At 43.8% G+C, this 72,089-nt stretch overlaps 1 protein-coding gene across 1 annotated transcript; it reads right to left on the bottom strand.

Annotated features, from left to right (window-relative positions):
- Positions 1 to 53,102: 53,102 nt before the first annotated feature.
- LOC137419594 (uncharacterized) lies at positions 53,103 to 63,739 on the bottom strand. The gene is made up of 5 exons (XM_078771072.1): positions 63,149 to 63,739; positions 62,925 to 63,006; positions 61,560 to 61,675; positions 55,570 to 55,707; positions 53,103 to 55,440 (listed from the first exon to the last, which is right to left on the bottom strand). Exons 3-5 carry the CDS (start codon positions 61,657 to 61,659, stop codon positions 54,302 to 54,304), a joined length of 1,377 nt encoding a protein of 458 aa, XP_078627198.1. The 5' UTR covers positions 61,660 to 61,675; positions 62,925 to 63,006; positions 63,149 to 63,739; the 3' UTR covers positions 53,103 to 54,301.
- Positions 63,740 to 72,089: the final 8,350 nt, after the last annotated feature.

Below are 72,089 nucleotides of genomic sequence, written 5' to 3'. Positions count from 1 at the left end.
TGAAAAGGCACATCCTCGGGTCCCCAGCAATATACCTGGCAAGTTTAAAGTATATCGGACCCGTGGTTGTCGAGAAACAGCGGTCACAGACATACATACATACATACATACATACATACATACACACAGAGATTACTGGAATTATAGATAGATAACATCAGCATGTCCCTCCCCCTCCCCCTCTGCCCAACAGGAGGGTAAGGCCATTTTTCACATTCCCCCCCAACAGGACAAAGACATCTTTAGAATTCCCCCTGAACCCCCACTTCACTAACAGGAGGGTAAGGCAATCTCCAGCATCCCTCCCCTACCCACCCCAAGAGAAGGGTAAGGCGATATCTCACATCTCCCCCCTCCCCCCCCCCCCACCCACCTTAAGAAGAGGGTAAGGCGATCTCTAGCATCTCCCCACCCCCACCCACGCCCTTCAAAGAGGGTAAGGGCAATCTCTAGCATCTCCCCCCCCCCTACCCCAAGAGAAGGGTAAGGCGATATCTAGCATCTCCCTCCCCCCCCCCCCCCCACCCTAAGAGGGGGATAAGGCAACCTCTAGTATCTCCCCTCCCCCCAGCCCTTCGAGGCAGGCAAGGCGATTTCCAGCATCCCCTCCAACTCCCCACCACGCCCTTCGAGGAGGGTAAGGCAATCTCCAGCATCTCCCCCCCCCAAAGAGCATCTTCTCCCTCCCCCCCCCCTAAGTGGAAGGTAATGCGATATCTAGCACCTCCCGGTCCGGCTCCCGCCCTTCAAGGTGGGCAAGTCGAACTCGAGCATCCCCCTTCCACAAAAAAGTGCATCTCCTCCCTCCCCCCCCCCCCTAAGTGGAAGGTAAGGTGATATCTAGGACCTCCCGCTCCGGCCCCTGCCCTTTGAGGTGGGCAAGTCGAACTCGAGCATCCGCCCCCCCCCCCCCCCACCCTAAGTGGAAGGTAAGGCGATATCTATCATCTCCCTTCCCCCACCCTAAGAGGAGGGTAAGGCAATCTCTCGCATCTTAAGAGGAGGGTAAGGCGTTCTCGAGCATCTCCCCCCCCCCCCTCCATCAAAGAGGAAGGTTAGGCGATATATGCATCCCCCAGCCCCCACCCTAAATTTTAAAAAAAATTTCTAGTATTTATATAATTTAAGTTATATAATTTATGATTACATTTATAATTTAAGTTTTTAAAAAAAATTAATTTTCATTTAAATCATAATGTATATATATTGTTACAGACACAGCTAAGATGTTGTTTGCCGAGCGGAATGGCTGCCGTGCCCTAACAGTTACCCCGATTCCCGAACGTTGGCCGGATCGCGCCACAGATATTCAATGGGGAAAACTCTAAAGCGACCGAATGTAAAAGAGGAAGAAGAAGACGAAGACGTACAGAAGAGTAACGGGGTTTATTATTTACACACACAAACAAAAGGAGCAGTCAAGGTTATTTACAGGGAACATGGAAAAAAGCAGGTGACACGGTGAAAAATACTAGCTTATCTAAACAGGCTTAACTTAGACCCCAGGACAAGACAAAAGACAGACTACGGTCAGACTCACACGAATGGATGGATGACAGGGATGGCAGGAAGGAGAGGAAGGTTCAGCTGGAGCAGGGGAATGGTCGGGCCGGGAATGAGCAGCTGCCGTGGTGTAGCCGCGGCCGAAAACCGCTTTCGACGCTCAAAGCTGCTGTTGGGTCAGAAATCAAAGCTGCTGTGGTTCAGCTCCGGTGGGGTGCAGGTATCGGTATCGGTGCAGGTATCGCTCAGGTGGGGTGCGTCGCATGCTCTCCAAGGGCTCATCTCTGGCGATCTCCTCGGGAGCGTCCCGCGGCGGGTTATATAGGGTCCGCCCTTCACCCTCCGCGAACCTTCCCGAGCGTTCTCTCTCCACCCTCTTAAGCCAAACCCCTTGTACTTGGTTGGATGAGCGGGGCTGGCTCACTCCTCCCCTCTACAACGAGGTTGATGACGAGGTCGATGACGAGGTTGAGACATGCCCTTCTTCCCCAACCTTGCCTCATGGCCAATGGTGGCACGGAGGGAATAATTGGCAATTGCAGCAACTTGGTACTTTGAAGATGCCATGGGGCGTCGGAGGGGCCTACTTGATTTAATGCAGTGCAATGGAGTGTCAAACTAGTGGGAACACATCCTTAGCCTACATAAAATAAGGGACTAACTATTTAAAAGGATATATAGTGTCCTGCATGTATGCTTATGAAATTAACTAAGAGGACGAGCTTCGACCTTTCTTTACATTACGGTGCCATTTACATACACAATAAAAAAAGACAACAAACATTCTCATATCCACAACAATATATATATATATATATTTTTTAATATCGGCTTTCAAGCTAATATCAAGCTAATTTAATATCGGCTGCTGCACCACATGACATATAACCTGAAAAATGTCCACTCTGTATATGTATGGGTCGGGGATCAGGTTTGTGAAGTTTCATGTTGATCGGATAATGTTCGTTTTTCTATCCAAGATGGCTGCCAAACCACATGACCTACAATGTCATCATTTTCAAACTATATGCAACAGTAGTGTTAGATGATGTTTTAAAATTCCGCATTGATAGGGTAAGTATTTTCAGAGATATAATTATTTAATATTTTCCTTCAATCCAATATGGCTGCGAAACCATGTGATCCATGATGTCGTAAATGCAATATTTCAATACAAATGGGTCATAGATCATGTGCAATACTCAGGTGCCAAAATGAATCTGAAGGAAATCCTAACATGAGTGGTGTCTATATTATGTGTTTTTTTTATGGGGAATTCAAATATGAGTATTTTATGGATAGGATAACTCTAACCTACATCAATTTGTATTTCTAAATTGCCAATTTTACCCTTTTGAACCCCTTTATAAGATATTAAAAGATATAAGGGAAATCATTCATATTGACACAGCCAAATCAAATGTACATATTTATTAACAGGTGAACTGCATGTATATCACTGGTTACAATTACAAAGATCAATCTCCTTACTTCTTGAACTTTACCAGTTTGAACAAGTCCTGCTTTGACTCATTCTTGGACATCAGCCTCCTGCTGGCCTCCTGAGCCCTGATGCCTCCATCCCTCTTTTCTTGTGTGAAGTACTTAGCAGAAGCCTCAGTCACCATTTTAACAACCCTCTCAATGCTTTGTGTGTGGCAAGGCCAGTTGAGCTCCTCCATGGGGGTGTTGATGAAGTTCTTCACCTCCGAGGTGCTTAGGGAGCAGGTGAGAGGTGGCTCTGACACACCTTCTGACCAGCTGAGCAAGTTACCAATGCTGGAAGCATCACAGTTGATGTCAGGTGTCTTTCTGGTCCTGACAGAGGAGTCCCCCCAGCTGAGTGTCTGTGTCCCCCTCTCCCCTGATGGCCAGGATTCTCTCCAACCCTCAGTCTTCTCCTTCTGATCCTCAGAGCACAGCAGTGTTTGGAGGATGGCTTCACTGTGGACATACCAAGCAGATCTTCTCACAGTCGGCATCACAAGGTCCAGCACCTCCTTCCTCTGGGACTTGAGGCAGTCCAGCTGAAACAAGATGTGCCTAGGCCCTTCGATCCAGGAGTGCTTGACTTTCATGTTGAACCAACATGGATAATACACTCCAATGATGAAATCCACAATTAATTGCAGATTCTTCCGGTTCTTTCCTTTCAGTCCATGCTTTTACACCCAGAGCGTGAGAAGTCTGTTCGCTGTGGTGAGCCAGCGGCTGTGGTTTACTTGTCCAATCTCCAACAGAGCCAGCCTTGCAAGAAGCACTCCATCCCTGATTGCACAGACAATTTTATAGCCATAGTGTTGATCAGTTGAGAGATCTCCAATGGCCTTGTCAGACAGCTTGATCAGTGGAGGGCCAACAAAGATCCGGGTGAAGTTTGGATTGATATCCAAGTCTGTAGCAGAAGCAAGGAGCTTTCCTATTGGCCTGGAAAATGTGTTGTCAGAGTAGGGCCATCAAGGTGAACAATGAGAAGGCACAGGGGAAGTTCACCAGTGTGCAGGTTGCACACCAACCAGACCAGCTTTCTCCCCAGGTGCAGCTCCAGCTTTCGCATTACTCCAGCTTTCACACCAGTGTTGGCATTTGTTGAGTCTCCTCCAATGGCCCACAAGGTCTTATCAAAACCCCTCTCTTTCAGCCAGGCAAACAGGACCTTAGCAATCTGCTCCGCATGTGACTCCTCTTTAGTTGCTTTCTCTGGGGTAAAGTGGAACAGATAGTAGCTACCAGGCTCACTAACAACACTATAGTGTTGTTCCTTGATCTTTGCAGGAAAAGATTGGTCACTGCCCTCAGCTTCCATCATCACATTGGTCAGGTCAATCCGCCCATCAAAGAGGATGCAGGAGATCCCCCCCCCCCCTCCTCCCTGCACTTCTCATCAAACTCTTCCCCCAGCTCTGTCATCAACTTCTCCTGTGCTCTATTGACCTTGTTCTTATCAATCACTTTACTTGTATTGTCTTCTGTGATGATTCCTGCATCAATCAGAGCTGCAGTTGCTATCGCTGCAGTTGGCCTCAGCCCTATGCCATACCTTACATTAGCAAGGGCAATGTTTGGAATCTCATCATAGTTTTTCTGGACCTTTGCTGAAGCTGCAGGCTCAGTGTCAGTTTCAGGGAAGAGCTCAACTTCAGTGACAAACTCATCTTCAGCACCACTTCTCTCCAATTCCAGATCCTCATCACCATCTGACAAAAATCTCTCAACATCCTTCTCTGCTGCTGCAGCATTTTCCTCCTTGCTCCTTCTCCTATGCTCTGCATTCTTTTTCTTTTCCTGCCTTTCCAATGTCATCACCTGTCTCTTGTGCTCTGGCAAATCAGGGCTCCCCATTTGGTGGGGTCCTTTACTTCCAACCTTCTCTTTCTGTCCCTTGATGTAGGCAAGATCTTTCACAGGAATCATTTTCTCTCTGCTGCAGGAACAGTTAATGTTGGCTTGGATCACACAGCCCTCACAGCCTCCCCCCTCACAGCTGGTAATCTGACACTTGCAAGTCAAAATATCAAATAACTTGTCTAACTTGACAATGAACCTCTCTTTGGCATCAAGGTTGCCCTTCCCAAGAGAAAACTTCACTGCCTGCTTCCAGACCTCCTTGACCTTGGACATGATGGTCACCTTTTCATTGATAACAGGAGGCTTGAAAAGAGCACTAGCTTTGCTCCACTGACAAATCAGTGGCTTTGCTCCACTCCCCCTCGCCCCTCCCCTCCTAGACTCCTGCCTCACCCCTCCCCTCCAAATCTCCCCCATATCCCATCCCTTTCAAATCCCTCCCCTTGTCCCTTCCCTCCCAAACTCCCCCCTCACCCCTCCCCTTCAAATCTCCCCACCCTTATTGCTTCACAATTTCCCCCCTCTCACTCCCCCTCCTCAAAGCGTCCTCCCCGCTTCTTCCCCCTTCAAACTCTCACCTCCATCTCCCCCAACCTTCTGCCTCGCTCTTCCCCCTCCTCAAATAACACCTCATTGTGGCTCACCCAATCACCATCAAACCTTTTGTCCGCCCCATCCTTCCCTTTCTCCGAGCTATTCTGAAATCTCTGACACACCTTCAACAGCTCTCCCTACCTCTTCCACCTCTTCCACATCTTACCCTACCCCTCCTCCCCCCCTGTTCTGTATCTGATGCTCCCCCTTCCTCTTCATTAACGGTATGGACCTCAAACATCCGGGGCCTTCATTCAAACTTAACTGATCTCTCCATACAGGTTGCTTCTGTCAAACCAGACGTGATCTGCTTAACAGAAACTTTCCTCCTTTATGATGTCTCTGATTCCATAGTATCTCTCCCGGGCTACTCCCTCCTCCGGTATGATAGACCTGAGCCTTGTCCTGGAGGCGGGGTTGCTATCTTTATCAAAAACTCTCTTCCTCACTCGCCCTGCACTGCACTCTCTCCACCTCACCCCCAGGAATACCTCTGGCTACGGCTTCCCCTTCGCTCCCACCTCTTGTTCATATGTGTGTTGTACCATCCACCAAACAGTGATGACTCCATCTACATCTCGCTGTCTGATGATATGGACCAACTTCTATCTACTCATCCCAACTCTCTCTTCCTCATATGTGGTGATTTCAACTGTCCTCATGCCAGTTGGCTGGGTGTGGGTACCTCTCTCACCAGCCATGGCTCCTCAGCAAAGGACTTCTGCGACTCACTGGGACTGACACAATCTGTCAATTTCCCGACCTGGATCTCAGTCAACGGAACATCTTCTCTTCTGGACTTGGTTATGACTAACTTCCCTGAAAATGTCTGCTGCTCTTCTTCTGCTCCGATTGGATCATCTGATCATGTCCTTGTTAAAGTGGACATCTCTCTGACCATCCTCAGGGAGCCTGCTCAGCGTCGACGAGTCTGGCATTTCACTCAGGCCAACTGGCACGGTCTTCAAGCAGCCATCAATCATCTGGACTGGTCTCCCATCTCTACCACCTCTGACATCAACTCATCCTGGGAATTCTTCCAAAGTAAATTGCTCTCTCTCATGCACAGATTTATCCCATCTCGTCTTCAGTTGTCATACCCTTCCTCCCGTCCATGGTACACGGAATCTTGTGGTGAGGCTGTTGCCCAGAAACAACTTGCCTTCGTCTCCTGGAAAGCAAATCCAACGGAAGGAAATCTCATTTCCTTTCACAAAGCCCGAAACAAGTGTGTGTCCACCCTCAGGAGAGCCAGGAAACAATATCTCTCCGTTCTCAAGACCGAACTCTCTTATCTGTCTCCCTCTTCCAAATCCTGGTGGCGTCTGGTCAAATCCGTTTCTGGTGTTTGTTCCCCCTCCATCCCCTCCCTTACCTCAAACGGCTACAAAGCTGACTCTGCACGTGAAAAAGCTGAATGCCTCAACTCTGTGTTTGCCTCTAAATCTTGTGTCCCAAACCCATCCCTCTCTGTACCCACCATACCCAGTCGTACCCTGCTGCTCCTGGACACCGTGTCCTTTCCTCCTGACAAGGTGGAAAAGTTTCTGTCAACCCTCGACTCTGATTCTGCAACTGGACCCGACGGCATCAGCCCACGGGTCCTAAAATCCTGCTCTGCTGCTCTATCTCACCCTCTCTCTGTTCTCTTCACCCTCTCTTTTGCTCAAGGTCAACTGCCATCTGCTTGGAAATCAGCCAACATCACCGCTTTGCACAAAAAAGGTGCAAAAACAGATCCTAGCAACTACAGACCAATCAGCCTTCTCCCAATTATCAGCAAAGTCATGGAATCCATCATTGCTTCGGATATGAAATCTTTCCTCTTCTCCAATGGCTTGATCTCTGATCATCAATTTGGTTTCAGACCAGGTCACTTTACTCTGGACATGCTGCTTCTGCTGTCTCAACAATGGATGGAGGTCCTCAATGCCAAACAGGAAATTAGAGCTGTCTCCCTCGACATATCACATGCCTTCGACACGGTCTGGCACCCCGCTCTGCTCACCAAACTCTCCTCCTTTGGTATCCATGGAAATCTCCACGCATGGCTGGCGGACTTCCTCTCTAGTCGTCGTCAACGTGTGGCCCTGAATGGGTTTCTCTCATCTCCTCTTCCTGTTCAGGCTGGAGTTCCCCAAGGCAGTGTTCTGGGCCCCGTGCTTTTTCTGGTCTTCATCAATGATCTCTCTGACTCTCTCGAAAATCCTCTCTATCTCTTTGCTGATGACTCCACTCTCTGCCGCTCCATTCCTTTTCCCTCAGATCGGCAGTCTGCTGCCTCCTCACTCTCTGAAGACCTGGACAAAATCACAGACTGGTCAAACAAGTGGAACATGTCTTTCAATCCTGACAAATCTCACACTCTTACTATGTCTCTCCGAAAAGATCGACTGGACAACCCTCCCATCTACTTTCTCAACAATCCTCTCCAAGAAGTTCTGTCGCTCAAGATTTTGGGTCTCACTATCTGCCATGATCTTTCTTGGGAAAACCACATTTCCAAGCTGGCCTCCAAAGCCAGTCGCCGACTGGGCATCCTCCATCGTGCGAAGTCCTTCCTCGGCACACCTGGGCTCCTCACCACATACAAGGCTTTCATCCGCAGCTCAATGGAATATTGTTCTCCCCTATGGGCCGGTGCTCCTGCCTCACACCTAGCTCGGCTTCACGCTGTTGAAACCAAAGCTTTCAGAATTATTGGAATCTCCCGCGATGAAGCTATCTCTGAGGGCCTTTCACTCACTCACCGCAGGCAGGTAGGTGGTCTTTCTGTCTTCTACCGACTCCTCTCCGGCCTTGCACCCCCAGCTCTCTCTGTGCTCCATCCCCCAAATATTCCTACAGGTCGCACAAGATCTGCCAGCAACCCTCTGATGGTTAAACTGCCAAAATCTCGGCTCTCTGCTCACCTTCACTCTTTCATTCCTCTTTTCTCCCGCCTCTGGAACAAACTCCCTCACTCCCTTCAATCCCACTCCTCCCTCCAGGTCTTTAAAACAGCTGTTCACCACCATCTCTTATCTTCCCCCATCCAAAACCTTGATCTTTTCTACCCCCGCTAATTCACCCCAGATCCACCTTGTTTGAAATTCCAACTTCTTTCCTGGAAGTCCTGGCCGTGTCCATATGTTTTATACCTCTCCCACCGCCCCCTTCCCACGCCCCCCCCCCCAAAGCCCTCGCCCTCTCTCAGATCTCTCGATGTCTCCATGTGTCTCGGTCCCTGCTCTCAAATGTTGTGTTTGTGTCCTTCCCCCTCTCTCCCCATCTTGTCTACCGCTCCCTATGTTATATGTTTTATGTGTCGGTTTGTCTTTCTGTGTGATTAATGTTCGCTCTTTCACGAGCCTCGATCTTGTATACAAAAAAATAATAATAATAATAATCAGACCAGGGTAGATGTCAGACACGAGCTGATCCACTGGGTAGTTCCTCCTGTCATCTTCACTTTGCTCCCTCAAGTAGATGCCATACCTCAGGATATCCCTCACAGTTGGCAGTTCAGACACCAACAGCTCCTGCCCAGTGCCAACAAGATTACTTAAATGAGAACTTGATTTCATTCTTGTTCTGACTTGAGACATTTTTAGTAGTTCACACTGAAATAAAAACAATAATACACAGGTAAGTATCCACTACAGACAGATATTAAGGTATTACACAGGTATTACAGAAAACCGTCAAAATATTCACTTCACAGGTCACTATTTTCCTTCACATGTAAATCAGGCTAGCAATAGGTAAGTACACAAATAAATTAACAAATATAATATAAAACAAGGTAATTTACATCTAAAATTATTATCTATTTGTTCCTCAGGTTCCTAATCAAAAACGTACTTACTGGCAATGCCACAAGAAGAGAAGAGAAGACAGATGGACAAGGATTGCCAACCTCCTCAACATCGAGCTTTCAGCAACAAGATGGCTAGAACTGCCGTCCCAACAGGAAGTTACCAAAATAAAAGCCCTAACTTCAAAATAAAAAAACGTCTCTCTTTTTCCAGAAGAATAGCAAAATAATCAAAAATTTAATAATAATCAACTGCAAATTGATGTAGGTTAGGGTTATCAGAATTTTTTAAAACCTCAGATTTGTGTTCTACACACCAAAATACGTAATATGAACACCCCTCTCGATTGATTTACAAAAAAAAAAGTATGGCCCGCCCTAACGTACCATGCAACCAGATTTTAGGTGAGTTATGTTACGGTTATGTGTGCCACTGTAAACAAGGGGTTAATGGACCATGCTGTGCCCTTCCACTGTCCTAAAAGAGACTTTTATAATGAGACTTCCGACAGACTGTTTCTAGCTGATCAAACAATCAGATTTTCGTACTGATTATCATGATGATCATAGAATGGAAGACGAGATCGGTTTCAATTTTTTGGTAAAAAGTGCCAAATTTAGGGTACATCTTTGGCCCTTTAACTCCCCTACTGGCTTAACCACTTAATACACACTGATATGAGTCTATTTCAATGAAAGACGGTGATGCAACCACCAGTTTTAAGATAACCAGGCTAAATGCAGAGATTTAGGCAAATTGGTGAAAAATGGACTTTTATGTGCAGTCGCAAACAATGGGTTAATGGCCCATGTTGTACCCATTACATTGCACGAAAACAAGCTTTTATATCAATGAGACATAGTTACCAATAAAACAAATCAGGGTTGTCACTGAAATAACAGGTTTTATTGATATAAAAGAAGAAAATAAAATTCATTTCGGTCAAATTTGCCAAAAATTGCCAAATTTGTGGTATAATTTTGGCCCCCTAACCCCCTAGCAGCTTAGAACTACCTGAAATGGGTTGCTACAGTTCCATTTCAATGAATAACATTGATGTAACCACCATAACTAAAAATCTATAGGGCTATTTTAATGAAATAAGAAAATGATGAAATGGGTCCATTTATTGCATGTTGTCGGAAATAAGGGGTTAATTTAGCATGTCGTACAAAATTGCTGCAACTACAACATCATTCTTCAAAAACTAGAGGCCGAGACGGTTAAAATGAGACCGGTCCCAGCTTGTTATACCTCCGGTAGGGGTGTACCTAATTTTTAGGGCCGAGGCCACTGCACTAATAGGAGAGATAAAATACCTTCTTTGGTACAATCTCTGAACAGATATTTTTGGTTATTAAAAACATGGAGTTCTTGTACTGAAGGTAATTTCACTTGAAGGTAAAATCATCTCTCAAGGACAATTAAACATTCATAATAATCGATACAGGTATTCGGTTTTGTTTACGTGTTTCACAATTACTCGCAATTAATTTTATGAGAACACAAATTATTCCCACCGTGAAACACCTGGACGGCAGTTTATACCTGGGTCAGGATTCGAAACCGGACATGTTCGAGATCGTCGGTAAAGCGGGATCATTTTAGCCATGAGGGTAAATGTCCAGGTGAAATACGTCCAGGACCAGGTTCAGGTGAAGCACATGACATTCCCATTGCTCTCCCTCACATCGATCCCCTTTTCTTACCTGTACAGGTGCTTCCAGGTGTTCAAATCAAACGGTTATTCTTCATGAACAAGCGAATACTGTATCAAGGTCCAGGTAAATTGTAATAAGGTAATGATTCCACCGACAACCCTCAAGACATTCCTCCTGGAAGACAAGATCACGTTTACTGATTGTTATCGAGTCGTGAAATGAACTGTTGAAACACCCGTCTGTGACGTCGCAGCGCATTATGATGACACAATCCACCGACAACCCCCAACACATTCCTCCTGGGAGACAAGATCACGTGTACCGATTGTTATAGAGTTCATTCGATCGAACATGATGGAGTTGTACAAGGACAGGGAATCGGGACTCCAGGTTACACTTCAGCCATTGTCCAGTGTACACGTTTAAGCCAGGTATCCAACAATGGTCTTTAAATGTGATTCACTTCACTCGAGGAATCGACACAGAAATGATGGGACACGCGTTATAAACCGGGTTACCTGGTGTGGATCGGGTTTTCAATTACAACTTTTTACTCCATGTCGTGATGACGTTTTATCACGTTGGTACGTGTACGATGATGTAATGCGTCGGTGAAACCATTCTGGTTTCACGTGTTCCCGATAATCGAACAAATGCTCGTCGCACCTTCACCTTATTTGCAGGAGTGCCTCGAGTGTTCCTTCTTCTTCTTTTTTGAGGTGTAATGGCGCTTTCAGAGCCGCGAGGCTCTGTATACGCCACGCATCCTAACATCCAAACAAAACCATGCCAGGAGGTTTACATGAGAAAAACTAGGGACTCACACTGCTAACCCCGTATATTTGATGAACTTTAAAACTGATCTACAAAAACCAGGATGTTTCAGATCCAGCCAGCAAAAGGCTTCCGGCAGACCTGACCACGTGATCCCCATTCCACGGACAGAAAGCTGAAGACGAGATCTAGCATTAATATAACGCGGACAAATAGAAAAAACATGGTCCAAAACTTCGGGAACCTACACCGATCACACCACCCCAAGGGATGGCACCCGATCCTGTGAAGATAAAAATTGAGAAAACAATGTCCAATTCTAAGTCGAGATAAGATGGACTGCTCCCTTCGAGGGAGCCGGGGAGACGACCCCAAGGACACGATCGATGGATGCACCTTGTGACACCACCTCCCCTTAGGGGAGGAGTCCCACTGACTTTTGCCATATAACGTTAATTTTCTGTTTAATTAAATTAGAGAAGTCTGCCTGGCCTAGCGGAACCGGGGTTTCAAAATCCACATTGAGGGCACGTTTGGCCGCCTGATCACACACTTCATTGCCTGCAATGCCCACATGGGCCGGGACCCAACAAAGATCGACGACCGAGCCCCTCCAATAGGCCAAACTAACGAGATGAATTACCTCCAGAACCAATTTGTTCCTACTGCCAGGCTGGAACGACCTTAGCGCTATCAGTGCTGAGAGAGAGTCGGAAAATATGACCGCGCTGAGGGGATAAAAGTCTATGATCCATTCAAGAGCCAAAACAATAGCATAAAGTTCTGCCGAAAATACCGACAGGTGGTCTGAAAGCCTGAAAGCCTTGGTCACCTGCACATCAGGGATGCAGAAGGCAGCCACAGTACAGGCAAGACACGGATCTTTGGAGCCATCTGTATAAGCATGGAGAGATTGACTCCAAAACTTGTGAATGAATTCAACAGCCATGGTACTTGTCACGACGGGATTGCCCCTGTCTGTCATACTCTGTAAATCCAAGAGAATTCTTGGAACCACGAGGGTCCAAGGCGGCCATAGAGACACTTTATTGGCTGAGTTATCCGGGGGAGGTCCAACCCCAACCCTTTAACCGCCCTAACACACTTGAGACCAAAAGGGGGAAGCCGATGGCGTTTACCGAGAGCATGATACTCCCAACAATCCAGGAACAGAGAACTGCCAGGATGATTTACCCCGAAGGAAATGCATTTGGACCAGTATTTGGGAATAGACACTTCCCATCGAAGTGACAAAGGCAACTCGCCTGCTTCAACCAGGAGAGCGCTCACTGGAGAGCTTTTAAAGGCACCAAGACATATGCAGAGAGCTTTGGACTGAACTCCTTCCAACCTCCTCCAGATGGACAGGGACATGTCCCAAAAGGTTTGACACCCATAATCAAAGTGCGAACGTATTAGAGCTCTGTACAAGATAAGGAGGCTATCCTGGTGGGCACCCCAAGAAGTTCCCGAGATACAACGGAGAAGGTTGAGACCCTTCGAGCACTTAGCTACAAGTTTGGCACAATGGGCAATTCCAGGTTAAGCCCTTATCAAAGATAACCCCCAAAAAGGGACCACCGGAGAGACTTTTAGAGCTGTGCCATTGACTGTTAACCTGGCGTCCTCAACCTTTCTCTTGAGGGCAAAGATTCCAAGCTTAGACTTTGGCCCAGAAATGACAAAACCCCATTTTGCAGCCCACTGCTCAATACTGACAACATCAGCCTGAAGGAGCTTGGAGATGAACGCACAGTTCCTGCCCCGAACCCAGATAGCTATATCATCGGCAAACAAAGACAAATTATCCTGCACCCCTGGAATAGAGGCAACATCATTTATCATTATGTTAAAAAGGGAGGGGCTAATACAACTACCCTGAGGGATGCCCTTTTTAGTGAGAAACACGGGGGACAAAGCAGCACCAACACGCACTTGAAAAGATCTGCCAGACAGGAAGTCACGGACCCACCAGAAAAGTCTGCCCCTGATGCCTAACTGGTGAATCTTAAACAGAAGACCGTCCCCCAGACAGAATCATAGGCCTTCTGAATATCAAGGAAGACCCCCAGCACCGACTCGCGGATGATGAAAGCCTTCCTAATGTCATTCGCCAGAGAGACTATTTGATCTGAAGAGGACCGACCCCTCCTGAATCCACTCTGATGACTATTAAGCAGATTATTCTTTTCTAAATAAAATGTCAGGCGTTCATTAACCATCTTCTCCATAAGTGTGTTAACAACATAAATAAGAGCTATAGGGCGGTAAGAGGATGGATCTGTAGGATCCTTACCAGGGTTTAGACCAGGAATGATTATGGAATGCTTCTACGCACAAGGGAGCCTTCCTGAAGCCCAGACCTTATTGATCAACACCGGAAACACTTCCAAGACACTATCGTCCATGTGCTTGAACATAGAGTGAGTGAGCGAATGAGGGCCAGGAGCACTATTCTTGGACTTGGAAATGACATGCTTTAATTCATCCAGAGAGAAATCCATGTTAAGCGGGGAGTTATCCGGGCTTACATCACAGAGAATGTCTTTGTGCTGGGAGTCAAACTGACGCTTGGCCTCACCTGACTCCGAATCGACAAGATCATCACCTGACTGATCTGAAAAGCAGGACGCCAAAGCAGAGGCCTTCTCCTGGCTCGAATAAACAGGGGCATTATGGCTGACCAGCCAAGCTATCGACCACCCTCCTCCCCTCCTACCATACATGCTTCTAACCCTGCACCAAACAGAACTGATGGAGGTGTCCGGATTAATAGACGCACAAAATGCTCACCAAGACTCTGACTTAGCACGTTTAATTACCCGCTGAGCTTGAGCTCTTCTTCTCTTGAACTCGATAGCATCTTGAAGCAGCAAGGATTTCCTAACTTTTTTAAAGGAAGGCTTTCTGGCCTTAATGGCCCTCACGCATTCCTCATTCCACCAGGGAACTTTAATTCTCTGACCGATCTGACCTTTACAAGTGGGGATAGACTCGAGAGCACTGCAATAAACTCAATTGACTAAACTATTACTGAAGATATCAGGATTCTCGTTAAATAATTCAGGCTTGACCACCTTGGAGCAACATCTGGAAAAGTTACCCCAATTATCCCTCGAAAGACTCCATGAGGGAGGCCTATCCAACCCCTCCAGATCTCTCTCCAATTTGAGGTGAGTGACCACCAGGAGGTGGTCACTACCCAGACTGTCGGGAAGAACCCTCCATTCACACCTTGCTGCAAGTGAGGCAGAGACTATCGTGAGGTCAAGAGGGGAAGACCGACCAGAGCCAGGATTTATGAAAGTTCCAATACCATCATTCAGTATTACTAAGTCAAGGACATCCATCACCTTCTCCACACAAGAACCATTACTGTCCGTGCGCTTAGAGCCCCATAGAGTGTTGTGAGTAGTGTATATATATTGCTTCTGGGACACTCTCATTTTCCCATTGACTTACATGTTAATTTTCCTCTTAACCTCATTGCCCATTAACACCTCTATTTCTCCCACCCTAATCTTTATGAACCTTTGGTCTATAGTACCTATCCTTAATGTTGTTCATTAAACCACTCAAACACTTTTGACCTATAATCCTTCTTCTACATATCATCTGGCAGATTATCTTTAACCCACTCAAACATCGACCCATACACTTACATGTTAATTTTCCTCTCACCTCTTTACGAACCTTTTAGCCTTTTGACACCTATCCTTAATGTTGTTCATTAGACCACTCAAACAATGATCCCCCCTTGGTCTTATGGTACTATCAATGATTCCGAGTAGACCACTCAAACATCGATCCTACAAATATTTGTTTATGTGTGGGAAATAATTTAATTCTTTTGCCACTCTCTTCACCATCTAATATATGAACAAAAAAGATGTTTGAGTTTGGTTCTTTATTAAGATATTTTAACTGAGATAAGAATAAATCGTAAACCTCCCTCAATGTTCTTGTTTGAGCGCCTCCAGTGCCACATACCATTTTAAAATTAACGTTTATATTTTCCTGACAACCATCAAAGTTTTCTGTCCACTTAAAAATATTTCCATCTTTTTTACCCAATTCACCGGTATTTAAATTAATTCTCTTATTTGTTTTGTAAACTTTTTTACCAGTTGTCTTTTCAATTATACCTATTTGATATTTTTCACATTCGTTATGTTTACCATTTATATACCAAGGTTGATTACACCTCCACTCTTTAGTCTGGTTGGTACTTGGTTCTATCATTTATATAATAGTAAAAAGGCGGCGGTAGCCCGTTAAAATCCCAACTCCCCCCCCCCCCCCACCCCCCCTTTTTAACTTATCACTTATATACTTATATAACCATAAGGGAGACTATCAATTCCATTTTCTAAAATAAACCTCTTATCATCAAAAGCCCCCAATGCTTTCTTATTCACCTCTTCTGAATATAATTTATGTTTATAACTTCTTATTCCATTAATCTTTCTAAACTCTTCGTTCTTTGTTGTTAAACAGTTATAATAATCCTTAAAGTTTATTGTTTCTTTAATAACATTTTTCTTTACACCTTTTAACTTCTTATCAGTCTTTTCAATGTTATTCACATCACAATGTATTTATAAGCATAAGCCTTGGACCTCAATCCCACAAATTCACTCATGACATTTCCTCCTAATTCATCCTTAAACTTTCCAATCACCTTTTTATTTTTAGAAGAGAACAACTCACTCTCTGGACTGTAATTACTAGTGTCATAGATATTGATGTCCTTTTTCATGTCTGAATAAACATCATCAGTATTAATTTGAAAAATAAACTATCTGTATCCATATAAAGTAGACTAACATCATTTTGATATTTCTTCCTCAAGTTATTATAAAAGGATTCAAACGTTAATGACTTTGATAAATCAAGAATTGATGTTCCAATATAAATAGGTTTGTCCATTTCAATACTCTGGTTAATCAAATGGATCACACAAAAGTTCTCAGTAAAGACCTCAGCTCCAGTAAAACGCGATCTATTAATAATTTTTTATTTTTTATTTTTTTTTGTATACAAGATCGAGGCTCGTGAAAGAGCAAACATTAATCACACAAAAAGACAAACCGACACACAAAACACAAAAAACAAGGGGAGCGGCAGACAAGATTGGGAGAGAGGGGGGAGGACACACAAGAGAGGGGGAAGAAGGGGAAGGACACAAACACAACATTTGAAAGCAGGGACATCGGGAGGACTTGGGGGGGGAGGTGGGAGAGGATTAAAACATATGAACACTGCAAGGACTCTGGGGTGAATTACCGGGGGTAGAAAAGATCAAGGTTTTCGATGGGGGAAGATAAGAGATGGTGGTGAACAGCTGTTTTAAAGACCTGGAGGGAGGAGTGGGATTGAAGGGAGTGGGGGAGTTTGTTCCAGAGGCGGGAGAAAAGGGGAATGAAAGAGTGAAGGTGAGCAGAGAGCCTAGACTTTGGCAGTTTAACCATAAGAGGGTTGCAGGCAGATCTTGTGCGACCTGAAGGAATATTGGGGGGACAGAGCACAGAGAGAGCTGGGGGAGCAAGGCCGGAGAGGAGTCGGTAGAAGACAGAAAGACCACCAACCTGCCTGCGGTGAGTGAGTGAAAGGCCCTCGGCATTGACTACATCGCAGGAAATTCCAATGATTCTGAAAGCTTTGGCCTCAACAGCGTGAAGCCGAGCAAGGTGTGAGGCAGGAGCACCAGCCCAGAGGGGGGAACAGTATTCCATTGAGCTGCGGATGAAAGCCTTGTATGTGGTGAGGAGCTCAGGTGTGCCAAGGAAGGACTTCGCACGACGAAGGATGCCCAGTCGGCGACTGGCTTTGGAGGCCAGCTTGGAAATGTGGTCTTCCCAAGAAAGATCATGGCAGATAGTGAGACCCAAAAGCTTGAGCGACAGAACTTCTTTGAGAGGATTGTTGAGAAAGTAGATGGGAGGGTTGTCCAGTCGGTCCTTTTGGAGAGACATTGTAAGAGTGTGAGATTTGTCAGGATTGAAAGACATGTTCCACTTGTTTGACCAGTCTGTGATTTTGTCAAGGTCTGCAGAGAGTGAGGAGGCTGCAGACTGCCGATCTGAGGGATGAGGAATGGAGCGACAGAGAGTAGAGTCGTCAGCAAAGAGATAGAGAGGATTTTCAAGAGAGTCAGAGAGATCATTGATGAAGACCAGAAAAAGAACAGGGCCCAGAACACTACCTTGGGGAACTCCAGCCTGAACAGGAAGAGGAGATGAGAGAAACCCATTCAGGGCCACACGTTGACTACGACCAGATAGGAAGTCCGCCAGCCATGCGTGGAGATTTCCATGGATACCAAAGGAGGAGAGTTTGGTGAGCAGAGCAGGGTGCCAGAGCGTATCGAAGGCACGTGAAATGTCAAGGGAGACAGCTCTAATTTCCTGTTTGGCGTTGAGGACTTCCATCCATTGTTGAGAAAGCAGAAGCAGCATGTCCAGAGTATAGTGACCAGGTCTGAAACCAAATTGATGATCAGATATCAAGCCATTGGAGAAGAGGAAAGATTTAATATCTGAAGCAATGATGGATTCCATGACTTTGCTGATAATTGGGAGAAGGCTGATTGGTCTGTAGTTGCTGGGATCTGTTTTTGCACCTTTTTTGTGCAAAGCGGTGATGTTGGCTGATTTCCAAACAGATGGCAGATGACCTTGAGCAAAAGAGAGGGTGAAGAGAACAGAAAGAGGGAGTGAAAGAGCAGAAGAACATGATTTTAGGACCCGTGGGCTGATGCCGTCAGGACCAGTTGCAGAATCAGAGTCGAGGGTTGACAGAAACTTTTCCACCTTGTCAGGAGGAAAGGACACAGAGTCCAGGAGCAGCTGGGTACGACTGGGTATGGTGGGTACAGAGAGGGATGGGTTTGGGACACAATATTTAGAGGCAAACACAGAGTTGAGGCATTCAGCTTTTTCACGTGCGGAGCCAGCCGTTAAGCCGTTTGAGGTGAGGGAGGGGATGGAGGGGGAACAAACACCAGAAACAGATTTGACCAGATGCCACCAGGATTTGGAAGAGGGAGACAGATAAGAGAGTTCGGTCTTGAGAGTGGTGAGATATTGTTTCCTGGCTCTCCTGAGGGTGGACACACACTTGTTTCGGGCTTTGTGAAAGGAAATGAGATTTCCTTCCATTGGATTTGCTTTCCAGGAGACGAAAGCAAGTTGTTTCAGGGCAACAGCCTCACCACAAGATTCCGTGTACCATGGACGGGAGGAAGGGTATGACAACTGAAGACGAGATGGGATAAATCTGTGCATGAGAGAGAGCAATTTACTTTGAAAGAATTCCCAGGATGAGTTGATGTCAGAGGCGGTAGAGATGGGAGACCAGTCCAGATGATTGATGGCTGCTTGAAGACCGTGCCAGTTGGCCTGAGTGAAATGCCAGACTCGACGACGCTGAGGAGGCTCTCTGAGAATGGTCAGAGAGATGTCCACTTTGACAAGCACATGATCAGATGAGCCGATTGGAGCAGTAGAAGAGCAGCAGACATTTTCAGGGAAGTTAGTCATAACCAAATCCAGAAGAGAAGATGCTCCGTTGACTGAGATCCGGGTCGGGAAATTGACAGATTGTGTCAGTCCCAGTGAGTCGCAGAAGTCCTTTGCTGAAGAGCCATGGCTGGTGAGAGAGGTACCCACACCCAGCCAACTGGCATGGTGACAATTGAAATCACCACATATGAGGAAGAGAGAGTTGGGATGGGTAGATAGAAGTTGGTCCATATTATCAGACATTGAGATGTAGATGGAGTCATCACTGTTTGGTGGACGGTACAACACACATATGATCAAAAGGTGGGAGCGAAGGGGAAGCCGTAGCCAAAGGTATTCCTGGGGGTGAGGTGGAGAGAGGGCAGTGGAGGGTGAGTGAGGAAGAGAGTTTTTTTATAAATATAGCAACCCCACCTCCAGGACGAGGCTCAGGTCTATCATACCGGAGGACGGAGTAACCTGGGAGAGATACCAAGGCATCAGAGACATCATGAAGGAGGAAAGTGTCTGTGAAGCAGATCACATCTGGTTTGTCAGAAGCAACCTGTATGGAGAGGTCAGTCAAGTTTGAGTGAAGGCCCCGGATGTTTGAGGTCCATACCATTAATGAAGAGGAAGGGGGAGCATCGGGTCCAGAACAGGGGGGGGGAGGGGTAGGGTAAGATGTGGAAGAGGAGGAAGAGGTAGGGAGAGCTGTTGAAGGTGTGTCAGAGATTTCAGAGATTTTAGAATAGCTTGGAGAAAGGGAAGAATGGGGCGGACAAAAGGTTTGATGGAGATTGGGTGAGGCACAGTGACGTGTTATTTGAGGAGGGGGAAGAGCGAGGCAGAAGGTTTGGGGAGATGAAGGTGAAAGTTGGAAGGGGGAAGAAGCAGGGAGGATGCTTTGAGGAGGAGGGGTGAGAGGGGAGTCTAGGAGGGGAGGAGCGAGGGAGAGTCTCGGAGGGGAGGGGTGTGGGGGAGTTTAGGAGGGAGGGGAGGGAAGGGGCAAGGGGGGAGATTTGAAAGGGATGGGTGATAGGGAGGATTTGGAGGGGAGGGGTGAGATTGGATTTTGAAAAGTGTACGATTCATGGGAAACGAACATTTTTTGCAAAATGAGTTTGAGACCTTCGAGTCAAAAATACGTTTGAGGACACTGGAGGAGGGGTGGAGTTCTGGATAGTTTAGGGAATGTAGAAAGGAGGAACTGTAAGAGATGGTATTATATATATTTTTTGGAATGAATAGATTTGGTAAGCAAGACGAAAGCATCCTTTTGTAGGAAAAGAAGAAAAGGGTGTTATAATATATGAGAGAAAATAGTTGTTCAGGGGAGAGATTATACATTTCTAACCGCGTGATCGCGAACGAAGAACGAACGAACAAAAAGAACAACAAATAAACGAATAAGTCCTGGGAAGGAAATATTTTTTTGGGGGTTTTTTTTTTTTTTGTGAGTACAGATATTAAACAAGGAGGTATGGGGTGAACGACTGGGACGAAACAGAGAACGAAAATAATTTCAGCGCATTCGACGAATCGCTGAGAGAAAAACAAAACCACAAGGTCGGAGACGGTATGGTAGTCTAAGCCTATGAGTACTAGGCCGCAGAATACTCGATACCATTAACCGACGATTGTGCATGCATGTACGAAAAATTAGCACCGAAAATTTTCCAAAAGATATGCTGTAGGTACACACACCGAAAGATAGATACAGTCTCGACAAAAACACGATTGTTAAAGATCACTTAGCTTCGAGAGCGTGAGCGCATGGAGCAGCTTCAAAAAGACGTGACCTCGCCGTGATCTCGCGAGATCTCTAAAGATGTTAAGTATTATGATGATAATACACCATTTCTTACAAGGGAAGAGACTATTTGTATTGAGGAAATGTATAAGGATTTAATGATATTTATTATTCAAAATAATTTTAATGGAAATGTTAATACAAGATACTATATAAATAAAATAATGAATTATTTTGAAATTAAACCTGAACTCAGGATAAAATATAGAGTTTCTAAAATAGCTCAAAAAAAGTTAGATGACTTGTTTTCCAAATATAGAAATGAATGATTTTTTACCCGTTTGGGAAAATAAGATAAAATTTAATAACCATAAAAATATTCCAAATTCATTGAGATGTCTAATAGTTGGTTCAAGCGGATGTGGAAAAACCTGTTTGCTTTTAAAGATGCTCCTTCGTCCTAATTTTTTAGATTATGATAATTTAATAATTTTTACAAAGTCAAGTTTTCAACCCGAGTATCAACTACTCTCACAAGGTTTTAACGTGGGTCTTAAAGAGGAAGTCATCATCGGTTTATTTAAACTTCAAAACAAACTAAATGATTTTAACATTGAGGATATAATACAACTATTTTGTGATACACAGAAACCGAAACCAAAACCCATAACTTGTATTCTCAGTGATAATACGGATGATATACCTTCACCTCAAGATTTAGATAAATCAAAAAAGAACCTCGTTATCTTTGATGATTGTGTTAATGAGAGAAACCAAGCAGTAATGGATAGCTACTACACAAGAGGGAGACATTCTTCTTGTAATTGTATTTATCTTAGTCAATCATATTTTCAACTCCCTCGACGCTCAATAAGAAACAATGCCAATACTTTTATTTTATTTAAGTTAAATTCAATAGATGTAAATAATTTTTGGAGAGATAATTGCTCTACATTATGTCGTAAAAAAGAATTTGAAAATTATATGAAACACACGATTGGAAAATATAAATATATTGTTGTGAAACAAGATGAGATACTAACTGATATTTTACACACATGAATGATAACTATTATTATTAATCTTGTGGGTAAATCTGCTTTCGGAAAGAACTTTCATAAATCTAAACTCTTGAATAGTAAAAATGAAAAGCTTGTAAGTTTTTTTTAAAAACACCCTATGATTCGTTTTGTGAGTACTACAACCAGAGCAAAGCGACCAGGAGAAGTAGAAGGGAAAGATTATAACTACATTTCAATGGAGGACCATATGCGATTGAGGAACGAAGGTCAAATATTTGAGGAGGTCTCTCTTGGTTCTACAAAATATTCACATTGTAAGAGTGAGTTAAATAAAGTAAAATCTAATGGTCTTGGGATTTTAGAAACTAATCCTGAAGGAATGAGACAAATTATTAAACAATTATTGTGTGGTGATGGAGTTAAGATTTTATCATTCGGTTTTGATATCGATGAGGAGACTCAACGCAAACGTATGAAAAGCAGAGATACAAGTATTAGTGAAGAAGAAATAACAACTCGTATTAATACCAATAAAGAATTTGATGAAATATTTAAAGAAAAGGATTTATTTCAACACATTTACTATAATGATGAAGAAAAGGAAAATTTTCCCATTGACCTTTACAATTCATGAAATGATATTTTTCAATATATAAATACAGAAAATGAATACCGAAGAAAGAGCAAGAAAGTTTAAAGAACATCAAGAGTTGGTTTCAAAAGTTGTAAAACAACAGGAAGAGATAAAGAAGAAACGGAGACAAAAACTACCTGGTGAAGAAGCCTTTGAAAGGAAACAAGATAAATTTTTTAAACCACTTTAAAAAACTCAACAAAAGATTACACCTCCAGTTCCCACTTTAGAAATTACTCCGAAAAAACTTCAAATGCTCAAAGATTTTAGTCAAATGACAGAGCAAGAACTTGGAGAATTAGAATATGATGATGAAGGATTATTTCGCAAACTTGAGGAGGTAAATCAACCCCCTAATTATGTTGTGGAAGCTCTTCAAAACAATGAATATTCGGCGGGTTCAAAAACCAGAGCAGGTCTCATTCCAACAGAAGAACCAGCACAGTTCCATCTTGTGAAAGAAAAGTTATTGATATTTAATGATAAATTGGTGTTCTTAAGTTCTGCTCAACCAAATGTTGAATTAACTCCAAGATTAATGTTTCTTCTAACAAACTCCGGATTCAGCGGTTCAAAATATTTTGAGGAACCACTTGATATGGAAAGAGAGGAAGATAGGGTATATATTGAGTTGCTAAATGCACTTGATTATGGAGTTTCTGTTGCTGGTAAAAGGAAGAATAATGAGAAGGAGAAACATATTGTTACGGACACGACTTTGATGTTATGGTGGGCCGAGCGGAATGGCCGCCGTGTTCGCACAAGTTACCCGATTATACTCGAACCTTGGCCGAGTCGCGCTACGCTAAATCAATTGAGGAAAGGACACAACGGCTGGGTTTAAAATGACACGACACCAGGGATACGGTTCTCAAGACCTCCGGAGGAGGTTATAATATTGCGGAAGGTTAGATTACAGGGATGAGAAAGAGACAGCATAGAAAGATAGGCACTTAAACACGGTCTTATCTTAACCCCGACAGACGACAGATAAACGGGACAAGACTGACTCACACGGGGATTGATGGCAAGGAAGGCGGGTAGTCGATGGCTCAAGGTGCACTCTTGGCTCAGGGACAGAATCGACCCGGTCCGGTCCAGAGATGCGGGAGGTCTCACTCAGCGCTCGGAGGTGGCGACTGGCTCTTCTTCAAGCTCGGGGCGCATCTGACCTCACGTCCGGTAAGTGGCTGCGCATATCCGGCGGGGAGTGACACGCCCTCGGCTAGTTAGCTCCGCCCCAGATGGAATCAGTCCGCCCTTCTTATTGGGTGCGGGGGGGTTATCGGCTCCGCCCCTGACGAGGAGCTGACAGCCAGCCCCTTCGTGGTAACCGCGTGGAGCGCATGGGCAATGGCGGCTAACCACGCCGGAGTGAGGACGCACACTCCCAGCGCCGCGCCGCCCCCAATCTCCTCTGTTGTTGTAGTTGTTTCATGGGGAAGATGGGAGGAGGTAAGGGGAGGTCCTAAACTCACTACTGGTGCCATACAATCACATTCTGGTGCAACGAAGAGTCAGAATTAATGGAAACGAGTCCTTAACTGACATAGACTAAGAATAACTAGCAAGATGTCCGAAAGTTGTCTACGTGAGATGCGGTGGACCTGGGCACGACATTTAATGGGGGAAAAAGGGGAAGGTCGGTTCTACAGAGTGTTATTTACAGGCAATGGGACTAGGGAATGGGGGATTGGGGATAGTTGGGGAGTATTGGGGAAATAGGGGAATATTTACAAGCGGATATGGAGGCCAAATGCCATATCCGCAACATTGCACCCTTCTCTACCCTCGGGGCGTCCCGACCCGATAATTTTTTACCTATTTTAGTGTGGCACTCAGATGTAGTTCCCTCTACTATTAACTCTACCCTGAGTGCGACAGTTTTACAGATATTCACAAATGAGTAAATATGTCCCCCTGCGACGTTGCACCCTTCTCCTCACAGAAACACACCCACAGGATAACCGAATTGCGGAAAGAATTCGCAAACTAAACATACAGCCGGTAGGGAGCATTATTTACAAGACTACGCTGATATTTACACTACGATCCAGGACCTGTTTTTGGAGGAACACATGCAGATGTTATGCATAGAGAGAGCACGCATGCCAGCATCGATACACCAACCCACGAGTGCTCTGTCGCCTTACGGCCTTTAATAATGTGCAGAGCACCCCGTCCAAGCACCAAAAGCACCACCCCAAGCACCAATCGGTGCAGTCACCATTGTTCGTTAAATAAAAACAACAACCCCTAACCCTGCAGGTGCCTCTTGCTCTTCGTGTGGTGCACTTGGCCTTCTTACTTCTTTCAAAATAACGAAAGGCGCCAACCGCGTCCATTTCTTTATTGTGGCCGTCAGGGGGCCAACTATTAGTGGTTCACCTGTTTGGCATAGGTGCCACGTTGACCCAGAGGTCCATCAATGGGTGGTGTTTGGCCGCAAAAGAACTGCGGTCCATGGTGGGCGGCCACAAACATTGCGGTCCATATGGTGTATCGATCCAGGCAGCAAGCAGCGAAAGTGCAGGCCCACAACTGCGGAGCCAGCACCTCTCTCTCCTCTCTCTCTGCCCCAAAGCCAGATCCTCGGAGGTGGGAGACAAAAGAAGCAGACAAGTGAGTAAGGTGGTAAGGGCGCAAAAGTGCACGCAATGCAAGGTAATGCACACTGGGGGCACATGGGAACCAGGTGAGACAGGTACGTTCCTACCGTACGCCCCCCCCCCCCACCAGGTAACCTACATGGCCCCTCCCTTACCCCTTGCTGTATCCACAAAACACAACACTACCCATAAACATCTACTTTACAAATCAACAAACGTCCCTACTGTCTTCCCCGTTCCTCCCATATACCAAATTCGTCTTCTCTCCCTCCTAACCAATCAAATTTGCCATTTTCAACTCTCATCAAAATTTGCCATCTCCAACTGAACATCAAAATTTGCCATTACCAATTCATCATCAGTCCCTCCTAGGGAGGGAGAGATGGAATCACCCCAATGTCTCATCCACGTCGTGATGCGTCTCACAAATCCAACAGCAGTCCTTACTTCCTGCAACACAAAACAAAGAAAACACAGGTGTGGAGTCATCATCATCACCACAGGTAAGTGGCTGCGTATGGTGCGACAGGTTCATCAATCCTAACTATTTCCTAAATGACTTTAACAACTTTACACTACCCGGGGTCTTTCCCTGCCAATCCATTGGCCAACTTACACTATGGGTTCTAAAAACCAATTCCCATTGACCAACTGTGGTGCTTTTCAATTTGGGGTCTCACTCCCCCGATTCATCTCCCGGTGCCCTCGCACAATTTCTGGGCTGTGGCGTGTACCTCTCCCAGCGGGTCTACCCACCTGCACACCTCCACCACTGCAGTTGCCTCCGAGCTTACCTGCTCCTTACCCTAACCTAACTACCTGGGGAAGGCCCTCTGGCGCTCTCCCCACTCGGTGCCCTCTCTGGCACTGGGCTACCCGGGTCCGTCCTCCGGATCCTCGGGCCCCATCCACAACTACCGGCTCCCAGAGCCCACCTGCGGCCTCACCTGGCCGACATCCTCACAGTGGTGGAGTGCCCAACCAACTACACACACTAACAGGCTACACGCCCAGCCATTTCCACAACACTAATGCACCCATCCACAACACCATTCTGCAACTGCACCACAGATGCCAATATCCAACCACAATTTACCTGTACCCTCTACCTAACACTTACACTACCCGCCCCGGGTATCCGTGATGGGGGTCCACTCTTCCCCCATTCACACCTTCGCACCATGCACACCACTCCGTACCACTTACTCCAACTCTCTCCACACACCTGTACTTGCACACCTGTGCTCTCACACCTGGTGCCACCTGCACCCTTCTCTCCCCAAGCGCATTCGCGCTGATCCACAACACTCATTACTCACACACTGCTCCACACACCTGTCCAGTTGCACACCTGTGCAATCACACCTGTTCGATCACACCTGTTCAATCCTCACCTGTTCAATCCTCACACACACGGCATCATCTCAGCTAACTACTCCCCTCTGAAACTTGCGCTTCCCAGTCGTCCCTTTAAACTATTGCGCTCCCTCGTCATTATCATCCATACTAATCTACCTGCGTCCCCACTACAGGTATCAGTCACTAACTAAACTTAACGTCACCTAATGTCATCTTCTAGGGCCCTATCCACGATATATCCTAACCCACCCGGGCTAGTTTTCACTGCCATACACCCCATAAGCTATTGCTCCTTTGCCCCCACATGGGAAGGGTGGCAGGGATGCCCCCCTTACCCACCGGGCCCATCGCTCATCAATCCCCCAGTCCTCTGGCACTAATAAGCCCCCCTTATTCAGAGGTACTGGGTCCCGCCTCGGCATCTAAAGCCGAGGCAATCCACGGGGGCGCCTGCTCGCCGGTGTAAGGTCTTATCCGGTCGGCGTGGACGATCCGAGGGAGGGCTCGTGGCCCCATTTTGATCTTAATGACCACGTCACAGATTTGCGACAGGACGACTCCTGGGCCTTGCCAGGGGGAGGTGAGTTTTGGGCACCTTCCCTTCCGCCTCCGGGGACTAAAGAACCAAATCTTCATCCCCGGAGCGTATTGACTCCCCTGGCTCCGGTCGTCGTACCTGCGCTTCATCGTTTCCCCCGCCAGATGGAGTTGGCGGCGGGCGAAGGCATGGACTAGCTCCATGCCTTCCTCTAGGTGACGTGCGTACCCCTCCCTCGGCGGGTTAACCACTGTGTCTGGCACAGGACCGCATAGCAAGTTGGCGGGAGCCCGTAACTCCCGCCCATACATAAGCAACGCTGGACTGCATGCGGTGGCCCCGTGCTGGCTGGTTCGGTAGGCCATGAGCAAATAAGGGAGATGTTCATCCCAGTCATCCTGACGGGTGGTGGTGAACAGTGCCAGTTGTTGGATTAGAGTTCGGTTAAATCTTTCCACCATCCCGTCAGATTGAGGTCTTAAAGGCGTTGTTCTGGTTTTTCGAATTGACAGGAGACTGCACACATCTTTTAGCAATTTGCTCTCAAAATTTCGTCCCTGGTCGGTGTACAACTCCTGTGGAATCCCATGCCGGCACACAAATCCTTCCACGAAGGCCTGCGCTACCACCTCTGCTTCTTGGTTGGGGAGGGCGTAGGCCTCCGGCCACTTGGTGAAGTAGTCCATCACAACGAGGATGTACTTATTACCTAGGCGGGTGCGGGGTAGTGGGCCTAGGATATCCATGGCCACCCGCTCTAGGGGGGCCCCCACCTGGTGTAATTGAAGGGGGGCCCTCATCCTCCGTGCTGGTCCCTTTTTGGCAGTACAGGCGTCGCATCTCCGACACCAGTCCTGTATGTCGCGCCCCATATTCACCCAATAAAACCTCCGGCGTACCCGCGATGTTGTCTTTGTCCTGCCCAAATGGCCACCGGGGCGGGTACCATGCACCTGTTGCAATATATCGGTCTTAAATTTGTTTGGGACTACCACCAGCCAGGAAGTTCTATCAGAGGGAACCTCCACCCACTTGCGATACAAGATGTTATCCTTCAATTCCAGAGTTTTCCACTGAGCCCAATATGCCTTTGTTTGCGCCCCGAGGGGGGTGACCTCTTCCCCATTAGGTCTTTGCCCCAATTTGACCCAATTGAACACTGGCCCCAGGACAGGATCCTCCTGCTGGGCCGTGCTCCATGCCAAAGTTCCGAATTCCTCATCTGCGGTTAGTGGCAAAATTGGCCCTCTCACCCGGGTTGCCCGGACAACGAGGGTCGGGTCCGAATCGCCCAATTGTTCCCTCTCCTCGTGTCTCGCACAAAATTTGCAGTTTTCCCCCAGACAAGGACGCCGAGAGAGTGCGTCTGCATTACCATGGGCCTTCCCGGCCCTATGGGCCACATCAAAATCGTACTGCTGCAACTTTTCCAACCACCTTGCAATTTGGCCCTCTGGTTCCTTGAACCGAAGGAGCCATTGCAAGGAGGAATGGTCAGTTCTAACCAAAAATTTCCGCCCGTACAAGTACGGGTGGAAATGGTTCATGGCAGCCAGCATAGCCAATAACTCTTTGCGAGTGACGCAATAATTTCGCTCAGGCCTACTTAAGGCCCGACTATAATAACCAATCACTCTCTCCACGCCCTCCTGTGTCTGAGACAAAACTGCGCCCAATCCTTCCTGGCTCGCATCCGTGTCCAGGCTAAATGTCCCGTCACTAGTGGGGTAAGCTAGAAGGGGTGCGGATGTTAGACACCCCTTCAATTTTTGGAAGGCCTCGTGGCACTCCCGTGTCCAATTAAATCGCGTCCCCTTCTCCGTAAGCCGGTGGAGGGGACGGGCCAACTCCGCAAATTTCGCCACAAAGCGCCGGTAGTAGGAGCAGAGTCCCAAAAATCCCCGCACCTCCTTGATGGTACGTGGTGCGGACCACTCCTCTACCGCTTTAATTTTGTCTGGGTCCGTTTTTACCCCCTCGCGGCCGATCACGTGACCTAGATAGGCCACCTCTCTTGCAAACAAAGTGCACTTACTCGGGTTCAGCTTCAACCCTGCCTGTCTGAGGCACCCGAACACCTGGTCCAAATTAGCTACTGCCTGGGGGAACGTTTGGGCATGTACCAGGACGTCATCCAGGTACACCAGGCATGATTGCCATGGCATGCCGCCTAGTACATGCTCCATCAATCTTTCAAAGGTGGCGGGGGCGTTACACAAACCAAACGGCATCACAGTAAACTGATACAGTCCCTTACGTACCATCTGACATTCCCTCTTCGTCGCTATCAAGTCATCTTTTAGTTCTTTCTGTGTCGCCTTTAAACCTCCTAATACTGCAGTGTTCCTTTGAACCTGCTCCACTAACTCCGTCTGTCCCACCGTCAGCTGCTCCACCTCCTGCGTCAGGTCCTCTATGCCCCCTTGTAACTTTACAGTCCCCTTTCTCACCTCCTTCTCCATGTGCTCCTTACAGTGCCTCACCTCCTCGCGCACTCCTCCGACCTCCTCACTCACACCTCTTCTGATCTCTTCTCCCATCACTTGCATCTCCTGCCCAGATGCCACCCTCATCTGCTCCATTTCCTCCCTGTGAGCATCCAGTTTGGTTTCTACCCCCATTCTGACCCCCTCTATCTGCTGCCCCATTTGTTTAACTTCCCTTTCCGCTTGGTCCCTCATGTCCCTCAATTTGCCTTCCATCCTGTTTTCTAACCCCTCTAACCCCTTTTGCATCCCTTCCATTTGATTCTCTTGAGCGGCCATTCTGTTTTCTACCCCCATTAACCCATTTTTCACCTCTTTTATCCCGTTGTCTAACCCCTCAAATTTGTCGTCTAACTTCCCAAATTTCTTGTCTAATCCCTCACCAGTACCCCTCGCTTCGTCCCTCATTACCCCCATTTGGTTTCCCATTACCCCCAATTGGCCCTCCAATCGCTCACTCTGAGCCCTCATTCCCACAATTTGGTTTCCCAATTGCTGACTATTAGCTTCTATACTGTTTCTCAAACCTCAAATTTGGTCTATAAGGGCCCTCATTTGCAGGAGGAAAAGGTTCGGATCCACCAGGGGCGCTGCCACGGTCGCGGTCGCCGTGACCAGCGAGGCGCCATTTTGCGCGCCCGCAACATCGGGCGCAACGACGCTATTTTGTGCGTCTGCTACCCTCACTGCTTCGCTCTCCTCATGTCCCTCAATTTGGTCCTGGATCGACCCTGCCTCACTCTCCTCTACCGGACCCCAGCCGACTTGGTCTGCCATAGTGCGACTTTCAAAATTCGGGTTTTTATTTTCGTAAAACAAAATCAAATTTCGCCGTTATAATTTCGAGCGCGTAAAACGCGCTCCGGATCGAATCTCACTCCTCGACACCAATTGTTACCCTAATGGTACAATTGGTGTTCCAAAATTTAGGCTAAATGAATTTAGTCCCAGGTCCGAATCCGACACTCCTGACACCAATTGTTACGGACACGACTTTGATGTTATGGTGGGCCGAGCGGAATGGCCGCCGTGTTCGCACAAGTTACCCGATTATACTCGAACCTTGGCCGAGTCGCGCTACGCTAAATCAATTGAGGAAAGGACACAACGGCTGGGTTTAAAATGACACGACACCAGGGATACGGTTCTCAAGACCTCCGGAGGAGGTTATAATATTGCGGAAGGTTAGATTACAGGGATGAGAGAGAGACAGCATAGAAAGATAGGCACTTAAACACGGTCTTATCTTAACCCCGACAGACGACAGATAAACGGGACAAGACTGACTCACACGGGGATTGATGGCAAGGAAGGCGGGTAGTCGATGGCTCAAGGTTCACTCTTGGCTCAGGGACAGAATCGACCCGGTCCGGTCCAGAGATGTGGGAGGTCTCACTCAGCGCTCGGAGGTGGCGACTGGCTCTTCTTCAAGCTCGGGGCGCATCTGACCTCACGTCCGGTAAGTGGCTGCGCATATCCGGCGGGGAGTGACACGCCCTCGGCTAGTTAGCTCCGCCCCAGATGGAATCGGTCCGCCCTTCTTATTGGGTGCGGGGGGGGGGGGGGTTACCGGCTCCGCCCCTGACGAGGAACTGACAGCCAGCCCCTTCGTGGTAACCCCGTGGAGCGCATGGGCAATGGCGGCTAACCACGCTGGAGTGAGGACGCACACTCCCCGCGCCGCGCCGCCCCCAATCTCATCTGTTGTTGTAGTTGTTTCATGGGGAAGATGGGAGGAGGTAAGGGGAGGTCTTAAACTCACTACTGGTGCCATACAATCACATTCTGGTGCAACGAAGAGTCAGAATTAATGGAAACGAGTCCTTAACTGACATAGACTAAGAATAACTAGCAAGATGTCCGAAAGTTGTCTACGTGAGATGCGGTGGACCTGGGCACGACATTTAATGGGGGAAAAAGGGGAAGGTCGGTTCTACAGAGTGTTATTTACAGGCAATGGGACTAGGGAATGGGGGATTGGGGATAGTTGGGGAGTATTGGGGAAATAGGGGAATATTTACAAGCGGATATGGAGGCCAAATGCCATATCCGCAACAATATTATTGATGCTTTAAGTAAGCTTAGTTCGGGTGTTAGCTTTCTTCCAAATGTCCCATCACAATTAGTTAATCGGCTATTATTGCTGTTGGGTAGTAAGAAGGCTGGAAACAACAATTGTTTTAATGAAGCCTCAGTCATTTTAGACCAGTTGATGAACATGAAAATAATTAATAAATGTCAATACAAAGATATTTTATTATATATTAAATAAGATGAGAAGCACAATTCTTAGTTTTAATTTCACAATGAGTGATTACACAGCTTCATTCCCTTACCCACTACAACTTAACCACACAAAAGAATATGAGGCTTCTTTGTTGTCAATGGAGACTTACAATACCCTTTTTAATATCACAGAGAAAAACAACAAGTTTAGTTATAATCCAGGAAGTGGATATAAAACTATAACCGTTTCACCTGGAGCTTACGAGATTTCTCAAATATCTTCTGAAGTCTCTCGCCTTATGAAAGAACAAGGTGATGAACCAAAAAATATGGTAATAGATATTCAAAAACACACTTCAAAATCAACTATTAAACTTAAAAGTAATTATAAAGTTGATTTCACGATTGAAAAATCGTTTAGAGAGTTATTGGGTTTCTCTTCAAAAAGATTGAAACTAACGGGATGTTTTACAGTGATAATGTCATTCAAATGTCGTCCGGTATAAATTCGGTGTTAATTCATTGTGATTTGATTGATGGTGCTTATAACGATGGAATAAATACAAATACAATATTTTCATTCAGCGCATACTCAACACCAATTAAGCACCTGAATATGAGAAGGGCCTAAGTCCGCAACATAGTGCTTTGAGAAAATGTAAAAAAACATATTTTGATCAATATTATTATTAAATTATGGTATTCCTGTTGATGTGGCAGCTCATTTGTTCATATCTGAATGTAAAATGGCACAGTGCATGATCATACGCATTGCAGTTGCACCGCAGGGGGTCATTTAATGCGTTGGACTTGGGCCCATCTCACAATCATACCATAGAAAAATATTAGTTTGTTGTGTTTGTACCACACTTTTTTTCTTTCCAATTAAAATAAACAATATGCAGAGGCTTTATTATTGAAAGTAAACATATACAACATTTTGGCACTTCATTATGATTATATTTATTATAATTAATCCACTGTTCAAGTACACGTAATCTTTGACATAAACCGCGCTTACACTTTTGTCAGTATTGCAGTATCTAAACCTCATAGTCGGAGTTGTCCTCATCAGCATTGATATCCTCTGCCGTTATTATCTGATCTATCAGATGCTGTGTTGCTTCAGCCAAGTACTTCTTGAGTTTCACAACATCATCCTTCTTGGCTTGTTTCACTGGTATTGGTGCTGTGTAACACTGCCCAGCGGGCAGTGTAGGGGTGGCATTAGGCTTGAGCAGTGTGAATCAGAGGCGATTCAAGCCCATCATTGTTCTCGACACTTCAACCTCAAATGGATGTGTCTTGCTGAAGTTGAACTGCTTGTACTCAGATACAAGATAACGCTCATCATTGCGCTTCGTCGACTTCTTAAAGTATGGTCCCAGATGGCCGCGGAAATCTTGGATGAGACCTTGCTGTACTCGGACTACCTCAAAACTTTCCTCAACCATGTCCATCCATCCATGAAACCACTCCATGCTCTCTCTCATTCTCTTCTTTTTCTCGATAGTTGCAAAGTGCCTTGTCACATGGCAAGAAACTGTGCCCCCTTATCGGCAGGTGGTGCTCTATTGCATCAAATCGTCCAGTCTTCACTAGGGTGAATAAGAACTGGACAGCCATATGATTATGGTTCTGTCCTCAACAACCATCAGAGAACACATTGACTCGCTTCACGCCGGGAGAAAGCTTGTGTTCAAAATAATAATTGAGGCATGACATGACTTCATTGGCTCCCCGTTTAGCTGTTGTTTCGGGCCACATGAACATCGTTGATTTTTTCGTCTTTGCACTGTAAACGCAAAAGTTGTATAGCGACAGCTGGCGCGTATAAAATATCTCTCCAACGGGTAGGTGAGGATATGGTATGTTTTGCTGGAAGTCAATGGCTATAGTGTCAAACTCGTCATCCTCTGTTGCCTTGGTTGAGTCGGCTTTAAGTTTGTTGTAGAATGCCTTAGCTTTGCGCTTGTGTAGCTCCAACTCGGTCTTGAGTTTCCGCCGTGTTGCTGCATTCATTTCTACTTTCACTTTGACTTGCATTTCTGCACATGTGCCACAAACATCTAAGCGCGGCCTTCCAAGTCCATAATTAAAGTTATCTTTAAAATAGTTAAAGTAAAAGCGGTGTTTGATTGGACACTCTACAGATTCTGGCTCTACTATCCCAGCCTGAACCTGCACATATGCATCTGGGAAGTGCCTTTCCAAGAAAAGGATGTACATCCATCTGACACTCAGCTCTGGTGATAAATAGCAGCGTTTGGTTCGTTCCCTTCCGTAGTGCGAAACCTGATAAGGGAAAGAACGTATGTGTTGGTCGATCAGGCGTTTGTTGTCTTCTGAGACGGCAGTAGGTCTGTTGTTGTGTTTACCACGGTTGTCTATGGGTACTGTTCCTGCCATGACAGCACTCACGATGCGATGAATGCGCTATCTCTATAACGCATGTGCATGCGCCAGGGGGCGCATGTCTATAACAAAGGCCCAAGTCCTGGAGTTGGGCCTCTATTCTATACATGCCAGTTTTCTACCATACAGTGGCAGTACTTAGAGAGTGGACTTGGGTCCATTATTCATACACATGGTAGCCCTAGTAACGTTTTTCTGGGTCTAACTCAAATTGGCCAAATGATGGACTTGGGCCCTTCTCATATGCAGGTGCTCAATTGGTTATAAATTGAATATGGAACCCAAAAATCTTGTATATTTACCTGTCAGGAAAAACCATATACAGAGTAAATTTTAGGATAACCGACCAAGATAATCGTATGATATCCTTTAATGAAGAAATTATATCCATCAGAATTCACCTTCGTGAAGTTTTTTTTGATAAATAAATAATGGTTATTGTGAGAAAACACGAGTTGGGAAAATATAAAATAATTACAGGGGATGGGATGTTCCTTTCACCATACAATAAGGGTGAAAGTATGTTTCTTGGTAGAGGATACTATAAACCAAAGAGACAATGGGGTGTGGGACATCAATTTAGAAATAAAGGAGATGGGATAATTGATACTCCAATGAGTATTGGTTCAACCATTCTTAAACATAAAGACCTAATTGGTTCAACTGCTTCTGCCATGGGCTCAGTTGCGGGTGCTACAAAGAGTATAAAAGATGCTCAAAAGGAGTCTCCTAAATTACAAGCAATCAAAGAAATAAAAAAAGGTAAAATTCAACAATCTTCACAAGAACGACAAAAAATCATTAAAATACTTGGGTCAGGGTTTCAACAATTTTAATACTATATAAATACAAGTATGGAAGCGATTGATAGTATCTATGATTTGGATGATGCGATTATCATTTCAAACTCCACTAAAAAGGAAGACTATTTTAAGGTGAATGCTATAACAGGAACAGACTGGAATTCAAACGGAACAAAAAGTTTTGAAATAAATAATCAACAAACTTACTTGAATATAGCTGATAGTTTCTTGCTGTGTAAATTTAAATTCACTAAGGCTGGGAATAATACTAATGCTACACTCGTAAATGATTTCTTCTGGAAAATGTTTGAGAGTGTTCGCCTGTATATTGGAACACAAGAGGTTGAAGCGGTTGATTATGTCTCTGCTACATCTGAAACGATGAAATTTACACTATATTCGTTTAGTGATAGAATGGGCAAGGGAGCTGTTGAAGGTTTTATTCCTGATATGTCAACGGGAACAAATGCTGACCCTGGTTATAGTCAAAGGAAGGCAATGTATAATGATGAAACAAAAGCAGAGAATAGATTTTCCGTAGCAGTACCTCTTAAAGGTATATTTGGATTTTGTGATGATGATAAAGTTTTGTTTGGGCTTAAAATTAGATTTCAACTACAAAGGAATGATAATGTAAATAGGTTGCTTTTTGGGGCTCAAAATGCTTTTGGAGACAATAATAAATTTGTTATTAATGATTTGTGTTGGTATATCAGTGAATATACTCCCAGTCTTAAAACGGAAGAGATGTTAAATAGAAGACTTAACTCAAAGAAACCACTAAATGTATCATACCTTAAAATAAGATGTCAACACGTTAAACTGGAACACACTACCTACACTTGGAATTTGGGTGTTTTGGCAGGAAAACCACAATACCTATGGCTCATTTTTTTTAAACCAGATGGAGATGAAGGTACTGATAAGAATAATGCACTGAGTGATAATTCTAAGGTGAAACAACTTCGGGTTTCTCTTGATGGTACATTTTACCCGCGAGATAGATTGGAAATTGATTGGGAAAAAAATGATTATGCGGAAGCCTACAAGTCTTACCAAAAGGTGTGTGAAAGCAACGGTAATAATGATCCTATTTTGGATATGGTTGCGTTTCAAAAATTTATACAATCTACGCAATTGACCTGAGTTCTCAAAAGGAAACTATAAAGTCTAATAGAGTGGATACTTCTCTATACATTGAAAGAGGAGAGAATGAAGAAGTTGATGCTTATTGTTTGCTTTTGGAGGAAACAGAATTACAGATTAATACAGATAATGGTGTTATGATTAATATCACATAGGTTTTTTCTCATAAATAAATGAGTAGGAAAGAACCGGTATATGTTAATCAAATCAATCTTAATAAATTAACATCTTGTATTCAAAATCAAAAGCCTTGTATTATTAATGTTAATACAATTCAAAGAAAAGGAGCTGTAAGAATTGATGTTTTACTCACAATAGAGCAGGTAAAAACACTAAATGATGCTGGATCACTTATAATTTAAATGACAAAACCTATTTTGAAGAAATATTCAATACAAGAGGGAGGATTTCTCCCATTTCTAATCCCTTTATTTGCTGGTTTAAGTGCGGCGGGAGCATTGACTGGTGGTATTTCAGCAGCGGTAAAAACTGCTAACGAAAGGAAGGCACAACTAAAAGCTCAAAAAGAATTGGAAAGACATAACAAGGAGTTGGAGAAACAAAATAGTGGAAGTGGTGTAATTGTAGATTTTGCTCAAAAACTTGAAAGTCTACCTGATAAAGCTAGATTGTTGGGTGGAGATATGCTTTCCTCTATCGCTCAAGCGGGTGTTAAACTAACTAAACGGGGTAATGGATTGTATCTTTCTCATAAATAAATGGATAAATGGTTTAAACAATTTGGAAAGAATACAACGGCAAATATAGAACTAGCTAATATTGTAAAACACTAAAAATTGATAATGTGGTTATTTGTATGAGAGATGAATTAATACATATAAATAAGAATACAAAGAATATTATTATGAATTTAGACACACAGAATGGTTCTCATTGGGTTTGTATTCATAATAGTCAGGATAAATATTATTTTGATAGTTATGGTATGCCACTACCTGTTGAAGTAATACAATTCTTACAGAATGGTGTTTATCAACCATTTCAAGTTCAAGAAATTAATTCTAAATGTTGTGGTCAATTATGTGTATATGTATTATTTAAACTCAACAATAATGAAAATTTTTATGATATCATTTTTTATCTAATACAAATGACTTATGTTGGAAAAGATGGTTCTATCTTTGAAGAATCCTCTCAGGATATTGATTTATCAAATTATTATACAAAGGCACAGGCTGAACGACAAAAATATAGTATAAGTAAAAATATTAATATGAAGAATACTTATAAATTAATCAATTATCCAAACCCTACAGATGCGAATGACTTAATTAGATTCAGTGATTTATCACAATATATATTTTTAAAGAAAACAGCACGTTTTGTGAAACAAGTAAAATTTACAACCACAACACCTGGTTATACTGACCATACACCTTCCCTCATTGAATTTTACTACCTGCTTACAATTGAATTTTATAAAGAAGGGTATATAGTTAATATGCGAATTAATAAATGGGGGTATGATATGCTTGATTTAGGGTATAATTGGTCTTTTTCAATAAACTTAGAAGACCAACATGATTTGAATCAGTCTCGTAAAGAAGAATATTATCCGCTTGGCGAGGATAAGGATTTATGTGGAAGTACAATTAGTAAACAACAAATACATGATTCTAAGAAAAGAAAAATATATGATAGTATCGTGATGGTTAGCATAACAAAGAAGGAAGGTAATGAGATAAGGATAGAAAGCCGAGGAATACAAACCGATTTGGTAGTGGGAAGATGGGGTGGTATTACCTGTCATAATATTAATCTCACATATATTTCTGATGCATAAATGGCAGGAAGAAGACTACAAGAGAATTATAATTTTTGTATTCAGGGATACCTACAAGAAAAGGGTGCTCGGTTTTACATACCGTATGAATTGAAACATACCCATGGAAATTTTACCATTAAAAACTGGCCTTGTACTGATATTGCTAAACCCACAAATAGAGACTTGATTAAAATATTAAATAAAAATGAACTTCTCAAAGTTATGAAATATAAAACTCTTTTAGAAATCATCAACAAATCTTATAGGTATCCTATTATGAGAAAAATAATTATAGATACAAGAATATCTCAAAATCCAGATGAGTATATGTATAATATTATTTGGGGTTCAAACTCAAGGGCAGCAAGGGATGAAGAAGAGAAGGAGGAAAGAGAGAAGGAGGAAAGAGAGAAGGAGGAAAGAGAGAAGGATGAAAGAGAGAAAAAGGAGAAGGAGGAGAGGGAGAAAAAGGAGAAGGATGAAAGGGAGGAAAGAGAGAAGGATGAAAGGGAGAAAAAGGAGTAGGAGGAGAGGGAGAAAAGGGAGAAGGAGGAAAGGGAGGAAAGAGAGAGGGAGGAAAAATATAAAATAAATATGTCACCCACAGGGTGAACCGTATCTTGCCAAAATGTGAAAATTCCGTTTTTTCGTCATGACGTCACCAAATGACGTCATAGCGTCAAACTGTTTACAGATCTGGGAAGCACTCATCAAGGGCATTCATATGAGGTATTACTCGATATGGTACCTACGATTTCAAAATTTGACCTTGGGGTCAATAATTTTCGACCTCCAGCGCTAACCATGAAGGTCAAGGCCGATCGCCACCAAAAACTAATCAGCTGAGCGCCGGACCATATACTAGATTCCCATGAAGTTTGGAGACGATCCGATCAAAGTTACTCAAAAAATTAGTGTTTCGTCGACCTCCATGATTGACCACAAAGTGACCTTGACCTTTGACCTTGACCTTCAAAATTTTGTGTGCTGAAGGGTATCTCTATAGGACTCTGATATGCGAAGTTACAGGAGTTTCCAATAATAACTGTGGTCTACAGAGTGATCTAAACGTGAAAAAAAAATGATTAACCACAAACAAAAAAACAAACATACAAGCTGACTAATACATCTTGCAAAAACTTCGTTTTGGCAAGATAAAGATGGAAATCAGTGAGATTCGTAAAAGATTACATGTAATACGACAAATAAATCAATCTCAACGCACCGAAGAGGAAATTAAAGAAAGAATAACTCTACATAGGTATTGATTTCAAAAATGAGTTCTGAGATGAGTTCAATTTCAGGGAGGAGATTTAAATGAGAAAGTGGTGAAGAAGAAGAAGGAAAAGATTATGTGGTTGATAATGTTGGTGTTGTTGACTTTAGTTAGTTTTTTTGTAAATAAATGGAGGAGAGAGTGAAGACATTTCTGAGGATTCTTTATGTTTTAAAAATCAAGATTGAAATGTATATGTTGAAAACCAAAAAGGTTTTGGTACTATGTAGTACTTTTTCTCATAAATAAATGAGTTATTGTCTCAAATGTAAAAAGAAAACTAAATCTAAAAGTGTATTGTATGTTAAAGCTAAAAATAATAGAGTTTATCAAAAAGGAATATGCCAAGTGTGTGGCTCTAAAAAGTGCCAATTCATCTCTCCTAAAAGTGGAGGAGACATACAAAAGTTTCTATCAGGAAGTAAATTTACAACAACTGGAATCCCAGGGGAATTACACCTTCCAGGGTATTCTTTCTGTGGTCCAGGAACAAACTTAGATAAAAGATGAGATGAGACTGACAATCGTAAACCTTGGTCTAAACCTATAAATAGGGTTGATGAAGTGTGTATGAAGCATGATATTGCTTATGGGAATACCACTACATTGGATGAAAAACATGAAGCAGACAGAGAAATGTTGTATAGTTTGTGTTTGATACGAAATCCTACGTTGAGAGAGAAAGTTGATAGGTTTATTGTGAAAAAAATGATAAGTGCTAAATTGAAACTTGGTCTTTGTTATTCCTCAAAAAACTATTAGGCTCTAATGATGTCATCAAGACTGAGGAGCTTTTGGCTGAAGAATTACACAAACCTATAATCACCAAGTTTAAAAGAAGGAAGGTTTATTCCAAAGACACTGACCACATATGGTCCGCTGATTTAATTGAATTGAATAATGATAGGGGATACAGGTATGCTTTAACCGTTATTTATTTGAGGAGTAGATTTGCCTGGGTTGTTCCTTTAAAAAATAAAAAGGGTCGTACTTTAATGTTAGCCTTCCAACATATCTATCTATAATTCCAGTAATCTCTGTGTGTATGTGTGTGTGTATGTGTGTGTGTATGTGTGTGTGTATGTGTGTGTGTCTGTGTGTCTGTGACCGCTGTTTCTCGACAACCACGGGTCCGATATACTTGAAACTTGCCAGGTATATTGCTGGGGACCTGAGGATGTGCCTTTTCTAGGTTTCATATTAATCGGAGAAGTAGTTACCGAGCTATGTCCAAAAAACGATTCAACCAATCAGAGAGCAGCGAGCTATCACGTGTGCCGAACGTGGCGAACAGACTCTGCCTCGGACGGCACATTTGAGAGCGTATTCATTTATTTCACGTTGGCAAACTATGTTGGCGCTATGTTGGCGTTAAACTATGTTTTAAAACTAATTAAAACTAATTTGCGATTCATCGTAACTGCGATATGCGACCTTCCGGACAGTCAAATGAGGACGTCACTTCCGGACTTACGGATAGTCATAGTGACGACGTACTGATGCTGAACGTGGCGAGCAGACGCTGCCTTGGACGGCACATTTGAGAGCATATTCATTTATTTGACGTTGCAATCTGTGTTGATTGTTGTAAGGTACGATCGATTGTAGTACACGTTTATAATAACTCTGCCGATACAGGCCCGATTAACTGCAGCGCCATCCGAGCTGCGGCGTCGGGACAATACATTCATTGTACGGTCACATCATGCACTTACGGGCACGCCCATGGGCCCATGGGCACGCCCATGCATGCATGGGCGAAGACATTTTTTTTTTTTTTTGGCAAGGAACGGGCACCCACGTACGGGCACGTCCTAGTATTTAATAAATGTAAAAGAAAACCAAAGAAGTTATAGTGGAGTGGCTTATGGAAATGATCGTGACACGCTGGCCCAAAGCACTAAATTTGGCACAGTTATACTTTAGGACCATACAAAACTTTTGAGAGGAGGCTGCCCGATTTTAGAGGCCCAGGTCAAGGTCAGGTCAAGGTCAAAGGTCAAATTATGTGTTTGTCACGTTTTTGCCATATCCAGCTCATAGCTGTCATCGAAACATGATCTCAGTGTCTAAATAATCATTTTTAAGGACAAGGAATCCATTTGTATTATGGAAAATATCCTCAGGTGCTGCCATATTATATTTCAAGGTCAGGTGAAGGTCAAAGGTCAAATTATGTGTTGGTCATTTTTGCATCGGTGTTTTTGACGTACATCGATACGCTGAGGGAGGATACTGGATTGGCCAGTACAAAGGAGGTCACGGCCTGCATGACTTATGCTTCACAATTTCCGTGACAGATACACAGTCCTGTGCATGGCAGTCCTGCGTTCCTGCACGTGCAATTCTTTGAACAAGTGGGTGTCGCCTTACATCCACACTTGAGTAGTTCTCTACAACTAAGAGCAGCAGCTGACAGGGTTGTCCAGGTTGGACGCCACCTGGTATCTGCTTTGGTCCACCCAAAGCCATCTGGATTTGGTGCAGCTAGGATGGGCTTCAGACTCTCTCTCCAAATGCTGGCTTGGTACAGGCATCGATTTACATGCTGGAGCAGTGTGTTCTGAGTTGGAGGAAGCTTCTCCATCATCTTCACTCTCCTTGGGAATAGCTCCTGTCAAAGGTCATTCACATTGACATGTGGGGTTGTGTTGTCGTACGTGATACAGGTAAACCGCTCGATCACATTGAATGCTGGAGTTGTAATCACCTGTGGAACAAACGCAGTCAGGGACGTAATGGTGAATCCTTCTGTGGCTGTCGGGTAAGCTTTCCATGCCTTCCAAGCTGACTTTTTGCCTTTACCACTGAATTGGGATGTTACATCAGAGCCAGAGAATGCATGGAAAAACGGCAGAGCACGAGCTTTGGCTTCCCCAAGTTCCTGGGAGATTGAGTTGACATGGTAATAGCGGAAGTGTTTACCAGTACCAAAGCCAACCCATAGTTGCATACCTGGATGGTGCTGCACAAGATCATGAAACACTCCCACCAGAATCACAATCACGTCTGTGTCTACGGTTCTGATGAGAACAGTAGCCGCCCCTTCCCTTAGGGCATCGTTTACATGAAGACATATTCTACTGTCTGCTTCTTCGTGATCACTCTCTCCCATTGTGATGTTAGCCTGATTCGATTGGATTCATGGACCAGATGTAATGTAAACGTGTTTGGTAAGCGGATAGTCGTGTTTGACTACGTCCTCCGTCAGCAGTGCAAAAAGCTCCTCCTTGTTGGTAGGACCCTGTAGAATCAAATTTTTGTGAATGAATATGGATTAATTCCACTGATTTTAGCAATTTTAGCCCTCTCGTCGGGGATGTTAGCCCCCCCCCCCCCGGTCTGGGACAGCCTGGCACCGCCACTGCCTATATGGCCATCACCTGGTGGAACTTCCCATAATAGTAATGGATTCATTGACTAAATATGTTGGTTATGTGACTAAGACCAAGTTCTTTAGGTTATATATAAGCTGGATATTGCAAAAACATGATAGACACATAATTTGACCTTTGACCTTGACCTGACCTTGACCTGGGACTCTAAAATCGGGCAGCCCCCTCTCAAAAGGTTTGTATGGACCTAAAGTAGAACTGTGCCAAATTTGGTCCTTTGGGCCAGTGTGTCACGATATCACTTAAATTTGGACTTTAGCCACCCCACTATTATGGACTGACGAGGGAACAGAGTTCTATAACAAAATATTTATGAAATTTCTAAAGGGGGAGGGTATTAAATTATACAGCACCTTTAATGAAGGAAAAGCAGTTGTTATTGAGCATTTTAATCGTACTTTAAAAGATAAGTTATATAAAAAATTCACTCAACTCGATTCTCAACAATGGGTGTATTTTATTCAGGATATTGTAGATAATTACAATAATACAGTTCATTCGTCAACAAAATCAAAACCATCGGAAACATTTACAAAATTAGAATATGAAAAGGAGATTAATTTGAGAAAGCCCAAGTTCAAAGTTGGTGATATTGTTAGAATATACAGATGGAAAAGCCATTTTGAAAAAGGTTATACAAAGACGTGGACTAATGAATTATTTTTTTAAATTGTTGATGTAATGGATACAGTCCCTTGGACTTACAAATTATATGATATGAATGGGGAAGAAATATTAGGGTCATTTTATTCACAGGAATTACAAAAAACAAAACTGATAAACCATTAAACAACAACCATCCATACTTTTATTCACCCCACCTAGATTAGCTAATTTAATTAGTGGTAATAATAAAAAAATTAAATAAATAAAAATCATAAGCCACGCCCACACAGACCACGCCCATCATCCCCCACCCCCAGTGCATCCCCCACCCTTGATCCCCCCTCATCCCACCCCCACCTTCCACACACACACAAGGGGAGGGGAGGGGTGGGATGAGGGGGGGGGGGGTCAAGGGAGGGGGATGCACCTTTCCCTTTTTTTCCTTTATTCTCTTTTTGTAATTCATAATTAAATAATTTTGAACAAAGCATATATATATATAAATATTTAAAATATAAAAATATTCATATTATTAAAACATTTTTCTTGAGGGATATATTCAGCTTCTTCCCAGCACAAGCCATCAGCTTCTTCCCAGCTTAAGTCAAAAGTATTTTCATCAGATGTCTTTAGGTTTTGAATCTCTTTCTGTTAAAGACAAGGGACAAGGAGAAAAATATGTTATATATCTCAACGATTTAAAATAATGAATATTATGAGTATTATGAATCGCACACCCATGCATACCTCTAAAAAAATCGAGCTTGATGTCAAGCTCGTTGAGTTGAAAATGTAGGGTATCGCAGGTTGGTAGTAAATAACCACTCTTTGGGATCTCAAAATAATTCCACTCATAGTTGTGGTCTTCGAGGTTAATACTGAAAACAAAATAAAGAGACATCACACACACATATATACATACACACACACATATATACACATACACACGTACACACACATATATACATACACACACACACATATATACACATACACACGTACACACACATGTATACATACGCACCCATATATATTCACAGACAGACACAAACATCTCGTTTTTACCTTTGATTCCACCATCTCAGAGGTCGATTATTCAAACCCAGTTCGTTTTGAAATTCTTGAGGAACAGTTTGAAATCCTGCCAGGATATTGAATTGCTGTAAAAAAGAGAGATCGAAACATGAGTCATAAAATTAATCACTTACAAAGCTTTGAACACTTTTATTCTGAATGAACTTACCAAAGTCCTGGTGAGTTGATATAATTTTCATCAGAGTAGAGACTGTAATAAGACATGTTGATGCTCATCTTCTTCGGTTCGTAATCATTACAACAGCACGGCAACACGGCTTTTTATAATGTCCAAAATGTATTTTCAGGAACAGAACTCAGATTTAACATTTCGAGGAAACAGGAAATAAGACAATGGAATTCGTTCCTGGAATTTATCCAAGTGTCATTTCTCAAAAGTGAGGAGATTGAAAGAAAAACCGGTTTTTTTGTATGGTAATATCTTTAAAAAGAATCAAACTTAAACATTTTCTTTCTTAAAGCTAATGTTACTGTTAAAAAAGTAAAAAAAAAGTAAATGAAAAAATTAAATTATTTCCCACGCATAAACAAATATTTGTAGGATCGATGTTTGAGTGGTCTACTCGGAATCATTGATAGTACCATAAGACCAAGGGGGGATCATTGTTTGAGTGGTCTAATGAACAACATTAAGGATAGGTGTCAAAAGGCTAAAAGGTTCGTAAAGAGGTGAGAGGAAAATTAACATGTAAGTGTATGGGTCGATGTTTGAGTGGGTTAAAGATAATCTGCCAGATGATATGTAGAAGAAGGATTATAGGTCAAAAGTGTTTGAGTGGTTTAATGAACAACATTAAGGATAGGTACTATAGACAAAAGGTTCATAAAGATTAGGGTGGGAGAAATAGAGGTGTTAATGGGCAATGAGGTTAAGAGGAAAATTAACATGTAAGTCAATGGGAAAATGAGAGTGTCCCAGAAGCAACATATATACACTACTGTTGTGGCTATTGAAGTCACCGCACCAAAAGATTGACCCTTCGCACATGCATAAAACCTCTTTAAGCGCAAGAACATTCAAAGAGAGACACGGATTATAAAAGTTAACCACTGAGAAGGTCTCACTAGGGCTAGGAAATAAAACCACATTACTGCAACTCCACATGACAATCTATAACCCTATGAGGAACTCCTGACCTCACAAAAACCCCACATCCCCCCCCCCCCCCCACTTCCCCTAGCTATATCCCTGCGAATTGACAAATAATTTGGAATCCTATATGAAATGTGGCTCTTTAACCAAGTTTCTTGGACACATATTATATCTGGTTTTACTATGAGATCACTTAAAAATTTAATAAACTCTGAACCGTGAGCAGGTAAACTTTTCGCATTCCATTGAAGGAGCCTCAGTCCTCAAGAAAGGGGGGGTCTTTCTGAGGCCTGGACTTCGACCCGCTCCTCTTGTGCCCCAACAGAGCATGGATCTGACCAATGGAAAATTCCTCCCAACCCAGATGCATAGCCGCGGCGACCGACACAGCATGGATTTTGTCCGTTCAACTAGACGCTACTGCAGAGCAGTTGATAGATTCGGAAATAAACGCAATAAACACGTCTTTAGAAATATTTAAATCGGAATCAGATTTGGCTCTCTCTGATCGACACTCGACTCGCTCAGTTTCAGTCTGGACTCCTACTGTTTTAGTGGCGACCTTCACCGAGTCAATGGGATTAGAGTTACGCAAACCTGCATACGAGGCAGGTTAAGTCCCAGAAACTTTCAAAGCGGCTTCAGCGTAAGTTGATTTTTCCTTTACCTTTACCTGCTGAATAAGCGCTGCTTTTTGAAAAACCGGGCAGCCTCGGAAAGCAGAGCTGTGTGCCCCACCACAATTCCCACAATGCATTTGCTCACTCGGGCAAGCGCTATGTTCATGATCGCCATTGCATCTGCTGCAGTGAACCTTGCCCCGACAAGCTGGGGCCGTATGCCCAAACCTCTGACAATTGTAGCATCTAAGAGGAGCCGGGATGTAATCTCTTACCGTGAAGGCCAAATAGCCGAGCACTACCTTTGATGGAAGGCAAGATCCACTGAAGGACAGCAAGACTGATAAGGTGTTCACCTTCTCTCCATCCCTGAATGTGGTAAGACGGTGATCATCAGTCACACCACTGGAGGCCAAATACCTCTTAATCTCTTCAATTTCTATGGACGAATCCACCCCATAGATGACACCACGACATTCTCTCATGTACTTCGGGATTTGACACGAAACACAGACCTCACCAAAATGAGTTGCTTTCAACACCTTGTCCCTTTGCCTGGCTGACTTGCACTCAAGGAGCAGGTTGCCCGACCGAAGCACTTTCGCAGACACTACTTCCCCGAACTCTTTCTTTATGAGCACTGCTAACTTTATAGGGTTGGACGGACCCACACAATTAGGCCTCTCAACGGCCGCCACAATGACCACAAACTTTTCGAGTGAATCAATGGGGTTGCCAGAGGCCTGGGAGAGGGAAGCCCTATGCTTGGGCTTCCCAACTGAGGACACCTCATCAGAGGACACCTGGCCTCCCCTCTCTCTCTTCCGAGGTTTGCTAACAGCTTTAAAAGACCCCTCCTCGTCCTCCCTTGAGGGACTCTCCATTTATTCCCACTAGCGGGAATTTAATCTGGACCGGGAATTTAATCTGGACCGGGAATTTAATCTGGACCGGGAATCAAGCCCGGAAGTGCGAGCGACAAAACTGCCACGAGACCGCAACAAAAACGAACCGAGGATCACGCAGCCCGATCCTCCCGTACCATTCCTCAAATAATTCGTGCCTTTTAACTCCACAAAGCCGAATTGATTCGCCGTTAGACCTACTTTCGAACATGGTCTAAATAATCACACACGTACATTACAAGGTATTCCAATGCATAACGCTGGGCTTGACAATCACTTCCTGTGGTAACAAAGTGTTCAAACTAAAGTATATCGAAACAAATCAGGGGTAATATGCAGCACTATTTCCTGATTACGTATGTACACAAACTTGTGAGTTGTGATGCGGTCCTCGCCAAGAACACTGCGCTGTATGACCGGAAGTGCGTCAGAAGTAAATCAAGATACCGGTTGATTAAATTTAACATTACCAGTTGCAGTACAAATAAAATTAAAATACATCATATTATGAAGTTATATTTAACAACCAGTAACAGAAAATATTATTATGTGATGTTGTCATTTTCACAGATTCCTCTGAACCCACGTGTGGTGAGACGCCCGAGCCACGTCAGTTTAATGAAACTTTGATGAAGGGATCTTCAAACATTGAAGCATTTCTTATGACTGTTTTCATCCACCCTAAACCTGGTGTTGGTTTGACTGTTTTGGTGGAGATCTTGGGATCCTCAGGTCCTGAGTTTGAATCCCGATTAGCTATTGAATTAACACCAGCTGGGGTTGACTCACCTGCCATCCTTGCGAGGTGGGCAAAATGAGTACCAACTCACTGGGTCCTCTCTCAAGGAGGTTGGTGGCAGGATTTACACTCCGGTGTTGACGAACTCACCAACATAGAGAATAAACCAGGGTCTCAATGCAATCTTTTCGTTTCCATGGTGACAGACAACTTAGAGACTTGGAGTACTTCAAAATAATTGAAAACTTAAATTATTTACTAACTGGTATCTTCACCCAGGTCATACTACCTTCTTCAACTAAAGCATCAAACAAGTCCGGATACGCCGCTCTTCGACTGTGTCTTGTTTTATTTGTTTTTGTTTGCATAGACGAGGCGCATGGAAGAACAAAGGTTTATTGTGGAGTGATACCCAAGTGGCTTGAGCACACAAGGAAGAACTTCATCAAAACCGTTGGTAAGGAACGGCTGGCTTGGCAAGCGATAGCAAGCTGCTTGGTAACTGAACACACAAACTAGCCAGACCGAAGACCCTTTTGTGATTCTGCCGCTTGTGTAATGAACAAAGTATATTTACGGTGATGTTCAACCATTTTCACCTTTTGTTACCTCCGCAACTGAAGGTGGATGCAGGTTATGTTTTTCACCCCTATTTGTCTGTCTGTTTGTGAACAGAATATCTCCAAAAGTTGTGGACAGATTCGGACGAAATTTGGTGTATGAGTTGCTCAGCGACAAGAACAAGCGATGAGATTTTGGTTCAAGTCGAATCCAGATCCGACCTTTCAGTGTCCGACCCAGCAAAACAAAGTGTTCACCTGGTGCAGGTAAGCTCTCCTCCGAATGCAGTTCGAGTTGAGCTGTGTTTCGCTTTTCAACATCGCTGGAGTAGTTTTCTTTCACCTTAGGTGTCAGTAAGTGAGTGAGTCTGTGTCAGTCAGTGAGTATGTATGTGAGTGAGTGTGAATCGTCAGTCAGTTAGTGAGTGTGTATGTGAGTGAGTCAGTGAGTGAGTCCACAAACACTTCAATCATCATTTATCGAACCAAACACCCGATTTTGACCAATCTGACCACAATCTGCATACCTGATACCTAATCAAGGTGTATTGATCAAAATCTGCGCTCATTAGGGGCGCCTCCTGGGGGAGGTTTGCGCTGACACAAAATAGTTATATACTTTCTTCTCCGAAACTACACACACAATTTCGATGAAACTTGACTCCAACCTTCATCACCAACCAACTTCATGCACCAAACTTTGTCCATGACATAAAAAAAATCAAGGTCTGAGGAGGTTAGTGGGATTTCAGTGACTGTTGCGCTTGATCCAAGAAGCTTCTGGACCCGCAGTCCGGTTTTTATTTCGACGATTATTCACTTTAATTTTTAACTGATGCATGATTTAACCAACTCGTCCATTGTTTGGATTAAATAATGGCGATGTTCGTCAGTGTACGATTACAGCTAACTCATAACCCACTGAACACTGAATAGCATTGAGGTTCAGGCCCTTTGGGATACTGGTTCCTAAATAGGGCAAAGCAAGCAGAGACTGGCTACAAGATACCTTGCCAGACACCGTTGTAAGACCAGTGGAAGAAATCCTACAGGATGGATTGTGATAAAGGCTGAAAATCGAAGCCCCATTCCATTTGAAGGAAGGTTTGAAGCAGAGTTTAAGCTTAAAAACGGTGGGAGAGAAGAGTCCATTTCAGTCCTTGTTTTGGTCAGTAAGGGACCGGTGACAGACACAATAATTGGCTTCAACGTAATTTCAGAATTGATGGTTTAGAACAAGGTCAAGACTGACGATATAGTCGTACCACCAGAGTCATTCATTTCTTTGTTTGCGGAACTGAGCCGATCACAAATATATGCAGTCACCCAGACTGTGCAGAATCGAGAGGAGGGACCAGTTTTCATGTGTACAGACCATCGCCAAACTCAAATTCTTCCTGGGAAAACAACAAACATCCCTTGTGTTCATTCTCATCCATTTGCAGTCAAAACACCCACAATGTGAGAAACTGACCAAGAACAGTGCTGGTCAGAAAAGAAGACAGTTAAATCTAGTTTTTTTTTTTTTTGGTATACTTCATCTCGGCTCCGACGAGAGCGAATACGTGGAACATATGAGGGGGTCGGGAGACAACAGGGGGAGAGAGAGAGAGGGAAGAACAACAACAGTATGTAACAGGAACATAGGGAAATCTGTGGAAGAGAGAGAGCTGGGGTGGGGTATACGGGATAAACAAGATGGACACTACGGACTTTTCATTCAGGAAGGAAATCAAAATTTCAAGAAGACAGATTTATGGTGGATTAACAGGGGTCAAAAAGATGAAGGTTTTGGGTGGGGGAAGATATGAGATGGTGGTGAACACCTGTTTTCAAGACCTGGAGGGAGGAGTGGCATTTTTTTTTTTTTTTTTTTTTTTGTATACTGAATCGAGGCTCGTGAAAGAGCTAACATTTATTTCACAAACAAATCAACCAGACAAACAAAATATACAAAAAGATGGAGCGGAAGACAAGATGGGGAGAGAAGGGGAAGCACACAACCACAACATTTGAGAGCAGGGAGAAGTGTGGGAGGGAGAGGGCTTGGGGGCAGGAGGCATTGGAAGGGGAGGGGGGGGGGGGGGAGAGGTATAAAACACAAGGGGACAGAAATTAGTGGGGGTAGAAAAGATCAAGGTTTTGGATGGGGGACAGCATGGGAGTTTGTTGCAGAGGTGGCAAAAGAGAAATGAAAGAGTGAAGGTGAGCAGAGTTTTGATTGTTGAAGTTTCAACAGAAGAAGGTTGCTGGCAGACCTTGTGCATCCTGCGGGAATATTTGGGAGACATAGCACAGAGTGCAAGACCGGAGAGGAATCAATAGAAGACAGAATGACTGCCTACCTGCCTGTGGTGAGAGAGTGAAAAGCTCTCATAATCAGCTTAATCGTGGAATATACCAACAATCATAAAAGCCTTGGTATCTCCAGCGTGAGGCCACACCAAGTGTGAGGCACGAGCACCAGCCCAGAGGGGAGAGGAGTACTACCTGAAACAGCAGATGAAAGCTTTGGAGGGGGTGAGCAGCTCAGCAGTGCCAAGGAAGGACTTAGCAGGATGGAGGATTCCCAGTTGGCGAATACCTTTGGAGGCCAGCTTGGACATTTGGCATTCCCAGGAAAGATCATGGCTGATAGTGAGACCAAAAAGCTTGAGTGACTTCTTCAAAGAGGGTTGTTGAGAAACTAGATGTGAGGGTTTTTCAGACGGTCTTTTCAGAGAGACAAGGTGAGAGTGTGATATTTATCAGGATTGAAAGACATGTTCCATGTCTTTGACCAGCTTGTGATTTCATCCAAGTATGCAAAGCGTTAAGAGACTGCTTTTTGCCTGGACCTGTCGATCTGAGAGATGAGAGATGGAACAGCAGAGGGTGGATTCATCAGCAAAAAGATCTGAACCATCAAACAGCAAAAAAGAGAGTCAGAAAGATCACTGATGAAGATTAGAAAAAGCACAGGGTCAAGAACACTTTCTTGAGGAACTCCAGCCTGCTCAGGAGGAGGAAAATGAATGAATGATCGTTTTAAGGCCATTTTCCCCGCGAGAGCAGGGGTTAGCCTTGTGGGCCCCATGACAATCATGGTTCCCTGTTTGAGGCAATGTTTTTATGGCCGGATGCCCTTCCTGACGCCAACCCTTAGTCGCCTCTTACGATGCGAAGGGATACGGTGTACCTATTCTAAACCGGGGTACACATCGGGATCATTCATCCCAGCAAGCTGGTATTCAATTGGCCGACCTCGGAAGGATGACAGGCTGAGTCAACCCCCCTGGCGTTAATTTTAGCGATCGACCGGGAATCCCACCCAGGATCCTAGGATCCCAAGCTGGTACCCTAACCGCTAAGCCAACACCAGGGTTCCTGCTCAGGAGGAGGAGATGAGAGAATTCCATTTCGAGCCACACGATGAATTCGACAGGAGAAAATCCGTGAGCCATGCGTGGAGATTTTCATGGACACTATAAGAGGAGAGCTTGGTGGGCAGAGTGGGGTACCAGACCGTATCGAAGGCACAAGATATGTCCAGGGAAACGGCTCTGCTTTCCTGTCTGGCATTGAGGACATCCGTCCATTGTTGAGACACCTGATGCAGCATGTCCAGATTAGAGTGGCATTGTCTGAATCCATATTGATCATCTCAGATTAAACCATTGGAGAAGAGGATGGATTTAATGTCAGAAGCGATGATGGATTCCATGACCTTGCTGATGATTGGGAACAGGCTGATTGGTCTGCACTTGCAAGGATCTGCTTTTGGAATATTTTTTTTTAGTTTTTGGAATAATTCTTGCTACTTGGTCTGGCGAGTGGCCACATCGAATTTAATCTCAATCTTTTTGGGGGAGTGGGAGGGAGAGGAGGGGATAGTTCCCCATTTCTCTTCTTTGGAAGTCTGTGTTTAAAGGTATTTCCTTTAATAACAATTCATTAAAAATGATGTTGAGAAAATTGTGGTGGCAACCAGCTGTGCGGCCTTCCAAATTGGGACCTGTGTAAGTGAGATGTTTGGCAGCTATCAGTGTTGGCAAGAAGTGCAGTCATGCCATGATTGTAAATGTTTTGCAAGGCTTTCAACTGTTTTGGTGAGCAACTCTCGGTTTGAACATGATTACTTATGGGGATATGGACAATAGGGTGGTCCCGAAAAATGAAGTTGAAAATTTTATTGCAACCACCTTGCCATTTCTTTACATAGTCTGAAAAAGAAGTTAGACTACAAAATTTGGTATAGCTTGGACAACGTTTAGAGGTGCCACAAAGCCATTGCAGATTGAGCTCACAACAGTATACATTACACTATGGTGTATTTGTTATTTAATGTTAATACAAACGATGCATCAAATTAACCACTTTCGTGGTTAATGTTTATTAATGGTTAATGTTTACTCACTGCATAGTGCGTATGTGTCACCTTATTGCCCTTAATCCATAGTGTGCTATGATTCACCCATCTGGGGAACCTTCTATTGTCCTTTATTCCCCTCCTGTCTGTCGTTTTTCACGTCACTTGCTTGTTCCCTCAGGAACTGGAGGTGTTTTGGGGTTTCGAGAAGTTCTTCACATTGGTCTACCCGGGACCAATCCTCACCTTACTATTGGCCACTTGTGGCACCTCTAAATATTAACCAATTTTGCTGACATTTTGTAGGATAACTTCTTGAAGTCTATGTAAAAACGGAAGGGTGGTCATAATGTTTTTATGAATTTAATTTTTTCCCATTCATTTGGGGACCACCCTAATGGACAACTCCAAACTCACAAAAGACTGATTATAATTGATCATAATGTGCCATTACATATTCATATTCACAATTTCATATACATATTCACAATAACACAGACAGTGAATTTGTGCTTTCAGGACATCTCTTTATTGTGAAACCCATCACAAATTCAAGTTTCATGAAAAATATAGGCAGGGGTATTCTTCTGATGAAAATTTTTACAACAAGGGTGTTCTGCCATTGAAAGATGTTCTAACTGCCATGGAAAGATGCCATCTGAGCATTACCAAAAATGGAAAAGAAAAACAAATGAATCAGATAGAAAGCAAAATTCCTAAACACTGGTCACAATCAAAAAACTCAAATGGAACTTGGCTGGATACATGGCAAGAACAGAGACAAGAATTACAAATTGGCAACCTCAGGAAGACCCTGAAAGAAACACGATGAGATCCAAATTCAGATTGAGAGATTAAGTTATATAACCATTTGAGTTTTTGGCATCGATTTTTCAACAATTCTCTGTTATGAGACGATGGAAAACCAAATGAGGAAATTTAACATTTTAAAAAAACTGTCATTTTCTTTAAACTTGGTCTTCTGACAGGAGTTTGCAGTCATTGTTGTGTACATTTTGATGACAGCCAGCCGCATGGGATCATGGGGTTCAAGGTGCCAGTTGGTTGTCAGGGGATACAGATGGTACTCTGAGAATTGGTGCTGACAAGGTGTATGCCCATAGGGATGTGCACTTTCAGATAGCTTTCTCCTTACTGGTTCACTGAATAACTTGCCCACTGCCGAGGGTCGCTTACAAGGGGGCACATACAACCCAGTCTGGGTAATGCCATGTTAATTTAAAAAACCTTTATCGGCAAAAGTTTTCCCACAGTCAGAGCACTTTTTACCCGAGCACTCCAGCATGGGTTGCACTGAGGAAGTTCAAGCTCCATTTAGAAATAAAATCCTTGTCACAAATAGAACATTTGTAAGGATGCTCTTGTTGGTTGTTAACTCCATAGGCGAGTATTAGGTGGTGGGAGGAAGTTCTCCCAGATCTCAAAATCTCCACCTCCTTTTTCAGTAAGGGATTATTATTCATGAACCAGTTTATGCAACTTCATTCTCAGAACTTTGTTCCAAGGGCTCTTTTTAGAATCCTCACTGAACCTCTGACAGCCTCCATCTGCAGCTTGTTTTTCGTGATATTTCACGGATTGCTTTTTAAGTACCCAGTTTGGGTTTTCCTGATCATCCGGAATCGCTGTTACTCTGATTATCACTGGTACAATTTCAGGTTTTTTCAATTTCAAAATCCTCTTAACCTCATTTGTCAAATGCTGGTATTTCAGATTTCAGTTCTCCTGCATGGATCTTCATATGCGTTTTCAACCTGACTTTATAAGAGAAAGCTTTATCACATATCGAGCATTTGTGAGGACGCTCTCTTGTATGGATCCTCATATGTAATTTCAAATCGCCTTTTCGAGAGAAACCTTTATCACATATCGAACATTTGTGAGGTCGCTCTCCTGTATGGATCCTCATATGCGATTTCAAACTGCTGTGATGAGAGAAACCTTTATCACATATCAAGCATTTTTGAGGTCGCTCTCCTGTATGGATCCTCATATGTAATTTCAAATTGCTGTTTTGAGAGAAACCTTTATCACATATCGAGCATTTGTAAGGACGCTCTCCTGTATGGATCCTAATATGTGATTTCAAATCGCCTTTTCGAGAGAAACCTTTATCACATATCGAGCATTTGTGAGGTCGCTCGCCAGTATGGATCTTCATATGTGATTTCAAACTGCTGTTATGAGAGAAATCTTTGTCACATATCGAGCATTTTTGAGGTTGCTCTCCTGTATGGGTCCTCATATGTGATTTTAAATTGCCTTTTCGAGAGAAACATTTGTCACATATTGAGCATTTGTAAGGTTGCTCTCCTGTATGGATCATCATATGTAATTTTAAACTGCCTTTTTGAGAGACACCTTTATCACATATTGAGCATTTGTAAGGTTGCTCTCCTGTATGGATCCTCATATGTAATTTGAAACTACTTTTTGTCAAGAAAGCTTTTTCACATGTCGAGCATTTGTGAGGTCGCTCTCCTGTATGGATCTTCATATGTTTATTCAAATTGCTTTTGGTCAATAAACCTTTATCGCAGACAGAGCACTTGTGGGGCTGTTTTCCAGTGTGGATCCTCATGTGTATTTTGATGTAACTTGTTGAAGCAAAATCCATTCTGCACACATTGCACTTATAACGAATTCGTCTTTCTGCAAAATTTTTGTGTTTGTTTAATTTAATATTAATCTTGGTGTTGCGAGGCCCAGACTTGTATTTTCTCGGAAGCGAGTCTTCATTATGTGATTGGTTCTTCAAAAAAGGCTTTTTCTTCACTGTCAAGCTGTGACTGGACCTTATTTGTTCCATATTACTTCTTGATTGTTCTGCAGAAACAAAGAACACAACATTAATTTTTTTTGTCAAAATCAAAATGCAAAATATTTAACACATATCAAAAAATATCTTTTCTCAACACAAGAGATTGTATGTTAATTTGTTGCATTTCCACTCACCAGTTGCAAAACAAGAAGCACTTCCGATTGTCATGTGAATATCGAAACCTTCCTTTGCAGAAGCACATTTTGAATCTTCTGTGAGAGATGAATCATTGTTGTGTTGTCTGCCTTCCATATTTACAGGATAGACATCACCTGTGTACAAATTAGCATCAGTCTTTTGTAGGGAAATGAGATTGAGAATTATCTTGAGAGTTCATAAAACATGTTACATCATGGAATGTGTACTTCAATTTAAATATAATAATGAAGTTAAAGATTGTTAAAAAGAAAAATTCCGGTTGTTAAGTGCTGTTGAAGCAGTCACCTACACCAGTCAGTTAGTCTTCTACATCACACTCATACACCACCCTATTTAAAATTTTCAAGTACTGCTAAACTGGAGGTTCGTGGAAGCAGCAAGAAGGTGATATGTGTGCAACAGTGTTCAAGTTTTATTTCAATTTAAATAATATAATTTGATTTTGATAAAATTTGATTGGATCTGCACATGCACAAGATCGGAGGTCACGTTTTTTCGAAGCTGCCCCGTGCGCTCACGTTTGCGAAGTTAAGTAATTTTTCACAATTGTGTTTTTGTCGAGATTGTATCTATCTTTCGGTGTGTGTACCTATAGTGTGTCTTTAGGAAGATTTTCGGTGTTAATTTTTCATACATGTATACTAAATCATCGGTTAATTCGTGTCGTGTATTCTGAGGCCTAGTGCTAGTACTAGTAGGCTTAGCCTACCGTCTCCGACCTTGTGGCTTTGTTTTCTCTCAGCGGTTCGTTGATTGTGCTGCAATTACATTCGTTCTCTGTTTTGTCCCAGTCGTTCACCCCATACTTCATTGTTTAATATCTCAACTCAAAAAAACAAAACAAACCCCCCCCCCCCCCAAAAAATATTTCCTTCTCAGTTCTTATTCGTTTATTTGTTGTCCTTATTTTTTCGTTCGTTCTTCGTTCACATTGTTCGTGATCACGTGATCATGTTGTTAAAGATGTTTTAACTTTCCCCTGAACACCTGTTTTCTGTCATATATTATAACACCATTTTCTTCTCCTATAAAAGGATGCTTTCGACTTGCTCACCAAATCAGTTCATTCCAAAAAAAAAATACCATCTCTGACAGTTCCTTTTTTCTACATTCCGGAAACTCTCCAGCACTCCACCCCTCCTTCAGCATCCTCAAACGTATTTTTGACTCGAAGGTCTCAAACTCATTTTGCAAGAAATGTTCGTTTTCCAGTAATCGTACATTTTTCAAAATCCAATCTCACCCCTCCCCTACAAATCTTCCACATCCCCCCTTCCCTCTAAAAACTTCCCCATCCCCATCCCCCCTCCCCTCCAAAACTTCCCCATCACCCCTCCCCTCCAAATCTACCCCCTTACCCCTCCCAATCACCCATCTCTTTCAAATATTCCCCCTTGCCCCTCCCCTACAAATCTTTCAAATCTTCCCCCTTGCCCCTCCCCTCCAAATCTTCCACATCACCCCTTCCCTCAAAAACTTCCCCATCACCCTCCCCTCCAAAACTTCCCCCTCTCCCCTCCCCTCCAAATCTACCCCCTTGCCCCTCCCTTCCAAATCTTCCCCATCACCCATCTCTTTCAAATCTACCCCCTTGCCCCTCCCCTCCAAATCTTCCCCATCACCAATCTCTTTCAAATCTTCCCCATCACCCATCCCTTTCAAATCTCCCCCCTTGCCCCTTCCCTCCCCTCCCTCCCAAACTCCCCGACACCCCTCCCCTCCAAGACACTTCCCTCGCTCCTCCCCTCCTAGACTCCCCTCTCACGCCTCCTCCTCCTCAAAGCATCCTCCCCGCTTCTTCCCCCTTCCAAATTTCACCTTCATCTCCCCCAACCTTCTGCCTCGCTCTTCCCCCTCCTCAAATAACACCTCACTGTGCCTCACCCAATCTCCATCAAACCTTTCCCCCCCCCCCCCCCCCCATTCTTCCCTTTCTCCAAGCTATTCTGAAATCTCTTACACACCTTCAACAGCTCTCCCTACCTCTTCCTCCTCTTCCACATCTTACCCTACCCCTCCCCCCCCCCATTCTGTATCTGATGCTCCCCCTTCCTCTTCATTAGCGATATGGACCTCCAACATCCAGGGCCTTCGCTCAAACTTGACTGATCTCTCCATACAGGTTGCTTCTGACAAACCAGATGTGATCTGCTTAACAGAAACTTTCCTCCTTCATGATGTCTCTGATTCCTTGGTATCTCTCCCAGGTTACTCCCTCCTCTGGTATGATAGGCCTGAGCCTCGTCCTGGAGGTGGGGTTGCTATCTTTATAAAAAGCTCTTCCTCGCTCGCCCTGCACTGCCCTCTCTCCACCTCACCGCAAGGAATACCTTTGGCTACGGCTTCCCCTTCGCTCCCACCTTTTGTTCATATGTGTGTTGTACCATCCACCAAACAGTGATGACTCCATCTACATCTCGCTGTCTGATAATATGAACCAACTTCTTTCTACCGATCCCAACCCTCTCTTCCTCATATGTGGTTATTTCAATTGTCACCATGCCAGTTGGCTGGGTGTGGGTACCTCTCTCACCATCCATGGCTCTTCAGCAAAGGACTTCTGCGACTCATTGGGACTGACACAATCTGTCAATTTCCCGACCCGGATCTCAGTCAACGGAGCATCTTCTCTTATGGACTTGGTTATGACTAACTTCCCTGAAAATGTCTGCTGCTCTTCTTCTACTCCAATCGGCTCATCTGATCATGTGCTTGTCAAAGTGGACATCTCTCTGACCATTCTCAGAGAGCCTCCTCAGCGTCAACGAGTCTGGCATTTCACTCCGGCCAACTGGCATGGTCTTCAAGCAGCCATCAATCATCTGGACTGGTCTCCCATCTCTACCGCCTCTGACATCAACTCATCCTGGGAATTCTTCCAAATTAAATTACTCTCTCATGCACAGATTTATCCCATCTCATGTTCAGTTGTCATACCCTTCCTCCCGTCCATGGTACACGGAATCTTGTGGTGAGGCTGTTGCCCAGAAACAACTTGCTTTCGTCTCCTGGAAAGCAAATCCAACGGAAGGAAATCTCATTTCCTTTCACAAAGCCCGAAACAAGTGTGCGTCCAGCCTCAGGAGAACCAGGAAACTATATCTCTCCGTTCTTAAGACCAAACTCTCTTATCTGTCTCCCTCTTCCAAATCCTGGTGGCATCTGGTCAAATCTGTTTCTGGTGTTTGTTCCCCCTCCATCCCCTCCCTCACCTCAAATGGCTAAACGGCTGACTCCGCACGTGAAAAAGCTGAATGCCTCAACGCTGTGTTTGCCTCTAAATCTTGTGTCCCAAACCCATCCCTCTCTGTACCCACCGTACCCAGCTGCTCCTGGACTCTGTGTCTTTTCCTCCTGACAAGGTGGAAAAGTTTCTGTCAACCCTCGACTCTGATTCTGCAACTGGTCCTGACGGCATCAGCCCATGGGTCCTAAAATCATGTTCTTCCGCTCTTTCACTCCCTCTCTCTGTTCTCTTCACCCTTTCTTTTGCTCAAAGTCATCTGCCATCACCTTGGAAATCAGCCAACATTACCGCTTTACACTAAAAAGGTGCAAAAACAGATCCCTGCAACGACAGACCAATCAGCCTGGTCCCTATCATCAGCAAGATTATGCAATTCCATTATGCTTCTGATATTAAATAACTTCACTCCTCCAATTGCTTGATCTCTGATCATCATTTTGGATTCAGACCAGGCCACTCTAATCTGGACAGGCTGCTTCTGCTGTCTCAAAAAGGAAAGTCTTCTGTGCTAAACAGGAAATAAGAGCCATCTCCCTCGACATATGTCGTGCCTTCTATACGGTCGGGAACTTTGCCCTGCTCACCAAACTCTCCTCTTAAGGTATCCATGAAAATATTCACGCAGGGCTTTCAGACTTCCTCTCTGGTCAAAGTCTACGTGTGGCCCTGAATGGAATTCTCTCATCTCCCCTTTCTGTCTAGGCTGCAGTTCCTCAAGATAGTGTTCTGGGTTCTGTGCTTTTTCTGGTCTTCATTCATGATCTATCCGACTCTCTGGGAAGTCCTCTCAATCTTTTTCTTTTTGCTGATGCCTCCACCCTCTGCCGCTTCATATCTCAACCTTGAGATTGGCAGGCAGTAGCCTCTTCACTCTCTGCAGACCCGATAAAATCACAAACTCGTCAAACAAGTGGAACATGACTTTCAATCGTGACAAATCTCACACACTCACTATGTCTATCTGAAAAGACCATCTGGAAAACCCTCCCATCTACTTCCTCAAAAATGCTCTCGAATAAGTTCAGTCACTCAAACTTTTGGGTCTCACTTTCTGCCATGATGTTTCCTGGGAAAACCACATTTCCAAGCTGGCCTCCAAAGGCCGAGCCGACTGGGCATCCAGCGTTGTGCAATGTCCTTTCTTGGTCCGAAATTCGAAATCCTTCCTTTCCTGTCTCCTTCTTGGTCCCATCTACAACTGAGCTTCTCACCACATATAAAGCTTTCATCCACAGCTTGATGGAGTACTGCTCTCCCCTCTGGGATGATGCTCCTTCCTCACACCCAACTCAACTTCATGCTGTAGAAACCAAAGCTTTTCGAATCATTGGAATCTCCCATGATGAAGCCTATTCTGATGGAATTTCACTCCCTCACTGCAGGCACGTTGGTGGTCTTTCTGTCTTCTATGGACTCCTCTCTGGCTGAGCTCCCCCTGCTCTGTCTGTGCTCTGTTCCTCAAGTAATTATTTGGGATGTGCAAGATCTGCCAGCAATCCTCTTCTGGTAAAACTACCAAAATCAAGACTCTCTGGTCACCTTCGCTCTTTCATTCCTCTTTTCTCCCACCTCTGGAACAAACTGCCACACTCTCTTCAATCCCATTCCTTCTTCCAGGTCTTCAAAACAGCTGTCCATCACCATCTCTTATCTTCCCCCATCCAAAACCTTGATCTTTTCTCCCCTCATTAAAACACCCCAAATCCACCTCTTTCATTCTCCAACTTCTTTCCTGAAATTCCTTGTAGTGTTCATTTGCTTTATACCATGTACCCCTTCCCACTCCCCCCGCCCAGAACTCTCCCTTACACAGATCTACACTATTCTCCATTGTTGTTGTGCTTGTATGCTTTCCCCTCTCCCCCCCCCCCCCCTCCCTTTATTTATTGTATGTTTTATGGGTCCATGCATGTTTTCACAAATAAAAACAAATAAAAGAAAATAGAGTAGAATTGTACTCCACAGCGCCTCCTTTGTACTTGTTCGAAATCCGTGGGTGTTAGTGGGTGTTCGTCAGCTATGAAAATCCGATTCAAATTTCAAGCAAATCAGATGAAAATTGAGGATTTTATTAATTAGAAACAGATGTTGACCTTTGGCCTATGTTGACCTTTTGGCCTATGTTGGTTTCATAAATAGTCGGTGGTTGAATTCAATAAGCTGACATGAAAATCCTATTCAAATTTCCAGTTAATTCGATTAAAATTGAAGATTTTAGAAATTTGAACAGGTTGTTGAGTTTTGGATAAGTTGACCTTTTGGCCGATGATAATGTCAAAAATAGTTGGAGGTTGAATTCGGTCCGCGAATATGCAAATCCTATTCATAATTTCAGGTCAATTGGATGAAAATTGAGGATTTTAGAGAATTTGAACAAAGTGATTAACCTTTGGCCTATGTTGGCCTTTTGACCTAAAAATAAATCGAATTCTGTCGGTCCACCAACTTTACCATTTGGTGAAGTTTCATGAAGATCGGTTTAAATGTGTGACCTGTCGGAAAGTATAAGTGTGCGGACAGACAAACACACCAACTGGGGTGATAGACACACTTGTCAAAAAAAATTTTTTGCAAAGAAAAACAGACAGACAGACAAACAGACTGGGATGAAAACATAGTCTCCATCCACCTTTGGTGGCAGAGGTTTAAAAAAAAATCACGTAACATAAAGGTTACTTCTTGACATTCTATGTTGTATTTAAAAAATACATCACGTACCAGACTTGGGTGATAATCCATCATCCTCAAATTGGAGACTGCAGAAATCATTGAGCCCGATTCCACCGAAACCAGAAACGTTGTCCCTCCCGGTGCACATCTTGGGATCCGAAAATCTTTTCACAGAGACATAGGATGTTATTCAGGAACTTTCCAAAGCTGACGAAAATACTTCCCAAAAGAGAAGAACCTGCAATCTGGACATTTTGCAGCTTCGAAAAAGAATTCATAAATTTACACAAGTCAGCATACAGCCAAGGATACAATGCTTATATTAATCACAGAAAAGTTATACATGTTATTTCTTTACTCAGTTTGGAATGATTTGTGTTTTATTATCTTATCCAATTTGATCAAGTATCCAGCAAAACGGTAAGCTTGATCACTACATTTAGACTGACAGTATACGTAAGAGCCAGCCACACTCACCTTTGAGCTGTGAAGCATGGCCACAAATAAATGATTTGCCAGTACGTTATCTTGATGAGCCAAAAATAAAGGGGTAAGCTGCATCAGCCACTCTAATTCCATGTATTTGTGACAAAAACTGTCTTCAAAGACCTGAGCAGCACATGGATGCTAAACTAGTTCGAAGGTGATGTGTTAATTGATGTGTCATTTATTGATGTGATGTAATTGATGTGATGTGCATACTTTAGACAGATATCGGCATCATGTCGCATTCAGAGTCAGAGTTTATCGTCTTGTTTAACACACCTACATAAAAAACCTGTTTTTATTTTCCTCTCACTGCAATTGTCTCACACACATGCACCAAGGAGTCTCCACTTTGCACCAAGGAGTCTCCACTTTGTTGGACGTTAAACTTTTCAGGTTCAACACACATAATCCTGTCATCTCAGAAACGTACAGTTATATGTCGCTGTCTGAAGTCATGGATTAAATAAAATATAATAATAACAACTTTATTTGGTTCCTTATTTTCGACGTTTAAGCCTTAAATACAGAGTGCTGCTTACGTCAGTGGGATACCTGGGTTTGCTTCTGAGAACCAATCAGATCAATCCGAGGTGGGATGGGTGAGAGGCCGACTCAAAGAGTACCATTCAAAGTTGCTTTCAGTTTATTCCTGGTCTTTGATTTTGTGCCGGTCACAAGTGAAAACCCTGACTCACACAGGTATGTGGTGGTGAAAGGTAACAGGAACTTGATTGCCCGCTCTGACTGAATCCCCTTTCACTGTAAATCGAAACTTAATATATCCGGGGTTGTATTTTCTGACGATGCGTTTCACCACCTTTTAGCAACTCCTGAAGTTTCGCCACCATCAGCGGTTTTTCTTTTCAGTTAACGGTCCATGTTTGTTAAAATAAAATACAGTAAAAGTAAAATACAGCAGCTTGCCTTTTCGTGTGAACACGAGATACCCGAGACGTTCTCCATGCCAGAAACACCTTCAATCAAGCAAATACGGTCAATGGCGAACCTGCAAATACCGAATCCGCGAATGTCACGAATGTCATTTTAAACAAAATCATTCCAATCACAAATCAATACAACAGCATTAATATAACTTTATTTCGTGAGGTAAATTTTACAAACACTCGTGAGGTAAACTAATCACCTACCTACTCAGGTGGGTATGATGTCCACGGACCACGTGGTTGCACCTTCCGGCCCACTGAAGGTCGCGACCGACTGGTTGAGAATCTCTAGTCGAAACGACTTTTTAAGAGAAGATTCTCCAACTTTAGTTTTGGATGCAGCAGATGGGACCGACAATATTTTCCGAACCAATTCGACATGGATCCCTCATCCATCCATCATCTACAACCTTTATAACACCTTCTCATTTGGAGGTCACATTGGATATACAAGTTAATTACAAAAACTTTCTGCCTGTTTTGTAGTTAAAAGGAAGACTGAGGTTTAACCATCGTTGTATGAAGTTTAGTGATGACGTGATATAAAACAATGTTGTGAAGAAAACAAAACGAGTGAAAAACACCTCATTAAATGATCAAATACCTCAACAAACATTGAATAAAAACTCGTTTACTTATATTCATTCCCGTCATCAACGAACAGAATTTCTTTTTTATCTTTAGATAAACGTTTTACAGATCTTTCTCAGTATTAATAATAAAATGAGAATCTCCGAACATGAACCTTTGTCTCGGCCACAGCACGAGGGTGACAACATCACCCGGAAGTTCTTCGTCGTTGTTGAATACTTCCTGTTTACGCACATCATTCTTTCTCCTCTTCGAAAGAAAATTGTTTGTGCCGCCAGCAATTTGAGTGTCACCACAACATTACAGTGCGAAAATAAAAGCGAGGATTAAGCCTTCTTCTTCTTTAAGTTTAAATGGTGTTTCAGAGCCACGAGACTCTATATACGCCACTTGCCTCGGCTAATCACTGAGGCTGATGTTCCTCCACAACATCCACAGCTGAAGTTCGGCTGATGCAAATAATTACGGGAGACTTTATGTTGTTTAACCCGCTAATTTTATAAACTAGCGTGACTCGGCACGCTCTGCGTGGCTCACCACACGTTGCTTCAGAGGGATCGGCATCTTTGACCAATTCAGTGTTTTTTGGGTCTTCAGGGTCTTTTGGATCCTCTGGGCCTTTAAGGGTATTTTGGGTCTTTGGGGAGTTTTGGGTGTTCAGGGACTTCAGGGTCTAAAGGGTATTTAAGGGTCTTTGGGGTCTTCAGGGTGTTTTCAGGGTGTTTTGGGTATTCGGGATATTTTGGTTCTTCTGGGTCGTTTGGGTCTTCGGGGTCTTCAGGGTATTTTGGGTTTTCAGGGGCTTTTGGGTCTTAAGGGTATTTTGGTTCCTCTGAGTCTTTAATAATATTTTGGGTCTTCAGGGTCTTTTTGATTCTCTGGGCCTTTAAGGGTATTTAGGGTCTTTGGGGTCTTCGGGCTCTTTAAGGGTCTTTGTGGTCTTCAGGGTGTTTTGGGTGTTTTGGGTCTTTTGCGTCTTCAGGGTGTTTTGGGTCTTTGAGGTGTTTTGTGTCTTCGGTACCTTTTGGGTCTTTAGGGTGTTTTGGGTATAAAGGGTGTTTTGAGTCTTTGGGATCTTTTGGGTCTTTGGGGGCATTTGGGTATTCAGGGTCTTTTGGATCCTCAGGGCCTTTGAGGGTATTTTGATTATTTGGGGTGTTTTGGGTCTTTGGGGTCTTCAGGGCTTTTGGGTCTTTAAGGGTATTTTGGGTCTTCAGGAGTCTTGGCGGTCTTAAGGGTCTTGTGGGATTTAAAGGGTCATCAAAGGTCTGAGGGGTCTCAGCATTCTAAACATAATTAAGAGGGTTAATTAAGAGGGTGTTAATTTTATTTTAAGAAGAAGAAGAAGACGTTTTCGTCGCATATAAGCATACATAATGACATAATCATATACTTTTGCTCTATTATAATAAGATTACAAAACCGATTTGCAGAGTCTTTAGCTTTGTCGGCTCAGTGTATCTGGTACACCTGACCAGAATCCAGATTATCCCTGTTGTATCCTGGAGAAGCACACATACCGAGTATTCCAGTCTATTATTCCAGTATTCCTGTCAAAGTACTTCTCATTGTATGTGTATCGCATATCTTATTGATAATAAATTCATTACAGAAACATTTTTCCTCGGGGAAGTTGATCTAACTCAAAATTTCGCCTTTATCCGTTCAGCAGCTCTGGAGAAGATGTCGAAAGCTTATGACGTCATAGGCAATGGCAGCCAATGAAAGTCAAAATTGCAGAAACTAAATTCATGATGCACTCAGTAAATTGGTATCTACAATGAGTTAACGTTTCGTAGACACCTCTCAGGGCAATGATCTCCACAGCACCTGCACGGATGTCCCGATGATCCACAGTTTCTGCACGGATGTCCTGACGATCTGTAAAATGGCGCTCTCTCCACTTGCTTGGCTGGCTTACTCTTCCTACCCCGCTGAAGTCGGTTCATCGCTCCGTCCTCTGTTCTTGCTACTTGGCTGACCATGTGCTCCTTGTTAGCTTTACCAGCTAATTCGTTCACCAAACAATTTCCTCAGGCATCTTCCAAAGATAAAACTGCTTTTCATAAGAAATTTGTTTGTGTTGTCGCCATTTTCGGGTGAAGTCCGGACACAAAACTGTCCCTTCGGGCTTGATGTAGAAATCCTTCAAATGAACGTAGAGAAGGAAGCTGCTTCAATCGTATTATGAAGTCAGCCACAGACTCATGCTCAACTTGGCAGACCATCCAAAATTTGTGTCGCTAGGCAGTCACAACGGGATTAGGAGTGAAGTGTTCTGGGTTCACAACAGGTTTAGGAGTGAAGTGTTCTGGGTTCACAACGGGTTTAGGAGTGAAGTGTTCTGGGTTCAGGGGTTAGGAGTGAAGTGTTCTGGGTTCACAACGGGTTTAGGAGTGAAGTGTTCTGGGTTCACAACGGGTTTAGGAGTGAAGTGTTCTGGGTTCACAACAGGATTAGGAGTGAAGTGTTCTGGGTTCACAACGTGGTTAGGAGTTAAGTGTTCTGGGTTCACAACGGGGTTAGGAGTGAAGTGTTCTGGGTTCACAACGGGTTTAGGAGTGAAGTGTTCTGGGTTCACAACGGGGTAAGGAGGGAAGTGTTCTGGGTTCACAATGGGTTTAGGAGTGAAGTGTTCTGGGTTCACAATGGGTTTAGGAGTGAAGTGTTCTGGGTTCACAATGGGTTTAGGAGTGAAGTGTTCTGCGTACACAATGGGTTTAGGAGTGATGTGTTCTGCTGACAACCCCTTCAACCCACCAACACCAGGAACAGGTTGGTCTTTTTCTTCGGCGATTGCAATTACCGCCATAAATGCATCACATCTGTCCACGTTGTAATCAAAGCGCTCAACTTTCTCAATGAAGGCGCCAATATTTCTGATCCTATGTAAATAGGAGTTTCGAGTCCAATGTCCGAGTCTGAACCTGTGGAGGATTGCCTGATTTGTTCGGGAGGGTCGAAGAAGCGAGACAGATGATACGAAGATTTGCAACTTATTGTCAACTGCTTTGCGCAATCTGGTCGTCGCTGTGGCCTTATGATTAGCCTCAAGAAGACTGAGGCTGTGCTTCAGCTGAGAACAGAAGGTGCGAACACTGTCCCATTCATTACCGTCGATGACATGCCACATAAAGTTGGAAACAAGTTCTGCTTCCTTGGAGGTATTCTTCCTAAAAAAAAAAGCAATGATTGCCGACGAAGTAATATCAAGACTCGGTGAATGCAAATATTGGATACCCCATCGTCGCCATATCAAATGCCTCAATCAATTCCATATGCGCTGCCTTTGTAAGATTTTTGGCATCACATGGTGAGATGGAATACCTCACTACTCAATCCTAGACTGCTGTCGTATCCAAGGAATTGAGTATTTCCTGATGCATGCCAATGTTCGCCAGTCAGGACACGTCACATGCATGGACGATCACAGAATCCCAAGAGCGCTTTTCGACGGTTAATATAAATTGGGTAAACAGTCATGTGATGGACAAAGGAGGTGCGATAATAATGTCCTTATGTTTAGACTCGAGGATTGTGCCATTCCAGTCATCACCTGGGAACATCAGGACACAAACAGGTCAGCTTGGCATAACATTTGCTACAAAGGCCTGGACCACTTTGTATGTGGGAGACTTGCTATAGAGAGACAGCGGAGGCAAGAAATGAAAACCTGCCAATGTCATTCTCTGCAAGACATCAGCTGTCCTTACGTGACAACCTTTTCTATAGTGCCTCATTTTCATGCACCTGCAGCACTTTGCTTTGGCAGCTGGACACGTCTGACCTTCTTTATGTGAAAAACTTCCACAGCGAGTACACTTGGTCATAGGACAAGGTTGAAACGTTTTGTGTGATTTTTTATTTTGTCTGCTCACCTCTTCCACAGCAGTTGAGTGGTCATCTTTAAGACCCATCTGATGTATAACGAGTTCTCGTTTTCTTGCCATCTGAATTGCCATTTCCAGATTGAGATCTGCCTTCAGTTGTAATTCCAAGGTGACTTTCTGGTCAGCAAGTCCACACACGAGTAGATCCCGGATTTCCTCATTTTTATAATGGAAACCACAGTAATCAGCACCAGTGAAAAGGTGCCGCACAAATTTTTCCACAGACTCATCCGCTTGTTGTGTCATTGACCGGAAAACAGCCCTTTCATGAATGACGTTACGCTTGGGAATGAAATAGGCATCAAATATCCTCAACACCATCTGTAAATCATTCTCATTTTCACCAGGATGGTCGCCATCAACAGCAGGTGTATAGGTAAAGGTGCTCACGACATCTTCTGCCTCCCGACCATTGCATAAATAAGGGTACTCACTTGGACTTCACCGTTTCTCTGCTCAGTTTCCTCCATTTGGAGTATCGATCGAACTGCCGTTTCCAGCAGGGCCATCCAGCAGGCTTTGAAAAGTCGAAGTTTTCCGTTGGATTAAACTTTGCCATGGCCCAGAATGATCTCCCAAGCGACAACTGCAGACTTATCTACAATTCGACTGATTTAACAAACACCGAGTAACACCGCTGCCACCATGTAACAGCAGCCGAAAGCCCGGGAATGATTGAGACACAACCGTTCAGTGAGCAGATGGAACTACTTTATTATACATACGTCACAGCAACGCGTCATCAGTCCCTCATTAGCAGGTGTATGAGCTGTACTTCTACAACAGTGGCCCACAGCAAACCTCATGTGGGGGGCTCTCTGCAAACCTCACGTGGGGGGGGGGGGTGGGGGGCTCGTTGCAAACATCACGTGGGGGCCCTTTCTATTGGAGGGCTAATAATATGGTGACATCTTCAGGTAAATAATTGATTTATATGTTGGTTCCGGAGGGTTTAGTGAAGTCTTAGAATGACCAGCTCTGTCTGTCTGTCTCTGTCTCTGTGCGTATCTGTATTTCCACACCATCATGGGTAATGTATTGTCATATTACGGTTTTGCCTATACCAATTGTAACCAAACTTGATAGGACAGTAGTGTGTGCCAACCAGTGTGATATGTGGCCAACAATGAACTAAATGAAATGTCCATCACTGTTCATAATTGCCAGGATAGCTTATGTGGGCAGTGGGTCTAATGCTGAGTATGTTAAGCATTATCTATCTATAATTCCAGTAATCTCTGTCTGTACGTTTGTACGTCTGTACGTCTGTTTGTCTGTGACCGCTGTTTCTCGACAACCACGGGTCCGATATACTTTTAACTTGCCAGGTATATTGCTGGGGACCCGAGGATGTGCCTTTTCAAGGTTTCATATTAATCGGACAATTACTTACCGAGCTATGTCCAAAAAACGATTCAACCAATCAGAGAGCAGCGAACTATCGCGTGTGCCGAACGTGGCGGACACACTCTGCCTCGGATGGCACATTTGAGAGCGTATTCATTTATTTCACGTTTGCAAACTATGTTGGCGTTAAACTATGTTTTAATAAAGTTTTAAAACTAATAAAAACGAATTTGCGATTCATTCGCTTTCCTGCGCGTTTGTGCACGCGATGGCGATTTCTTTACCAAACTCCGGAAGCCGTTCGCTTTGGACCAAACCATTTCATGTAAATAGAGGGGGGGGGGATATAATTTTAGATATAGATATAGTACGGGCAATGCCCTAGTCTATCTATAATTCCAGTAATCTCTGTACGTTTGTACGTTTGTACGTTTGTACGTCTGTTTGTCTGTGACCGCTGTTTCTCGACAACCACGGGTCCGATATACTTTTAACTTGCCAGGTATATTGCTGGGGACCCGAGGATGTGCCTTTTCAAGGTTTCATATTAATCGGACAATTACTTACCGAGCTATGTCCAAAAAACGATTCAACCAATCAGAGAGCAGCGAACGATCGCGTGTGCCGAACGTGGAGGACACACTCTGCCTCGGATGGCACATTTGAGAGCGTATTCATTTATTTCACGTTTGCAAACTATGTTGGCGTTAAACTATGTTTTAAAACTAATAAAACCGAATTTGCGATTCATTCGCTTTCCTGCGCGTTTGTGCACGCGATGGCGATTTCTTTACCAAACTCCGGAAGCCGTTCGCTTTGGACCAAACCATTGCATGTAAATAGAGGGGGGGGATTGTCACCGTACTCGCAAGCCGTTCGCTTTGGACCAAACCATTTCATGTAAATAGAGGGGGGGGATATAATTTTAGATATAGATATAGTACGGGCAATGCCCTAGTGAAGACAATGCTGACTGACGTCCCAAAGGTTTTTCCGTAAAATGGAGGAAATGATGTAAAATCGAGCAAATAATTCACAGTAAATTTCATTCGATTTACTTTGATGTCGTTGGAAAGCAATTTAACAAGTCATAAAAACTCTTTTTTTTCAATGAAAAAGGATGGAGGGATGTTACTGTGAAAAAGTATGGAAACAAAAATAAAATAAAATTGTGAGCAGTGATGTCCCGGGGACCAAGATGCCCCATTCTGGTTGGACAAATGTGCAACAACGTCCTTGACAACGGCAGCCCGGACCCAATTACGCTAAGTTTGAACTGAATCGATCCGAAAAATGAAGGAGGAGGTGCATTTCAGAGGTTTTACATGAAATCGTATATGGCCGCCATGTCACGTGATATATGATGTCATCCAGAGGATATACATCAAATCAAGTGGCATAGTATAAGTAGTCCAAGTTTCAACTCAATCGATCGAAAATGAAGGTGAGATGCATTTGAAAGTTTTTCTTGATATCAAATATCGCCGCCTTGTCACGTGACCTATGACATCATCAATTTTGCTTTCTTTTTAATTTTCAGACCATGTGACCGATCAAAAAAATAATCATATTCAAGTTCTTATTGAAGTTCTTATTGATGCGTAAATGCCACAAAGCATGTTTTGTGTTCATTGGATACATTTTTTTTTACCTCAATGTAGCTGCCAGACCGCTTCATTGATGAGGCATTGCATACAACTTTTTGCATCATGGGTTGTCGATCATAACCTGACAAGAATCAAATCGATAGCATTTGCGGTTTTGGACAATAAGTTTTTTTTAAAGTTTTCACTGAAATCCAAGCTGGTTGCCATGGTGATTGCAAAATCAAAATTCGGAAAAAAGATGGCATTAATCCCCATTGTCCCAACATTACTGGAAGGTTTCAAATTGATCCGAGCAATAGTGCCTACGCTGGAGCTTCCACAAAATTCGGTGGAAAGAATAATAATAAGAAGTCCAATAACAAGAGGAGACCCATTCTCTTATAGACCTGGTCCCCAAATGATCGATTCATAATGTTACGTGGTCCCCTCGGTGAATACCTGGTCTCAGTGACCCCCGGACCGTGAGAGGAACTTCGCCAGAAAGCTGTATTATATATGCGCTTTCGCCACGCAATCCATATGAATTTCACCCAAGAGACAACTGACGTTCAAGGATATATTTCAATGGTAATGATACCATACAATTTCAATGACACAACCACGGAGATTTTCCCCGAGCAATCAACAATACACAACCATCAACAATATTTCAATGACACAACCACGGAGATTTTCCCCGAGCAATCAACAATACACTACCATCAACAATTCCCCAGCCACAATCAATTCCCTATGAGTAAGATGGCCATCTTATATACGTGTGTCCCGGTGAGTACTCACGACACCCTTTTGGTCTCGGTCCCGCACAATGTCTCTGGGCCCCTCCTGACCAAGATGATAGTCGGCGTCGCCGCACTCGGGCGGTTGAATGAACCCCGGGTGGACGTGTTTCCACCGGGCAGGTATCGTACCCGGCACCCCGGCTACAGCCCCTCGCGGCCACGCGACGCGGGGACGGGAAAGCAAGCCAAAAGCCCCACGCCGCTTGCCAGGCGTGTTAGGCCCAAACGGGCGACCCGTATGCATCTTTTTAGACGGTGTTGGGAACGGTGCCAGACGCGGGGGCGATGCACGGCCCCACGTCAACTTGACGTCTCCACCGGGCAGGTACACGTCCCGGTGATTCCTCTCGCCAGGCGGGCTTCGGAACGCCGCTTTTCCACACGGCTCAATCAATCCCACCTTTCGTCGGTGCGGGGCGAGGAAGAAGAAGACTTGTCCCTTTTCCTCGTGTCTTTTCCTCTTCCGTTTCCGGTCACTTCCGTTTCCGGCCACTTGTTCAGAAGGGCTCCTGACCCTCCAATCACAACAACCCTTAATATACTACACACGGATAAGCAAAGACCTGAATGGTAATCCACATACATTCACATAAATATGTAACACTCCCCCCCTTCAAGAAAGAAAGTTTGAACCCAGCGAAAACTTTCTTTGCCGGCCAATTTGGAGAAACAAACCAGATAACTCAACCCCCCCACATTATCAGTTGCCCCCGGGCACAGTTATCACTTAAAAATAAAGCAACCAAAATTTCACCACAACCCCTCCAGATTACTCACTCTGGACTAAGCACCAGCAACGACATTGTCCCTGCCAAATCAAACTCCATCTCATGACCCTCTGACTTTGACCGCCAGTTTCTTGTGAATGAAGGTTAAGGGGTTGATCACAGATCCAAAGTTAAGCCACTCGATAGCACTTTTTCTGGGA

The sequence above is a fragment of the Myxine glutinosa genome, chromosome 1, assembly GCF_964187855.1.
Source record: "Myxine glutinosa chromosome 1, kmMyxGlut1.1, whole genome shotgun sequence".
In the NCBI taxonomy this organism is placed as follows: Eukaryota; Metazoa; Chordata; class Myxini; order Myxiniformes; family Myxinidae; genus Myxine; species Myxine glutinosa.
The sequence above is the reverse complement of the archived record's forward strand: the minus strand, read 5'-3'. Positions and strand labels throughout refer to the sequence as shown.

What these genes read in the sequence shown, in the direction of transcription:
- LOC137419594 (XM_078771072.1), bottom strand. Translation starts at nt 61,659, where the DNA reads ATGTGCACCGGGAGGGACAACGTTTCTGGTTTCGGTGGAATCGGGCTC. An exon ending in TGGATTATCACCCAAGTCTG is followed by an intron (nt 55,708 to 61,559) that starts GTACGTGATGTA and finishes ATTTGTACACAG; the next exon opens with GTGATGTCTATCCTGTAAAT. An exon ending in TGCTTCTTGTTTTGCAACTG is followed by an intron (nt 55,441 to 55,569) that starts GTGAGTGGAAAT and finishes TTGTTTCTGCAG; the next exon opens with AACAATCAAGAAGTAATATG.